Consider the following 72,089-nt stretch of genomic DNA (forward strand, 5'->3'; position numbering starts at 1 on the left):
ACTTGCGTCCCGCTCGACGTGGGCGTCGCATAGGTAAGGAATAGTAATGACGGAATATTAATAAGACAATGAAAATGAACTTCCATTTGTTGTTAACCTTTTAGGTAGTTAACTCGCTTCACGTCTATAGTGGCGGCTCAGCGTTTCCACTGCGCTCTTTAGACCAATTCTAGACGTGGCACGAGAACTTCTCTATGACTCGCTTCACTTTCCTTATTGGTGTCACGTCCTTATTGGTGTCACGAATTTGTCACAACAAATTTTGGCAGAGGTAGGACATATGACGTATCCTACAAAAGTGTTGACGGTGTTTCTAACATCGGTGACCAACGAGTGTCCCACCGACTTCGCCAAATTTGTCACGTCCTGGCGGGGCTATAAGAGCAAGAGAAGAGAATACCGCGGCCCGGCTACTCTGCTCTTCCACTGACTGACATTTAATAAAAGTGTTGGTCTTTTTATCAACAGACTAGGACCCGATGCCGACACCTACATGCGGTCTTACACAGATGTATGATGCACGCGACCCTGAAACATACGCGATAATATGTTCCACTTACTTTTACGCTTCGCTTGTTTGTCGATTGACACGAGAAATGGGTTCGCAACGGATGAACGGCTACGGTTGCGCTGATGGCCTTGAATTCGGTCCGCTCTGCTTGACAGGCGTTGATCCAAATGGCTGGAAACGACCTTCAAGGATTGACGACTGCGCCAAATTCTGTCACGTCAATATTTGACAGGAACGACCTCCAATGGTTGACAGCTGGCGGCTACGGTATTGTAGACGGATGCGCTCGTTGAGGAAACGGCGTGGACGCTGTACGATACCGTGAATCTAACTCACGAATATCGTCCGCGTGATTGACGATATTTTAACTAGCGAAAACGGGCGTGGACGCTGTGCGATCCCGTGAATTTATCTCGCGAATATCGTCCGCGTGGTTGACGATATTTTGATTCGAGAAAACGGACGTGGATGCTGCGGAGCTTGCTATGCGAGCAAGTCTATCACTATCACGCACGTACGCGAACACGTTGAAACAGGAAATTGAATAAGGAATACTATTCGCGAACTTTCCAGTGAGAACTCTATCTCTAACTAACAACGTGTCACTTCAAACTACGAAGTTAGGAGCAAGGAAATAATAATTGGGATTTAGATTGACTCTGGTAAAACAAAGTATATTATAAACGTAAAAGAATACAAAGGTAAAGATGCTTATTATTAACGAAATCGAAATACGTACTAAGTACGAAATATGAAACGCAATAAAAATGTTTAATTGAATAAACGAAGTAATGTTTGAATTAAACGAATAAGAATAAGATATTATTGAATGGTATTAGGGACTGTGTCTAAACAGTATGGATTTGGAAAGATTGTGTCTAAACAATCTGGATTTGGAAGATTGACGAAAACTCGACTGACCCACTCGGGTCCCCGGAGAGGACTGGGGAGAATCGAACGTTCGTCCGAAAAATGCTGACTTCGCAAAAGGGGACCGTGTCCTCTTTGTGTCGGTCTTCGTCGTAAACAGCGCGATGGCCGCCGCACTAGAGTCAGCAGTTTTCGTTCCCAGTGGTGCAGGACTCGAAAATTAAGTGGTAACCATTGGCGTACCTATTTATTTATTTAAATAAATTGGGACTTAGAATATTTTCGAGCGCTTGCTCTTGCAAGGCGTTTCGATGTAAATTTTATATGTCATATGATTAGTTGACATCATTTGTCGACCGATCATATGTTTGAAAATATTCTAAGTACTTTTGAAAATTACCAAAAATCGAAATTTTGGTAAAGTCTAAACAAACGCGAATTGAGAACATAACCTACAAATTTTTAGGTTAGTTTCATGATTTTCGCTCACGAGTCCAATGATATTTCAATCTTCGAGTTTGGGCCATTTTTGGCTATTTTAGGATTTTGACAGATTTTGGATTTTAGGTTATGTTGATGGATTTCAAACAGATGTACGTGGTGTTAAGGATTCATTGTTATGAAGGATTTTTAGGAGTTTTGGAATCTTTAAAGGGGAACGCTCGCTCTTATGTATCTAATTTTACATGTAGTCTTAAAGCTAACGTCGGAGGTGCGACCGACGTCACATTGGCGGCTCAGCGTTTCCACTGCGCACTTTAGACCAAGTCCGGATATGTCACGAGTATAATACACTCAATGTAAGAACTGAACTGGAAGATAGTGTTGTACTAACACAAGAATAACACAATCGAAGCACTGGTATAATAATGATATATTGAGTATGAACTGGTAAGTACACTGGTATACAATATGTAAGTAATATTATAATAGGAGTAGTAATTGGATTAATGAATAATGGATATTGTAATATGTTATAGGAATAATGTATGAGAATTAGGAGTTGAGTTGAGTTGAGTTAGAGTTAGAGTTGGAATTGGAATTGGAATTAGGAGTGAAGGATCGACACACTTCACTTTCGCGGAGCTAGAGTGAACACGTCTGCTCTTGTCGTCGGAAGAAGCCGGACTGGCACGTCCGTGCGAGTCGCTCGCTTGGAGCGAACCGTTCGAGTCGCTGGCTGAAGGCGGACTGATGCAAGCGTCCGCTCTGCCTTGCCTCCTTCGTTCGGAGTGGGGTAGCTGACGCTGTAGTCTCTTTGTTCTTCAGTCGTCGGAGTGGGAGAACCGCTGACGCAGCAGCGTCTTTGCTCCCGGGGACTGCACGTGCATTTCTGCTGACGGTGCAGTCTCGTGGCTGTCCTATTGCCCTCTACGAGCGTGGGACTGCTGATGCAGCAGTCTTTGGACTTCTCGACGTTTCTAGAAGCTTCTAGATGCTTCCAGAGTGATGCAATACTTTATTGCATTATGTGTCGTGGTGATGGGTTGAAACTGAGGTAAGGTGTTGATCAAGGTGAAGTTATGGTGATGGGTAGAGACGGAGATAAGGATTAGAACAATAGAATAATGAAATCTTAATACTATGCTCTTATGTCTAGGGGACGGTGTATGGATCTTATGTAGATCAGACCTTGTATACATAGTGTGTGTACAAGGCCAACGTCGTACATCGGACGACGTAACACCGAATGAAAAAGGGAAAATTGGCCAGGGGTTCCCCGGAGGCGCTGGCCAGCGGTATTTCACCTGTGACTTTAATAAAATATAGTTATTGAAAAGGTCCGCTCGTTCATTGACACTACCCAAGCGGAGCGGACGAACTGGCCTCCAAGCCGGGTCACTGTGTAACGAACGAGGGCACTGTTAGAACTGTCACTATAGATCTAGCACTGCACGTATTCCTTGTGTGAACTGTCGCTTGATGGAGAAAACACTTGACCGAGAAAACACTTGACCGATCAAAATGTCGCTTGCAGACGTATTGTCTCGGCGGAGCTGTAAGCTTCTCCCTTTGTAACCAAGTTTCAATACTCAACAAGTGCACGATAAACGAGGATATAGTTTGAATATCGGAGAGAAATAGGTCACTGAATTGATTGAATTGTAAAAGAAGTCACTCGCGAAGTTCTGGTAAAATAAGATATATTATAATAATAACTTGATTACACTTGGTTACAATTGTATTAATATAAATGTGAATATGAATTAAATGAATTAATTGCGTAGGAGTTAGTAAATGAATTAGTATTGGAATTGAGACTGCGTTGAGTCGGAATTGGTATTGAGTTTGAATTAGAATTGGAATTAGAATTGGAATTGGAATTGTAGAACAAACGTAGATGAACGTCGAAGCGCGAATTAGAAGAGCGCAGATCGACACGTCCGCTCACTCCGCTGGCTAGGACCAGACTGATGCAAGAGGCAGCTCTGCGTTGCCTCCTTCGCTCGGAGTGGTGGTTGCTGACGCTGCAGTCCCTTTGTCCTCGCTCGTCGGAGTGGTGACGGGTGCAAGACTGCTGACGATGCAGTCTCTTTGTCCTCGCTCTCGACAGAGTGGTGACGCGTGCAAGACTGCTGACGTTGCGATCTCTTTGTTCTCGAGGTGGCGTTTACTCGAGCGGAGTTGAGGATTTGAACAAGTTGTAACTGTAGATGAGGGTTTGAACAAGTGCAAGTAAAGTTAGGAGTTTGGAGTGATGGTTGGGTTTAGAACAATTGGGAGAGTCGAGATTCAAGTAGTGATGGGTTTTAGAACAAGTTTAGGAAAAGTCGAGATTTGAGTAGTGATGGGTTTTAGAACAAGTTTGGGAAAAGTCGAGATTTGAGTAGTGATGGGTTTTAGAACAAGTTTTAGGTGAAGTCGGGGTTTTGTTAGTTGAACATGTTAGGCTTATTTTTAGTACTTATTTTTAGGATCGAGAGACAAACTCGATTTCGCGCTTTTCGCATGTTCTACAGAATTGAAAGTGTTACGTCGGACCGACCTCCGACGTTTCACTTTTCGGCTAAGTTCCGAAAAGTATGCATGATATACAGAAACGAATCCGACTCTCAATTCTATAAAGTATCTATAACACGCGAAATCGAGTTTAACTTCCGATTCTATAAAAAGTGTATAGTGCTCGAAATTGAGTTTGTCTTTCAATTCTGTAGAACATGCGAAAAGCGCGAAATCGAGTTTGTCTCTCGATCCTAGAAATAAGTACTAAAAATAAGCCTAACATGTTCAACTAACTAAACCCCGACTTTACCTAAAACTTGTTCTAAAACCCATCACTACTCAAATCTCAACTTTTCCTAAACTTGTTCTAAAACCCATCACTACTCAAATCTCGACTTTTCCTAAACTTGTTCTAAAACCCATCACTACTCAACTCTCGACTTTTCCTAAACTTGTTCTAAAACCCATCACTACTCAACTCTCGACTTTTCCTAAACTTGTTCTAATACCCATCACTACCTAAATCTCGACTTTCTCTAAACTTGTTCTAATACCCATCACTACTTAAATCTCCACTTTGTCTAAACTTGTTCTAAAGCTAACCGCCACTCCAAACTCTCAATCTTACCTAACACTTGTTCAAACCCTCATCTACACTTATAACTTGTTCCAATCTCTAACTTCTCTCGAGTACACTCTACCTCGAGAACAAAGAGACCGCAGCGTCAGCAGTCCTCGAGAACAAAGAGACTGCTGCCTCAGCGAAATCTCGAACGAAGAAGGTCTAGAGAGACCGAGCGACTAGGCAGTCTGGTCCTAGCCAGCGGAGTGAGCGGACGTGTCGGTCTGCGCTCACTCCATTCTCACACAACGACATCAGTCAGTCTGGTCCTAGCCAGCGGAGTGAGCGGACGTGTCGGTCTGCGCTCACTCCATTCTCACACAACGACATCAGTCAGTCTGGCCCAAGCCAGCGAAGCGAGCAGACGTGTCGATCTGCGCTCTTCTAATTCGCGCTTCGACGTTCATCGACGTTTGTTCTACTATTCTATTCCAAATCCATTCCAATTCAATTCCTAAATCAATTCCAATTCTAACTCTTACTAACTCATACTCCGTATACGATTATTACGTTTAATTCATTTATTATTATATTACCAAGTTTATACTCAAGTGTACTCAACGTTCTTTATTTCAATATATATATATTATATTTTACCAGTGTTACGTGAAGTTAATTTCTACATCATTCTACTAAATCCAGTGACAGTTTCTTTTCGAAATTCGAATCGTGCCCTCGTTAATCATACAGAACTCGGCTTGGAGGTCAGTTCGTCCGCTCCGCTGAGAAGTAGTGGTTGACGAGTAGACGTTTGGAAATAATAACTTTCCAAATCAGATAAACGCATTTAATATTAATAATAAATAATTGAGCTCTCGCTTACGTGTTCAACCTCGGTCACAAAGGGAGAAGCTTACAGCTCCGCCGAGGCAATACGTCAACGAGGTGACACTTAGTCAAAAGACTATCGAAGTTAAAGTGACAGTTTGTGAAAGGAAACGTATCAGTGTCTAAAGTGAAGTGACTGATTTAATAGTGCCCTCGTTGTCGCACGGTGACCCGGCTCGGAGGCCAGTTCGTCTGCTCTGCTGGGTAGTGCCGATTAACGAGTAGACATTTTCGAGTCAGGTAAATTACCTCTGGCCAGCGCCTACGGGGAACCCCTGGCCAATTTTTCTTTCATGTTTGGGACTTAGACAAAATCCGACAAAACGATTTTCAGAGTATTATCTCTTCCGAAACAGTTCCTTCCATACCCATCCCTTATGCGTCGTACACGTCGTGCAGGCCGAAAGTATCAACTGGCCAAGTTCAAGCGGGCATTAAATCAAACAGCCATCTTGAACCGCGTCTTAAGTTCGACTGATTGGACTGAACTTCTCGGAACGACCGAGAATATCGAGTGTGACGCGTCAGATTACGTATCGGTATACGGTTGTCCGTGCCGTCCGATTCCGGACACAGAGGTCGACCACGCGGACCTCTCGCGTTCTTCACATGTCACCAAACCGTCTGCTGGTCGCTACGAGATAGCCGATCTCGTTGACATCTCTGACGACGACGACGACGCCAGGAATACCATAAACCTGTCAAGTGACAACAACAACCCGCCTGCCGTTCGTTACGAGGTCATTGATCTCGTCACCATCTCTGATGACGATGACAGCAGGAGCACGATAATCTTGCCGCACGTTCGCTGTAGGATCATCAAGGACGAGTACCTACCGTCCAACAGACGCATTGTCGTGCGTACCCCAGCGAGACAGCTGCCAAACCTTCCACATCTCGATGAGATCTGTCTGGACGACCCGTTATACCAGACCCATGCTGACCGACGAGCTCAGCTCCTTCAACAGTACTACTAAGATACAACAACTAACCGGTGAGAATTCGTATCTTTTGTAACCCCTTTTGTTTCCAGGTCAACTCACCGCGTTCGTTGCGTCTGCGTAGAAGTATCGCCATCCGCGTTGACTGCTAGCGGGTGTCGGTCTCAAATGACTATCGGTGTCCTAGCGCATATGACTGCCCGTCTGGCTGTCTTGGCGTAAAAGACCGTTTCCTCTTCTTTCCACGTGCCGCCTCCTGGGGTCATCTTCTTTGCCTAGGACGTGGGACGTAACAAAAGACAAACTCAATTTCGAGCACTATACACTTTTTATAGAATCGGAAGTTAAACTCGATTTCGCGTGTTATAGATACTTTATAGAATTGAGAGTCGGAATCGTTTCTGTATATCATGCATACTTTTCGGAACTTAGCCGAAATGTCAAACGTCGGAGGTCGATCCGACGTAACACTGGTATATATCGCACAGAATACAATTTTTTCTTTCTCTCAAATCACATTTTTTAGGTAAAATAATTGCTTGTTTCAGTGTAATAACGCTAAAAATTACTTAATATACGCACACGGTAAAGCCAACAAGTGTAACTTTCCTCCTCACAGCAAAAACGTCGAAAAAATTCGGTTTTTATTGTTTTTGACAATGATGCAGCCGAACAAAAAATCTAAAAAAAATTGACAACATTGCCTGTTATAGTACTTTATCAGGGAACCAAACAGCAAAATAGCATGTTTTCATATTTTTGAGAAAAAAATATTTTTCCGATTTTGTTTGAGGTTTTTCATTTTTTACGACCACAGTTTGAAACAAAAAAATCTGAAAAAATTCTCAAAAATGCGCCTTGGGATCCAGAATGTGTCACATTGTTTTCAGAATTTTAGAACGCATTTTAGACCGGAAAATGCGCCGAAAACCGCAAAATCTATTTTTCCCTGTAACTACCCTCACGGGCAAGCTAGAGGGCTGAAATTTTACTCAGAGGAGTTTTTCTTGGCAAGCTTTCGAATGGTTCAATAGCTGTTGAAAAAGCTCTAAGGGCAGTTTTGACCATCTTAATCGGCTAGGTCCTTTGTATGTCACGTCCCACGTCCTAGGTTGAAAGTGAATCGAGGAGGTGGCACGTGGAAATAGAAGGGGACGGTCTTTTACGCCGAGACAGCCAGACGGGCTGTCATATGCGTTAGGACACCGATAAACGATTTTTGGAAAACCGGCACCCGCTTGCAGGCAACGCGGATGGCGATACTTATACGTTAACGCAACGAACGCAGTGAGTTGACATGGGGTAAAGATGGTTACAAGATACTGATTCTCACCAGTTTGTTGTAGCGCCTTAATAATACTGTCGCAGGAGTTGTTTCCTCTGCGCTGCGTAGACCTCGTACTGTGGGTCCTCGATGCATATATCTTCCAGGCGAGGAAGATTGGGAAGACGCAACGTAACACGTTGACGTGGTGACAGGAACGTGCTGTTGGTGATGACGCAACGAGGACGTGGCAGGATCACTGTGTCCTAGCTATCGTCGTCGTCAGAGATGTCTATGAGATCGATGATCTCATAGCGGGCAGCTGGTGTAACGTTGGCAGGGGTGGAACGCGAGAGATCCGCGTGGTTGATCTCTGTGTTCGGAATCGGACGGCACGGACAATCGTATACCGATACGTAATCTGACGCGTCACACTCGATATTCTCGGTCGTTCCGAGAAGTTCAGTCCAATCCGTTGAATTCAGGACTTGATTCAATATTGCCGTTTGATTCAATGCTCGTTTGAATTTGGCGAGCTGGTATTTACGGCCTGCGCGACGTGTTCGACGCATAAGGAGAGAGGAGCGAATGGAACTGGGTTTAACAACTCCTTCTCAAGAAATCCTTTATAGGAATTTTGTCTATGTTCCGAATAAAAAAAAGGAAAATTGGCCAGGGGTTCCCCGGAGGCGCTGGCCAGCGGTATTTCACCTGTGACTTTAATAAAATATAGTTATAGAAAAGGTCCGCTCGTTCATCGACACTACCCAAGCGGAGCGGACGAACTGGCATCCAAGCCGGGTCACTGTGTAACGAACGAGGGCACTGTTAGAACTGTTACTATAGATCTAGCACTGCACGTATTCCTTGTGTGAACTGTCACTTGATGGAGAAAACACTTGACCGAGTAAACACTTGACCGATCAAAATGTCGCTTGCAGACGTATTGTCTCGGCGGAGCTGTAAGCTTCTCCCTTTGTGACCGAGTTTCAATACTCAACAAGTGCACGATAAACGAGGATATAGTTTGTGTTACGTCCCACGTCCTAGGCAAAGAAGATGACCCCAGGAGGCGGCACGTGGAAAGAAGAGGAAACGGTCCTTTACGCCAAGACAGCCAGACGGGCAGTCATATGCGCTAGGACACCGATAGTCATTTGAGACCGACACCCGCTAGCAGTCAACGCGGATGGCGATACTTCTACGGAGACGCAACGAACGCGGTGAGTTGACATGGAAACAAAAGGGGTTACAAAAGATACGAATTCTCACCGGTTAGTTGTTGTATCTTAGTAGTACTGTTGAAGGAGCTGAGCTCGTCGGTCAGCATGGGTCTGGTATAACGGGTCGTCCAGACAGATCTCATCGAGATGTGGAAGGTTTGGCAGCTGTCTCGCTGGGGTACGCACGACAATGCGTCTGTTGGACGGTAGGTACTCGTCCTTGATGATCCTACAGCGAACGTGCGGCAAGATTATCGTGCTCCTGCTGTCATCGTCATCAGAGATGGTGACGAGATCAATGACCTCGTAACGAACGGCAGGCGGGTTGTTGTTGTCACTTGACAGGTTTATGGTATTCCTGACGTCGTCGTCGTCGTCAGAGATGTCAACGAGATCGGCTATCTCGTAGCGACCAGCAGACGGTTTGGTGACGGGTGAAGAACGCGAGAGGTCCGCGTGGTCGACCTCTGTGTTCGGAATCGGACGGCACGGACAACCGTATACCGATACGTAATCTGACGCGTCACACTCGATATTCTCGGTCGTTCCGAGAAGTTCAGTCCAATCAGTTGAACTTAAGACGCGGTTCAAGATGACTGTTTGATTTAATGCCCGCTTGAACTTGGCCAGTTGATACTTTCGGCCTGCACGACGTGTACGACGCATAAGGAATGGGTATGGAAGGAACTGTTTCGGAAGAGTTAATACTCTGAAAATCCTTTTGTCGGATTTTGTCTAAGTCCCAAACGTGAAAGAAAAATTGGCCAGGGGTTCCCCGTAGGCGCTGGCCAGAGGTAATTTACCTGACTCGAAAATGTCCACTCGTTAATCGGCACTACCCAGCAGAGCAGACGAACTGGCCTCCGAGCCGGGTCACCGTGCGACAACGAGGGCACTATTAAAACAGTCACTTCACTTTAGACACTGATACGTTTCCTTTCACAAACTGTCACTTTAACTTCGATAGTCTTTTGACTAAGTGTCACCTCGTTGACGTATTGCCTCGGCGGAGCTGTAAGCTTCTCCCTTTGTGACCGAGGTTGAACACGTAAGCGAGAGCTCAATTATTTATTATTAATATTAAATGCGTTTATCTGATTTGGAAAGTTATTATTTCCAAACGTCTACTCGTCAACCACTACTTCTCAGCGGAGCGGACGAACTGACCTCCAAGACGAGTTCTGTATGATTAACGAGGGCACGATTCGAATTTCGAAAAGAAACTGTCACTGGATTTAGTAGAATGATGTAGAAATTAACTTCACGTAACACTGGTAAAATATAATATATATATATTGAAATAAAGAACGTTGAGTACCACTTGAGTATAAACTTGGTAATATAATAATAAATGAATTAAACGTAATAATCGTATACGGAGTATGAGTTAGTAAGAGTTAGAATTGGAATTGATTTAGGAATTGAATTGGAATGGATTTGGAATAGAATAGTAGAACAAACGTCGATGAACGTCGAAGCGCGAATTAGAAGAGCGCAGATCGACACGTCTGCTCGCTTCGCTGGCTTCGGCCAGACTGCCTAGTCGCTCGGTCTCTCTAGACCTTCTTTGTTCGAGATTTCGCTGAGGCAGCAGTCTCTTTGTTCTCGAGGACTGCTGACGCTGCGGTCTCTTTGTTCTCGAGGTAGAGTGTACTCGAGAGAAGTTAGAGATTGGAACAAGTTATAAGTGTAGATGAGGGTTTGAACAAGTGTTAAGTGTAGATGAGGGTTCAAACAAGTTATAAGTGTAGATGAGGGTTTGAACAAGTGTTAGGTAAGATTGAGAGTTTAGAGTGGCGGTTAGCTTTAGAACAAGTTTAGACAAAGTGGAGATTTAAGGAGTGATGGGTATTAGAACAAGTTTAGAGAAAGTCGAGATTTAAGTAGTGATGGGTATTAGAACAAGTTTAGGAAAAGTCGAGATTTAGGTAGTGATGGGTATTAGAACAAGTTTAGGAGAAGTCGAGATTTAGGTAGTGATGGGTATTGGAACAAGTTTAGGAAAAGTCGAGATTTGAGTAGTGATGGGTTTTAGAACAAGTTTAGGAAAAGTTGAGATTTGAGTAGTGATGGGTTTTAGAACAAGTTTTAGGTAAAGTCGGGGTTTAGTTAGTTGAACATGTTAGGCTTATTTTTAGTACTTTTTTCTAGGATCGAGAGACAAACTCGATTTCGCGCTTTTCGCATGTTCTACAGAATTGAAAGACAAACTCAATTTCGAGCACTATACACTTTTTATAGAATCGGAAGTTAAACTCGATTTCGCGTGTTATAGATACTTTATAGAATTGAGAGTCGGATTCGTTTCTGTATATTGTGACGTCGGTCGCACCTCTGACGTTAGCTTTAAGACTACATGTAAAATTAGATACATAAGAGCGAGCGTTCCCCTTTAAAGATTCCAAAACTCCTAAAAATCCTTCATAACAATGAATCCTTAACACCACGTACATCTGTTTGAAATCCATCAACATAACCTAAAATCCAAAATCTGTCAAAATCCTAAAATAGCCAAAAATGGCCCAAACTCGAAGATTGAAATATCATTGGACTCGTGAGCGAAAATCATGAAACTAACCTAAAAATTTGTAGGTTATGTTCTCAATTCGCGTTTGTTTAGACTTTACCAAAATTTCGATTTTTGGTAATTTTCAAAAGTACTTAGAATATTTTCAAGCATATGATCGGTCGACAAATGATGTCAACTAATCATATGACATATAAAATTTACATCGAAAGGCCTTGCAAGAGCAAGCGCTCGAAAATATTCTAAGTCCCAATTTATTTAAATAAATAAATAGGTACGCCAATGGTTACCACTTAATTTTCGAGTCCTGCACCACTGGGAACGAAAACTGCTGACTCTAGTGCGGCGGCCATCGCGCTGTTTACGACGAAGACCGGCACAAAGAGGACACGGTCCCCTTTTGCGAAGTCAGCATTTTTCGGACGAACGTTGTTCGTCGACGAACGTTCGATTCTCCCCAGTCCTCTCCGGGGACCCGAGTGGGTCAGTCGAGTTTTCGTCAATCTTCCAAATCCAGATTGTTTAGACACAATCTTTCCAAATCCATACTGTTTAGACACAGTCCCTAATACCATTCAATAATATCTTATTCTTATTCGTTTAATTCAAACATTACTTCGTTTATTCAATTAAACATTTTTATTGCGTTTCATATTTCGTACTTAGTACGTATTTCGATTTCGTTAATAATAAGCATCTTTACCTTTGTATTCTTTTACGTTTATAATATACTTTGTTTTACCAGAGTCAATCTAAATCCCAATTATTATTTCCTTGCTCCTAACTTCGTAGTTTGAAGTGACACGTTGTTAGTTAGAGATAGAGTTCTCACTGGAAAGTTTGCGAATAGTATTCCTTATTCAATTTCCTGTTTCAACGTGTTCGCGTACGTGCGTGATAGTGATAGACTTGCTCGCATAGCAAGCTCCGCAGCATCCACGTCCGTTTTCTCGAATCAAAATATCGTCAACCACGCGGACGATATTCGCGAGATAAATTCACGGGATCGCACAGCGTCCACGCCCGTTTTCGCTAGTTAAAATATCGTCAATCACGCGGACGATATTCGTGAGTTAGATTCACGGTATCGTACAGCGTCCACGCCGTTTCCTCAACGAGCGCATCCGTCTACAATACCGTAGCCGCCAGCTGTCAACCATTGGGGATCGTTCCTGTCAAATATTGACGTGACAGAATTTGGCGCAGTCGTCAATCCTTGAAGGTCGTTTCCAGCCATTTGGATCAACGCCTGTCAAGCAGAGCGGACCGAATTCAAGGCCATCAGCGCAACCGTAGCCGTTCATCCGTTGCGAACCCATTTCTTGTGTCAATCGACAAACAAGCGAAGCGTAAAAGTATGTGGAACATATTATCGCGTATGTTTCAGGGTCGCGTGCATCATTCATCTGTGTAAGACCGCATGCAGGTGTCGGCATCGGGTCCTAGTCTGTTGATAAAAAGACCAACACTTTTATTAAATGTCAGTCAGTGGAAGAGCAGAGTAGCCGGGCCGCGGTATTCTCTTCTCTTGCTCTTATAGCCCCGCCAGGACGTGACAAATTTGGCGCAGTCGGTAGGACACTCGTTGGTCACCGATGTTAGAAGCACGGCATCGAGGAATAAAAATAGAATCAGTGTTAGCACGCGAACCCCTGCGCGTTCCATCATTGTCTTGACAATTTAACGCAGTAGACTTAGAGTCCGTGAAAGCATAGTGTCAGTTAAAAGTGCGACGGGCGGTTTAGAAAACGCCCCTTCGCCCACGTTATATAGTCGGATTATTTTTCGCGAATTTCATACTTAGAAATTTTCAAGCGACGCAATCATGGAAACGCGTAGCGAGGCTAGAAAGAAGGTTCCTCCTACGGAAGAGGAATTAATTGAATTCCAGAAAGATTTAGCTCGTAGAGAAGCAGCTCTCATTAATCAAACCGCCGCGTTGACTCAACTCAAATTGCAATACGAAACAGAAACGCGTGAGCAGAGAGAAACGTACGAGGATATACGCCGCGAGATAGCAGAAATCCGATCGGCCAGAGATTCTCAATCAATTCCAGCTAGCCCAGTCGTTGCGCCCCGCGAACCCATAATGCACGATTCTTCGAATTTCACCGTTAAACAAGCGGTTGAACTTGTGCCTACCTTTGACGGCACCTCCATAACCGTGCTACAATTCGTTCGCGCGTGCAAGCGAGCCTTGGAGGCTGTTCCAGCCACAGCTGAGCGTACCCTCACTAGATTAGTATGCAATAAGCTTAGAGGACAGGCATACGCCGCGATTGAAGACGTAAATATTAACACAATCTCTGAATTGTGCAACCGCCTGAAAGATGTACTAGGCCCATATAAATTCATCGATCAGTATCGCGGAGAATTAGCTTCGATACACCAGGGACAGTCCGAGCACGTGTTGAATTATATTACGCGAGTAAAGGACCTTAGAACGGCGATCATAGATTCAGGCCGCGGGGTCCCCAATCTAGACGAGATTGATAAATTCACAGTTGATTGTTTCATGCGTGGTCTTATCCCAGCGCTTCGAGCCGAGGTCAGGCTCTGCGCGTCACTCGAATTACAGAAAATATTCGACGAAGCAGTAACCGCGTACAAACAGTACGAGCTTGACCGTGTTCGTTATCGCGACGACGGACGCCGCGTTGCATTCTCCGACTCTCGTAATCGCACACCAGAGCGATCAAGCAACTCTTCTTATGATAGGAATGCGCCAGAGCAGCGCAACAGATCTTCGGAAAGGAAAGATCAACGACCTTCCTTTTCACCTCGTGAATCCTGGCGAGACAGGAAACCCGATAACAGAGACGCGTATCGCTCTCCTCCTCCGCGACGTCACGAACCGTCGCAATCAAATCAGAGCGAAATGTATAAACGCGAAGATCGCGCTTCCCAGGCCCCAGGTCGCGATCGCTTCCCTACGGAGAATCAGAAGTATTGTAAATATTGTAAGCGCACGGGACATGACATACACGAATGTCGCCGCCGCGAATATTACAATAGAAATGTGTCACGTCCTGGCGGGGCTATAAGAGCAAGGGAAGAGAATACCGCGGCCCGGCTACTCTGCTCTTCCACTGACTGACATTTAATGAAAGTGTTGGTCTTTTTATCAACAGACTAGGACCCGATGCCGACACCTACATGCGGTCTTACACGTATGAATGATGCACGCGACCCTGAAACATACGCGATAATATGTTCCACTTACTTTTACGCTTCGCTTGTTTGTCGATTGACACAAGAAATGGGTTCGCAACGGATGAACGGCTACGGTTGCGCTGATGGCCTTGAATTCGGTCCGCTCTGCTTGACAGGCGTTGATCCAAATGGCTGGAAACGACCTTCAAGGATTGACGACTGCGCCAAATTCTGTCACGTCAATATTTGACAGGAACGATCTCCAATGGTTGACAGCTGGCGGCTACGGTATTGTAGACGGATGCGCTCGTTGAGGAAACGGGCGTGGACGCTGTACGATACCGTGAATCTAACTCACGAATATCGTCCGCGTGATTGACGATATTTTAACTAGCGAAAACGGGCGTGGACGCTGTGCGATCCCGTGAATTTATCTCGCGAATATCGTCCGCGTGGTTGACGATATTTTGATTCGAGAAAACGGACGTGGATGCTGCGGAGCTTGCTATGCGAGCAAGTCTATCACTATCACGCACGTACGCGAACACGTTGAAACAGGAAATTGAATAAGGAATACTATTCGCGAACTTTCCAGTGAGAACTCTATCTCTAACTAACAACGTGTCACTTCAAACTACGAAGTTAGGAGCAAGGAAATAATAATTGGGATTTAGATTGACTCTGGTAAAACAAAGTATATTATAAACGTAAAAGAATACAAAGGTAAAGATGCTTATTATTAACGAAATCGAAATACGTACTAAGTACGAAATATGAAACGCAATAAAAATGTTTAATTGAATAAACGAAGTAATGTTTGAATTAAACGAATAAGAATAAGATATTATTGAATGGTATTAGGGACTGTGTCTAAACAGTATGGATTTGGAAAGATTGTGTCTAAACAATCTGGATTTGGAAGATTGACGAAAACTCGACTGACCCACTCGGGTCCCCGGAGAGGACTGGGGAGAATCGAACGTTCGTCGACGAACAACGTTCGTCCGAAAAATGCTGACTTCGCAAAAGGGGACCGTGTCCTCTTTGTGCCGGTCTTCGTCGTAAACAGCGCGATGGCCGCCGCACTAGAGTCAGCAGTTTTCGTTCCCAGTGGTGCAGGACTCGAAAATTAAGTGGTAACCATTGGCGTAACTATTTATTTATTTAAATAAATTGGGACTTAGAATATTTTCGAGCGCTTGTTCTTGCAAGGCGTTTCGATGTAAATTTTATATGTCATATGATTAGTTGACATCATTTGTCGACCGATCATATGTTTGAAAATATTCTAAGTACTTTTGAAAATTACCAAAAATCGAAATTTTGGTAAAGTCTAAACAAACGCGAATTGAGAACATAACCTACAAATTTTTAGGTTAGTTTCATGATTTTCGCTCACGAGTCCAATGATATTTCAATCTTCGAGTTTGGGCCATTTTTGGCTATTTTAGGATTTTGACAGATTTTGGATTTTAGGTTATGTTGATGGATTTCAATCAGATGTACGTGGTGTTAAGGATTCATTGTTATGAAGGATTTTTAGGAGTTTTGGAATTTTTAAAGGGGAACGCTCGCTCTTATGTATCTAATTTTACATGTAGTCTTAAAGCTAACGTCGGAGGTGCGACCGACGTCACACCTCCCCCCTTAGAGAAGAGATTTCACGCAGTGGAATCTCTGCCTCTGGGTGGCGGTAGACAGGATGCACTGAAATGTCATCCCTGTCTCGCAACGCTGGGTCAAGGGAATCGCAAATTAACGTTCGTTTCGTCAAGGGAGGACGGGTTCGGAATTCTCCGACACTGGCACTATCACTGGCTTTGTCCTCGATGGCCGCTGAAGTCTTGTTGTCCCTCTGCTTCATGAATATAAAGAACCGGGTCAGTGAACTCCAGATGGCGACAACGAGATGCAGGCTCCAGCCGTATAGTGAGTGTAATGCGATGCCGTTAACGATCGTACTGATGATTGTTTTGATCGTGCGGATCGCTACATACACTCCGATTATTCCAGCACTTATTGATCCGAATGTAGTGAATCCGGACCATAATTTCTGTGCTGTAGACTCCGCTATCTGCTGTAGGGAGTTTTCATCGAGCAGGTTGAACATATTGATATTTCCTGCTGCAAACTGTCTTCCCGTCGCACCCTGTGCGATTGAATTTATGACTGCTACCTTCTCTACAGGAAACATTATATGATCCTGTAGTTTGTCCAGGTCGTCTTGTGAATAAATGCCTCCCGTTGCCAAGTTCTTCGGATCTATGTATTTCCAGGTTGACTTGGTGAGGGGATGGAGCTCCGAAGGAGTGATGGCCTCCATCAATGACGGTGTTAGGCGATACCATGTTCCGTGCAGTCTGTAATATGGGGGAAGTAGCTCATTGCATGGCTTTTCTGTCCCCGTATTTGAAATGATGTGGTCCCTTGGTTTCAGGAATTTTGATGTGTTCCGATACGTGATGGGTAGCTCATCATAACACCGTTCGGTTTTCCTCACTTGGACCGTGACTGGTATGCACTTTATTATGTGCACTACCTCTCCTGCTGGAACTGCGGTAAATCCGACATCCTTCATGATGGCAGTGGCAACTTCTTCGGGTGCTGAATGTAATAATGTGAGGGCGTTCTGGAGAATTTGACGCTCTAGCTCACACTTCTGACGGATTACATCTTTGTAGAGTTGAGAAAATTGTTTCCGGAGGTGCTTCTCCACGTAAACAAATTTGCTGTTGACATACGTGAAGATGTCCAGATTGTTGACCAAGGTGTGTGTTTTCTCCTTGAATTTTCCTGAACTTCCAACTTCCAGAATGAACAGCTTGGGGTGTTCCGTTCGGATTATGACATATCCGCAAACTGACGATCTGCCTGTCTCCTTGAGTGCAAAAGTCGTGTCCTGCGATGCTACGGTATACAGGGTTGGAGAAGGATTCACCTTGGAGGATAGTTTAGTGGCTATCCCTTCGTACAAGACATCATAATTATTGAATTTGCACGAGTCCGTCGGCGTGGTTTCCCAGAACGTATGGCCATCTTGTGCGTCTAAGCAGCTTCCTTTTTGAAGGGGGCAGGTTTGCCCAGTTTGTAGATGAATCTGTCCGGTTGACAATCTGATTGGAGCGATGTAGTCGCGGATCGTGATTCGGACTAAAGCTTGTACCACGACATCGGACCAAGTCCCAAACGGATCACTATACGTGGTTCCAGCGCAGCTACCATCGTTCTGAATAACTCCTGCTAACGTGAGGCCGTGAGAGGAGGTCGAGTTCGGCTGAATACCTGTGATCTGGGCGGCTGGGGTGATGAATATTGTCCCCGTCGTGTGTAGGCTCGAACAGGTTTCGCTGGAGATCGGTAATATATAGTCTTGTCGACCATTGGATACTACCGAATTATGTGAATGCATGCCACAATAGTATATGGTTCTGTCTATTCCGATATGGCATTGCAAGACACGAGCTTGCGAGAATTCAGCTAGCTGCAGGAGCTGAATTCTTTCTAAATTTTCAGCTGGTGCGATGTCTTCTGGCTCGCAGTTAAGAGTGTCAATAGTTGAATACGTGGTAATATTCAAGGTTGAACCTCCACAGTCATATCCAATGAGTGTTGAGGCTTGCGTGGCAATAGAGAGCAAGATAGCTGCTTGTATCGGCTGCATGGTTGCTGTTATAGCGTTGTCGAGAGACTGATGATCTTCAGGGGTGACGGTTTCTCCTTGAAGATCTCGTTGCGTCGCAGGGATATCGTCTTCCTGCTGTGGAGTGGGGTGATGCTGACCAGAGGTTTTAAATTTCGCTCTTGGGTCGCTGCGATAGTTTATCGTTGGCGTAACGATATTGGAGACTCTGTTAACGCTAGGAAGATTGAATTCGTTTCGCAAGATACATAACGAAAGCTTATAATCAGACTTAGTTGTCTCGGGCGAGTATAATGTATCGGCTTTATTTCTTTTTCTTGCTGACGCGAATCTCGCGGAATTGTATTTGCCAGACGCATGGACTTTGTTTTCGGTCGCACGGATACCTGATCGTTGAAGCTGCAAGAGGTCTTGTTCCGGCGAGGATTTGAAGATAGGAGTTTGTGGCAAAACATAAACTCCTTTTGATTTAACTTTAGGAATAGAAATGTTTTCTAAATTGTTCTCATATGAACATTCTAAAAGTTCATCTGAGGCGAAGGCGTTGATGTTTCTTTCCACACAGGACTTTGAATATAAATCGTCGGGATGGTTACCGGAATTCTTTAAAGTATCGGGATGGCTACCGGAATCGTCGGGATGGTTACCGGAATTATTTAAAGAATCGGGATGGCTACCGGAATCGTCGGAATGGTTACCGGAATTAATAGAAGACGCGAGTTGATCGTTAACGATCGTCTCGTGCGCGCGGCACGCACGAGCATTGAATAAGTCCGAATTGACTTCGGCTTGAATATTCGAAAAGGGAACCTCGATCTCTTCCACCTCCAACGTAGGCAGGGAGAAGGACGCCACTTCGGACGATGCGTTAAAGCATCGCAGGTATGCCTTTCCGTTACGGTTGGTGACTAAACAATCACCTAAGAACACATCGGGTTTTACATCTACTTTCCGCACATACCCTTCGCTTGGGCCCTTTACGTTGACGGCTATGCAGGCGGCGGTACGGCTTTCGATGGAATATTCCCGAGGATTCGAAAAGGGAATACGTAGGTTTTTATACTCTACGCATTCCTTCGCAAATGATATCTCTGCTCCCTCTCTGAAGAAGGGGGAGCCTAAGATACCATCTATATTAATTGGAAAACTGTCAGGCAGAACGTGTAGCGTGACTTTAATGGAATTTGCTAGCTCCGCATTGATATAACCGAGGGTCGCAATTTCTCCTTCTGTCACGCCATGGACGTGTATGACGCTGTCAGTTTTTAGATGAACGTCAGATTTGATACCAGACGCTCGGATTAAGTTGATCTCGGACCCGGTGTCCAAGAGGAACTCACACTCTTTTGAGAAGAGTGACGATTTTGCTTTTATTCGAGGGATAGGGGAGTCCGGCGCGAGATTTATTGCCGAGACTAATTTCGCGGATGGTCGTTCATTCTGCTGACCGTCCGGGTTATCTCTCCTATCTACTCGAATTTCATCTACTGCTGGTCGTCGCTGATGACGGCCAGCTGTGTTGCCTTTTGGCGATTCTCTTGGGATGCCTCCCGTCCTTTGGTCGCGTTTGTCGGGAGGCTTGATTCGTTTCCCGACTCATTTGTGACGTCGGTCGCACCTCCGACGTTAGCTTTAAGACTACATGTAAAATTAGATACATAAGAGCGAGCGTTCCCCTTTAAAGATTCCAAAACTCCTAAAAATCCTTCATAACAATGAATCCTTAACACCACGTACATCTGTTTGAAATCCATCAACATAACCTAAAATCCAAAATCTGTCAAAATCCTAAAATAGCCAAAAATGGCCCAAACTCGAAGATTGAAATATCATTGGACTCGTGAGCGAAAATCATGAAAATAACCTAAAAATTTGTAGGTTATGTTCTCAATTCGCGTTTGTTTAGACTTTACCAAAATTTCGATTTTTGGTAATTTTCAAAAGTACTTAGAATATTTTCAAACATATGATCGGTCGACAAATGATGTCAACTAATCATATGACATATAAAATTTACATCGAAACGCCTTGCAAGAGCAAGCGCTCGAAAATATTCTAAGTCCCAATTTATTTAAATAAATAAATAGGTACGCCAATGGTTACCACTTAATTTTCGAGTCCTGCACCACTGGAAACGAAAACTGCTGACTCTAGTGCGGCGGCCATCGCGCTGTTTACGACGAAGACCGGCACAAAGAGGACACGGTCCCCTTTTGCGAAGTCAGCATTTTTCGGACGAACGTTGTTCGTCGACGAACGTTCGATTCTCCCCAGTCCTCTCCGGGGACCCGAGTGGGTCAGTCGAGTTTTCGTCAATCTTCCAAATCCAGATTGTTTAGACACAATCTTTCCAAATCCATACTGTTTAGACACAGTCCCTAATACCATTCAATAATATCTTATTCTTATTCGTTTAATTCAAACATTACTTCGTTTATTCAATTAAACATTTTTATTGCGTTTCATATTTCGTACTTAGTACGTATTTCGATTTCGTTAATAATAAGCATCTTTACCTTTGTATTCTTTTACGTTTATAATATACTTTGTTTTACCAGAGTCAATCTAAATCCCAATTATTATTTCCTTGCTCCTAACTTCGTAGTTTGAAGTGACACGTTGTTAGTTAGAGATAGAGTTCTCACTGGAAAGTTCGCGAATAGTATTCCTTATTCAATTTCCTGTTTCAACGTGTTCGCGTACGTGCGTGATAGTGATAGACTTGCTCGCATAGCAAGCTCCGCAGCATCCACGTCCGTTTTCTCGAATCAAAATATCGTCAACCACGCGGACGATATTCGCGAGATAAATTCACGGGATCGCACAGCGTCCACGCCCGTTTTCGCTAGTTAAAATATCGTCAATCACGCGGACGATATTCGTGAGTTAGATTCACGGTATCGTACAGCGTCCACGCCCGTTTCCTCAACGAGCGCATCCGTCTACAATACCGTAGCCGCCAGCTGTCAACCATTGGAGATCGTTCCTGTCAAATATTGACGTGACAGAATTTGGCGCAGTCGTCAATCCTTGAAGGTCGTTTCCAGCCATTTGGATCAACGCCTGTCAAGCAGAGCGGACCGAATTCAAGGCCATCAGCGCAACCGTAGCCGTTCATCCGTTGCGAACCCATTTCTTGTGTCAATCGACAAACAAGCGAAGCGTAAAAGTAAGTGGAACATATTATCGCGTATGTTTCAGGGTCGCGTGCATCATTCATCTGTGTAAGACCGCATGTAGGTGTCGGCATCGGGTCCTAGTCTGTTGATAAAAAGACCAACACTTTTATTAAATGTCAGTCAGTGGAAGAGCAGAGTAGCCGGGCCGCGGTATTCTCTTCTCTTGCTCTTATAGCCCCGCCAGGACGTGACAAATTTGGCGCAGTCGGTAGGACACTCGTTGGTCACCGATGTTAGAGACACCGTCAACACTTTTGTAGGATACGTCATGTGTCCTACCTCTGCCAAAATTTGTTGTGACAAATTTGGCGCAGTCGGTAGGACACTCGTTGGTCACCGATGTTAGAAGCACGGCATCGAGGAATAAAAATAGAATCAGTGTTAGCACGCGAACCCCTGCGCGTTCCATCATTGTTTGACAATTTAACGCAGTAGACTTAGAGTCCGTGAAAGCATAGTGTCAGTTAAAAGTGCGACGGGCAGTGAAGGAAATGCCCTTTCGCCCACGTTACATACTCAAATTATTTTTCGCGATGTTCGTACTCAGTACAAATTCATCGAGAGTTTTAGTGAACGTTAAAGTGCGACGGGCGGTTTAGAAAACGCCCCTTCGCCCACGTTATATAGTCGGATTATTTTTCGCGAATTTCATACTTAGAAATTTTCAAGCGACGCAATCATGGAAACGCGTAGCGAGGCTAGAAAGAAGGTTCCTCCTACGGAAGAGGAATTAATTGAATTCCAGAAAGATTTAGCTCGTAGAGAAGCAGCTCTCATTAATCAAACCGCCGCGTTGACTCAACTCAAATTGCAATACGAAACAGAAACGCGTGAGCAGAGAGAAACGTACGAGGATATACGCCGCGAGATAGCAGAAATCCGATCGGCCAGAGATTCTCAATCAATTCCAGCTAGCCCAGTCGTTGCGCCCCGCGAACCCATAATGCACGATTCTTCGAATTTCACCGTTAAACAAGCGGTTGAACTTGTGCCTACCTTTGACGGCACCTCCATAACCGTGCTACAATTCGTTCGCGCGTGCAAGCGAGCCTTGGAGGCTGTTCCAGCCACAGCTGAGCGTACCCTCACTAGATTAGTATGCAATAAGCTTAGAGGACAGGCATACGCCGCGATTGAAGACGTAAATATTAACACAATCTCTGAATTGTGCAACCGCCTGAAAGATGTACTAGGCCCATATAAATTCATCGATCAGTATCGCGGAGAATTAGCTTCGATACACCAGGGACAGTCCGAGCACGTGTTGAATTATATTACGCGAGTAAAGGACCTTAGAACGGCGATCATAGATTCAGGCCGCGGGGTCCCCAATCTAGACGAGATTGATAAATTCACAGTTGATTGTTTCATGCGTGGTCTTATCCCAGCGCTTCGAGCCGAGGTCAGGCTCTGCGCGTCACTCGAATTACAGAAAATATTCGACGAAGCAGTAACCGCGTACAAACAGTACGAGCTTGACCGTGTTCGTTATCGCGACGACGGACGCCGCGTTGCATTCTCCGACTCTCGTAATCGCACACCAGAGCGATCAAGCAACTCTTCTTATGATAGGAATGCGCCAGAGCAGCGCAACAGATCTTCGGAAAGGAAAGATCAACGACCTTCCTTTTCACCTCGTGAATCCTGGCGAGACAGGAAACCCGATAACAGAGACGCGTATCGCTCTCCTCCTCCGCGACGTCACGAACCGTCGCAATCAAATCAGCGCGAAACGTATAAACGCGAAGATCGCGCTTCCCAGTCCCCAGGTCGCGATCGCTTTCCTACGGCGAATCAGAAGTATTGTAAATATTGTAAGCGCACGGGACATGACATATACGAATGTCGCCGCCGCGAATATTACAATAGAAATGAGTCGGGAAACGAATCAAGCCTCCCGACAAACGCGACCAAAGGACGGGAGGCATCCCAAGAGAATCGCCAAAAGGCAACACAGCTGGCCGTCATCAGCGACGACCAGCAGTAGATGAAATTCGAGTAGATAGGAGAGATAACCCGGACGGTCAGCAGAATGAACGACCATCCGCGAAATTAGTCTCGGCAATAAATCTCGCGCCGGACTCCCCTATCCCTCGAATAAAAGCAAAATCGTCACTCTTCTCAAAAGAGTGTGAGTTCCTCTTGGACACCGGGTCCGAGATCAACTTAATCCGAGCGTCTGGTATCAAATCTGACGTTCATCTAAAAACTGACAGCGTCATACACGTCCATGGCGTGACAGAAGGAGAAATTGCGACCCTCGGTTATATCAATGCGGAGCTAGCAAATTCCATTAAAGTCACGCTACACGTTCTGCCTGACAGTTTTCCAATTAATATAGATGGTATCTTAGGCTCCCCCTTCTTCAGAGAGGGAGCAGAGATATCATTTGCGAAGGAATGCGTAGAGTATAAAAACCTACGTATTCCCTTTTCGAATCCTCGGGAATATTCCATCGAAAGCCGTACCGCCGCCTGCATAGCCGTCAACGTAAAGGGCCCAAGCGAAGGGTATGTGCGGAAAGTAGATGTAAAACCCGATGTGTTCTTAGGTGATTGTTTAGTCACCAACCGTAACGGAAAGGCATACCTGCGATGCTTTAACGCATCGTCCGAAGTGGCGTCCTTCTCCCTGCCTACGTTGGAGGTGGAAGAGATCGAGGTTCCCTTTTCGAATATTCAAGCCGAAGTCAATTCGGACTTATTCAATGCTCGTGCGTGCCGCGCGCACGAGACGATCGTTAACGATCAACTCGCGTCTTCTATTAATTCCGGTAACCATTCCGACGATTCCGGTAGCCATCCCGATTCTTTAAATAATTCCGGTAACCATCCCGACGATTCCGGTAGCCATCCCGATTCTTTAAATAATTCCGGTAACCATCCCGACGATTCCGGTAGCCATCCCGATACTTTAAAGAATTCCGGTAACCATCCCGACGATTTATATTCAAAGTCCTGTGTGGAAAGAAACATCAACGCCTTCGCCTCAGATGAACTTTTAGAATGTTCATATGAGAACAATTTAGAAAACATTTCTATTCCTAAAGTTAAATCAAAAGGAGTTTATGTTTTGCCACAAACTCCTATCTTCAAATCCTCGCCGGAACAAGACCTCTTGCAGCTTCAACGATCAGGTATCCGTGCGACCGAAAACAAAGTCCATGCGTCTGGCAAATACAATTCCGCGAGATTCGCGTCAGCAAGAAAAAGAAATAAAGCCGATACATTATACTCGCCCGAGACAACTAAGTCTGATTATAAGCTTTCGTTATGTATCTTGCGAAACGAATTCAATCTTCCTAGCGTTAACAGAGTCTCCAATATCGTTACGCCAACGATAAACTATCGCAGCGACCCAAGAGCGAAATTTAAAACCTCTGGTCAGCATCACCCCACTCCACAGCAGGAAGACGATATCCCTGCGACGCAACGAGATCTTCAAGGAGAAACCGTCACCCCTGAAGATCATCAGTCTCTCGACAACGCTATAACAGCAACCATGCAGCCGATACAAGCAGCTATCTTGCTCTCTATTGCCACGCAAGCCTCAACACTCATTGGATATGACTGTGGAGGTTCAACCTTGAATATTACCACGTATTCAACTATTGACACTCTTAACTGCGAGCCAGAAGACATCGCACCAGCTGAAAATTTAGAAAGAATTCAGCTCCTGCAGCTAGCTGAATTCTCGCAAGCTCGTGTCTTGCAATGCCATATCGGAATAGACAGAACCATATACTATTGTGGCATGCATTCACATAATTCGGTAGTATCCAATGGTCGACAAGACTATATATTACCGATCTCCAGCGAAACCTGTTCGAGCCTACACACGACGGGGACAATATTCATCACCCCAGCCGCCCAGATCACAGGTATTCAGCCGAACTCGACCTCCTCTCACGGCCTCACGTTAGCAGGAGTTATTCAGAACGATGGTAGCTGCGCTGGAACCACGTATAGTGATCCGTTTGGGACTTGGACCGATGTCGTGGTACAAGCTTTAGTCCGAATCACGATCCGCGACTACATCGCTCCAATCAGATTGTCAACCGGACAGATTCATCTACAAACTGGGCAAACCTGCCCCCTTCAAAAAGGAAGCTGCTTAGACGCACAAGATGGCCATACGTTCTGGGAAACCACGCCGACGGACTCGTGCAAATTCAATAATTATGATGTTTTGTACGAAGGGATAGCCACTAAACTATCCTCCAAGGTGAATCCTTCTCCAACCCTGTATACCGTAGCATCGCAGGACACGACTTTTGCACTCAAGGAGACAGGCAGATCGTCAGTTTGCGGATATGTCATAATCCGAACGGAACACCCCAAGCTGTTCATTCTGGAAGTTGGAAGTTCAGGAAAATTCAAGGAGAAAACACACACCTTGGTCAACAATCTGGACATCTTCACGTATGTCAACAGCAAATTTGTTTACGTGGAGAAGCACCTCCGGAAACAATTTTCTCAACTCTACAAAGATGTAATCCGTCAGAAGTGTGAGCTAGAGCGTCAGATTCTCCAGAACGCCCTCACATTATTACATTCAGCACCCGAAGAAGTTGCCACTGCCATCATGAAGGATGTCGGATTTACCGCAGTTCCAGCAGGAGAGGTAGTGCACATAATAAAGTGCATACCAGTCACGGTCCAAGTGAGGAAAACCGAACGGTGTTATGATGAGCTACCCATCACGTATCGGAACACATCAAAATTCCTGAAACCAAGGGACCACATCATTTCAAATACGGGGACAGAAAAGCCATGCAATGAGCTACTTCCCCCATATTACAGACTGCACGGAACATGGTATCGCCTAACACCGTCATTGATGGAGGCCATCACTCCTTCGGAGCTCCACCCCCTCACCAAGTCAACCTGGAAATACATAGATCCGAAGAACTTGGCAACGGGAGGCATTTATTCACAAGACGACCTGGACAAACTACAGGATCATATAATGTTTCCTGTAGAGAAGGTAGCAGTCATAAATTCAATCGCACAGGGTGCGACGGGAAGACAGTTTGCAGCAGGAAATATCAATATGTTCAACCTGCTTGATGAAAACTCCCTACAGCAGATAGCGGAGTCTACAGCACAGAAATTATGGTCCGGATTCACTACATTCGGATCAATAAGTGCTGGAATAATCGGAGTGTATGTAGCGATCCGCACGATCAAAACAATCATCAGTACGATCGTTAACGGCATCGCATTACACTCACTATACGGCTGGAGCCTGCATCTCGTTGTCGCCATATGGAGTTCACTGACCCGGTTCTTTATATTCATGAAGCAGAGGGACAACAAGACTTCAGCGGCCATCGAGGACAAAGCCAGTGATAGTGCCAGTGTCGGAGAATTCCGAACCCGTCCTCCCTTGACGAAACGAACGTTAATTTGCGATTCCCTTGACCCAGCGTTGCGAGACAGGGATGACATTTCAGTGCATCCTGTCTACCGCCACCCAGAGGCAGAGATTCCACTGCGTGAAATCTCTTCTCTAAGGGGGGAGGTGTGACGTCGGTCGCACCTCCGACGTTAGCTTTAAGACTACATGTAAAATTAGATACATAAGAGCGAGCGTTCCCCTTTAAAGATTCCAAAACTCCTAAAAATCCTTCATAACAATGAATCCTTAACACCACGTACATCTGTTCGAAATCCATCAACATAACCTAAAATCCAAAATCTGTCCAAATCCTAAAATAGCCAAAAATGGCCCAAACTCGAAGATTGAAATATCATTGGACTCGTGAGCGAAAATCATGAAACTAACCTAAAAATTTGTAGGTTATGTTCTCAATTCGCGTTTGTTTAGACTTTACCAAAATTTCGATTTTTGGTAATTTTCAAAAGTACTTAGAATATTTTCAAACATATGATCGGTCGACAAATGATGTCAACTAATCATATGACATATAAAATTTACATCGAAACGCCTTGCAAGAGCAAGCGCTCGAAAATACTCTAAGTCCCAATTTATTTAAATAAATAAATAGGTACGCCAATGGTTACCACTTAATTTTCGAGTCCTGCACCACTGGAAACGAAAACTGCTGACTCTAGTGCGGCGGCCATCGCGCTGTTTACGACGAAGACCGGCACAAAGAGGACACGGTCCCCTTTTGCGAAGTCAGCATTTTTCGGACGAACGTTGTTCGTCGACGAACGTTCGATTCTCCCCAGTCCTCTCCGGGGACCCGAGTGGGTCAGTCGAGTTTTCGTCAATCTTCCAAATCCAGATTGTTTAGACACAATCTTTCCAAATCCATACTGTTTAGACACAGTCCCTAATACCATTCAATAATATCTTATTCTTATTCGTTTAATTCAAACATTACTTCGTTTATTCAATTAAACATTTTTATTGCGTTTCATATTTCGTACTTAGTACGTATTTCGATTTCGTTAATAATAAGCATCTTTACCTTTGTATTCTTTTACGTTTATAATATACTTTGTTTTACCAGAGTCAATCTAAATCCCAATTATTATTTCCTTGCTCCTAACTTCGTAGTTTGAAGTGACACGTTGTTAGTTAGAGATAGAGTTCTCACTGGAAAGTTCGCGAATAGTATTCCTTATTCAATTTCCTGTTTCAACGTGTTCGCGTACGTGCGTGATAGTGATAGACTTGCTCGCATAGCAAGCTCCGCAGCATCCACGTCCGTTTTCTCGAATCAAAATATCGTCAACCACGCGGACGATATTCGCGAGATAAATTCACGGGATCGCACAGCGTCCACGCCCGTTTTCGCTAGTTAAAATATCGTCAATCACGCGGACGATATTCGTGAGTTAGATTCACGGTATCGTACAGCGTCCACGCCGTTTCCTCAACGAGCGCATCCGTCTACAATACCGTAGCCGCCAGCTGTCAACCATTGGAGATCGTTCCTGTCAAATATTGACGTGACAGAATTTGGCGCAGTCGTCAATCCTTGAAGGTCGTTTCCAGCCATTTGGATCAACGCCTGTCAAGCAGAGCGGACCGAATTCAAGGCCATCAGCGCAACCGTAGCCGTTCATCCGTTGCGAACCCATTTCTTGTGTCAATCGACAAACAAGCAAAGCGTAAAAGTAAGTGGAACATATTATCGCGTATGTTTCAGGGTCGCGTGCATCATTCATCTGTGTAAGACCGCATGCAGGTGTCGGCATCGGGTCCTAGTCTGTTGATAAAAAGACCAACACTTTTATTAAATGTCAGTCAGTGGAAGAGCAGAGTAGCCGGGCCGCGGTATTCTCTTCTCTTGCTCTTATAGCCCCGCCAGGACGTGACACCATTGATGATTGTGCTGATAATAGTTTTTATTGTGCGAATTGCCACATATATTCTTATTAATCCAGCGGTTACGGATCCGAACGTGGTAAATCCTGACCATAACTTCTGTGCGGTGGATTCAGCTATTTGTTGAAGCGACTCTTCGTCGAGCAGGTTGAACATGTTAATATTTCCTGCTGCGTATTGTCTACCTGAGGCGCCTTGTGCAATAGTATTTATTACGGCTACCTTTTCTACAGGGAACATTATGTGATCCTGCAGTTTGTCGAGGTCGTCTTGCGAATATATGCCTCCAGTCGCAAGGTTTTTGGGGTCCACGTATTTCCATGTGGCCTTAGAGATTGGATGGAGTTCTGACGGTGCGATGGTTTCTGTTAGTGATGGAGTGAGTCGGTACCATGTTCCATGTATTCTGTAATATGGAGATAGTAACTCACTGCACGGCTTCTCTGTACCGGTGTTTGAAATAATGTGGTCCTTTGGTTTCAGGAATCTTGAAGAATTCTTGTACGTGACGGGCAGTTCGTCATAACAGCGTTCCGTTTTCCGGATCTGGACTGTCACCGGGATACATTTGATAATATGGACCACTTCACCTGCTGGGACTGCAATAAATCCAGCGTCTTTCATGATGGCGGTTGCCACTTCTTCAGGGGCTGTGTGCAGCTGAGTGAGTGCGTTCTGGAGAATTTGTCGTTCCAGTTCGCACTTTTGACTAATGACGTCTTTATATAGTTGAGAAAATTGTGTACGGAGATGTTTCTCTACGTAAACGAATTTGCTGTTGACATAGGTGAATATGTCGAGATTGTTGACGAGGGTGGGTGTCTTCTCCTTGAATTTCCCTGACTTCCCCGTTTCTAGTATGAACAGTTTTGGATGTTCTGTACGGATTATGATAAATCCGCAGACTGAAGATTGTCCTGTCTCGGTTAGTGCAAACGTTGTATCCTGAGAGGTAACTGTATACAAGGTTGGCGAGGATTTTAACTGTGGGGATAGCTTGGTCGCTAGCCCTTCGTATAGAACATCGTAGTTGTTGAATCTGCATGAATCTGTTGGTGCGGGTTCCCAGAATGTGTATCCGTCCTGTGAATCGAGGCAGTTGCCTTTCTGAAGAGGACAGGTTTGTCCGGATTGTAAATGAATTTGTGCTGTGGATAGCTTTATCGGTGCAATGTAGTCCCGTATCGTGATGCGTATTATGGCTTGCACCACGACGTCTGTCCAGGTTCCAAAAGGATCGCTGTAGGTTGTGCCTGAGCAGCTTCCGTCATTCTTGATTTCTCCTGCCATTGTGAGGCTACGAGAGGTTGTGGAATTTGGCTGGACTCCTGTGATCTGTGCCGCTGGCGTAATATACAAAGTTCCAGTAGTGTGTAGATTAGAGCATGTTTCACTGGTGGTGGTTAGGAGATACTCTTGTCTACCATTGGCGACGACGGAATTATGCGAATGCATGCCACAGTAGTAGATCGTTCTGTCTATTTCAATGTGGCATTGGAGGACTCGGGCTTGCGAAAACTCGGCTAGCTGCAGAAGTTGAATTCTCTCTAAACTCTCGATCGGTGTGACATCTTCGGGTTCGCAATTCAGGTTATCGATGGTAGAGTACGTAGTGACGTTGAGTGTCGGTCCACCGCAATCATATCCAATGAGGGTATAAACTTGCGTGGTAATGGTGCATAGGATGGCAACTTGTAACGGATACATGTTTGTGGTTGCGAAATTGTCTGAAGACTGGAGCTCCTCTGGAATGATCCTATCTTCCGAGGGGCTGAGTCGTGATGCGACAAGCTTATCTTCCGGCTGTGGAAGGAGATTTTGTCGACGCTGGGTTTCGGATTTCGCTCGCTTATCGGTGTTGACCGGACGCGTGATTATCGCGGATTCTAATTTCGCGTCAGCGGAGGACTGTAATGAAATCTCCTGGGAGGGTTTCCTATCGCAAGTCGCAGGAGACGCTACAATCATTGTTCGCGGGTTATCGCAAAGGTATAGTATAATACGAATTTTGTTTCTCCTTTTTGCTGACGCGTATTTTACAGACGTATAATTCCTAGATGGATGAAACTCGCTTTGCGGTGCACGGATACTTGGCCGTTGAGACTGGAAGAGATCATGTTCCGGCGAAAAATCAGAGGTAGGTTTTTGAAATGAAATATAGACTCTCTTTGACTCTGATTTAGAAATTATCGCGGGATGATCTTTTATGATCGACTCGTATGCTCGGTCTATACGAGGTAGAGTTTTATGCTTTATTTTATGTAGACGTTCTGTCGTCTTTAGAGAATCAAAGGCGGGGATATTTCCTTTCAACCTAGACTCGGAATAGAAACAATCGGACTTGATACCGGAGCTTGTAGAATAAACCTTCATAGGTTTGAATTCGCGGGAGTCTTCTTTGGACTCTGGATTAAAATTGTCGGGATGGTTACCGAATACGTCGGGATGGTTACCGGAATTGAAAAGGTCGGGATGGTTACCGAATGCGTCGGGATGGTTACCGGAATTAGAAAGGTCGGGATGGTTACCGAATGCGTCGGGATGGTTACCGGAATTAGAAAGGTCGGGATGGTTACCGAATACGTCGGGATGGTTACCGGAATTAGAAAGGTCGGGATGGTTACCGGAACTGGAAAGGTCGGGATGGTTACCGAATGCGTCGGGATAGTACCCGGAATTAGTTGAATAACGCTCGATCTCTTCCACCTCTAACACGGGTAATCGGAATGAGATCGGACGCGGAGATGTGTTGAAACATCTGAGGCTCGCTTTGCCTCCGCGATTAGTGACTACACAGTCACCGAGGAATACATCCGGCGCTACGCTGACGCGGCGGATATATCCCTGTTTCGGGCCCTGTACGCTGACTGCAATGCAGGCGGCTGTTCGGGGCTCAACGACAAACTCATTAGAGTCTGGTGCAGTCCTTGGTTCGGACTGTTGATTTAGATATTTGCGCTTATTGACCGGTTCCTCTACGATATTATTCGATGTGGTACGAATCTCTCCCAGTTGCACCCGACGTTTTGAGAGAGGGAATGTTTCTTCCTCTGTCCTTGCGGCGTGCTTTTCAAGAGAGACCTCCGTTTTCGGAGAAGGCATTGAAATAACCCTCGTCATTGAACTATCGCGGGGCTCAGTCGGCAGTGCGCGTGAATTAGAGAATGGAATTGAAATGTTTCCGATTAAAACAAATTGCTTTGCAAAGGAAATCTCAGCTCCTCCTATAAAGAAGGGCGAGCCGAGAATTCCGTTAACACTGACTGGGAAATCGTCCCCGAGCACGTGGAATTTGACAGGGATTGTCCCTTGAATGAATATAACGACTTCGCCGAGTGTTACGATGGAACCCTCGGTTATTCCATGAACTTCGATCGTGCTCGTGGGATCAATGGTTATCTCAGGTTTTAAACTAGACGCGCGTATCAAATTGACTTCCGAGCCCGTGTCTAATAAGAATTCACTTTTCTCGCGAAGCTGAGGGGCGGAGATTTGTACGCGCGGGATCGGCGAGTCTACTGCGAGGTTAACTGCAGAGACGAATCGTCGATCTGGTCTTCTGGGAGCTCGTTCGTTCGAACGGCGGTCTGCGTGAATGTTTGGTTGCGCTTTGTTGGGGCGGCCTCCCGCTGTTGATTCGTTCCGGTCGGGAGGCCTGACTCGTTTCCCGAGCGCAGGTTATTGTTATAGGCTCTTTTTCGACATTCGTGAATGTTGTCACGTCCTGGCGGGGCTATAAGAGCAAGAGAAGAGAATACCGCGGCCCGGCTACTCTGCTCTTCCACTGACTGACATTTAATAAAAGTGTTGGTCTTTTTATCAACAGACTAGGACCCGATGCCGACACCTGCATGCGGTCTTACACATATGAATGATGCACGCGACCCTGAAAAATACGCGATAATATGTTCCACTTACTTTTACGCTTCGCTTGTTTGTCGATTGACACGAGAAATGGGTTCGCAACGGATGAACGGCTACGGTTGCGCTGATGGCCTTGAATTCGGTCCGCTCTGCTTGACAGGCGTTGATCCAAATGGCTGGAAAGGACCTTCAAGGATTAGCGACTGCGCCAAATTCTGTCACGTCAATATTTGACAGGAACGACCTCCAATGGTTGACAGCTGGCGGCTACGGTATTGTAGACGGATGCGCTCGTTGAGGAAACGGGCGTGGACGCTGTACGATACCGTGAATCTAACTCACGAATATCGTCCGCGTGATTGACGATATTTTAACTAGCGAAAACGGGCGTGGGCGCTGTGCGATCCCGTGAATTTATCTCGCGAATATCGTCCGCGTGGTTGACGATATTTTGATTCGAGAAAACGGACGTGGATGCTGCGGGGCTTGCTATGCGAGCAAGTCTATCACTATCACGCACGTACGCGAACACGTTGAAACAGGAAATTGAATAAGGAATACTATTCGCGAACTTTCCAGTGAGAATTCTATCTCTAACTAACCACGTGTCACTTCAAACTACGAAGTTAGGAGCAAGGAAATAATAATTGGGATTTAGATTGACTCTGGTAAAACAAAGTATATTATAAACGTAAAAGAATACAAAGGTAAAGATGCTTATTATTAACGAAATCGAAATACGTACTAAGTACGAAATATGAAACGCAATAAAAATGTTTAATTGAATAAACGAAGTAATGTTTGAATTTAAACGAATAAGAATAAGATATTATTGAATGGTATTAGGGACTGTGTCTAAACAGTATGGATTTGGAAAGATTGTGTCTAAACAATCTGGATTTGGAAGATTGACGAAAACTCGACTGACCCACTCGGGTCCCCGGAGAGGACTGGGGAGAATCGAACGTTCGTCGACGAACAACGTTCGTCCGAAAAATGCTGACTTCGCAAAAGGGGACCGTGTCCTCTTTGTGCCGGTCTTCGTCGTAAACAGCGCGATGGCCGCCGCACTAGAGTCAGCAGTTTTCGTTTCCAGTGGTGCAGGACTCGAAAATTAAGTGGTAACCATTGGCGTACCTATTTATTTATTTAAATAAATTGGGACTTAGAATATTTTCGAGCGCTTGCTCTTGCAAGGCGTTTCGATGTAAATTTTATATGTCATATGATTAGTTGACATCATTTGTCGACCGATCATATGTTTGAAAATATTCTAAGTACTTTTGAAAATTACCAAAAATCGAAATTTTGGTAAAGTCAAAACAAACGCGAATTGAGAACATAACCTACAAATTTTTAGGTTAGTTTCATGATTTTCGCTCACGAGTCCAATGATATTTCAATCTTCGAGTTTGGGCCATTTTTGGCTATTTTAGGATTTTGACAGATTTTGGATTTTAGGTTATGTTGATGGATTTCGAACAGATGTACGTGGTGTTAAGGATTCATTGTTATGAAGGATTTTTAGGAGTTTTGGAATCTTTAAAGGGGAACGCTCGCTCTTATGTATCTAATTTTACATGTAGTCTTAAAGCTAACGTCGGAGGTGCGACCGACGTCACACCTCCCCCCTTAGAGAAGAGATTTCACGCAGTGGAATCTCTGCCTCTGGGTGGCGGTAGACAGGATGCACTGAAATGTCATCCCTGTCTCGCAACGCTGGGTCAAGGGAATCGCAAATTAACGTTCGTTTCGTCAAGGGAGGACGGGTTCGGAATTCTCCGACACTGGCACTATCACTGGCTTTGTCCTCGATGGCCGCTGAAGTCTTGTTGTCCCTCTGCTTCATGAATATAAAGAACCGGGTCAGTGAACTCCATATGGCGACAACGAGATGCAGGCTCCAGCCGTATAGTGAGTGTAATGCGATGCCGTTAACGATCGTACTGATGATTGTTTTGATCGTGCGGATCGCTACATACACTCCGATTATTCCAGCACTTATTGATCCGAATGTAGTGAATCCGGACCATAATTTCTGTGCTGTAGACTCCGCTATCTGCTGTAGGGAGTTTTCATCAAGCAGGTTGAACATATTGATATTTCCTGCTGCAAACTGTCTTCCCGTCGCACCCTGTGCGATTGAATTTATGACTGCTACCTTCTCTACAGGAAACATTATATGATCCTGTAGTTTGTCCAGGTCGTCTTGTGAATAAATGCCTCCCGTTGCCAAGTTCTTCGGATCTATGTATTTCCAGGTTGACTTGGTGAGGGGGTGGAGCTCCGAAGGAGTGATGGCCTCCATCAATGACGGTGTTAGGCGATACCATGTTCCGTGCAGTCTGTAATATGGGGGAAGTAGCTCATTGCATGGCTTTTCTGTCCCCGTATTTGAAATGATGTGGTCCCTTGGTTTCAGGAATTTTGATGTGTTCCGATACGTGATGGGTAGCTCATCATAACACCGTTCGGTTTTCCTCACTTGGACCGTGACTGGTATGCACTTTATTATGTGCACTACCTCTCCTGCTGGAACTGCGGTAAATCCGACATCCTTCATGATGGCAGTGGCAACTTCTTCGGGTGCTGAATGTAATAATGTGAGGGCGTTCTGGAGAATCTGACGCTCTAGCTCACACTTCTGACGGATTACATCTTTGTAGAGTTGAGAAAATTGTTTCCGGAGGTGCTTCTCCACGTAAACAAATTTGCTGTTGACATACGTGAAGATGTCCAGATTGTTGACCAAGGTGTGTGGTTTCTCCTTGAATTTTCCTGAACTTCCAACTTCCAGAATGAACAGCTTGGGGTGTTCCGTTCGGATTATGACATATCCGCAAACTGACGATCTGCCTGTCTCCTTGAGTGCAAAAGTCGTGTCCTGCGATGCTACGGTATACAGGGTTGGAGAAGGATTCACCTTGGAGGATAGTTTAGTGGGTATCCCTTCGTACAAGACATCATAATTATTGAATTTGCACGAGTCCGTCGGCGTGGTTTCCCAGAACGTATGGCCATCTTGTGCGTCTAAGCAGCTTCCTTTTTGAAGGGGGCAGGTTTGCCCAGTTTGTAGATGAATCTGTCCGGTTGACAATCTGATTGGAGCGATGTAGTCGCGGATCGTGATTCGGACTAAAGCTTGTACCACGACATCGGTCCAAGTCCCAAACGGATCACTATACGTGGTTCCAGCGCAGCTACCATCGTTCTGAATAACTCCTGCTAACGTGAGGCCGTGAGAGGAGGTCGAGTTCGGCTGAATACCTGTGATCTGGGCGGCTGGGGTGATGAATATTGTCCCCGTCGTGTGTAGGCTCGAACAGGTTTCGCTGGAGATCGGTAATATATAGTCTTGTCGACCATTGGATACTACCGAATTATGTGAATGCATGCCACAATAGTATATGGTTCTGTCTATTCCGATATGGCATTGCAAGACACGAGCTTGCGAGAATTCAGCTAGCTGCAGGAGCTGAATTCTTTCTAAATTTTCAGCTGGTGCGATGTCTTCTGGCTCGCAGTTAAGAGTGTCAATAGTTGAATACGTGGTAATATTCAAGGTTGAACCTCCACAGTCATATCCAATGAGTGTTGAGGCTTGCGTGGCAATAGAGAGCAAGATAGCTGCTTGTATCGGCTGCATGGTTGCTGTTATAGCGTTGTCGAGAGACTGATGATCTTCAGGGGTGACGGTTTCTCCTTGAAGATCTCGTTGCGTCGCAGGGATATCGTCTTCCTGCTGTGGAGTGGGGTGATGCTGACCAGAGGTTTTAAATTTCGCTCTTGGGTCGCTGCGATAGTTTATCGTTGGCGTAACGATATTGGAGACTCTGTTAACGCTAGGAAGATTGAATTCGTTTCGCAAGATACATAACGAAAGCTTATAATCAGACTTAGTTGTCTCGGGCGAGTATAATGTATCGGCTTTATTTCTTTTTCTTGCTGACGCGAATCTCGCGGAATTGTATTTGCCAGACGCATGGACTTTGTTTTCGGTCGCACGGATACCTGATCGTTGAAGCTGCAAGAGGTCTTGTTCCGGCGAGGATTTGAAGATAGGAGTTTGTGGCAAAACATAAAAACTCCTTTTGATTTAACTTTAGGAATAGAAATGTTTTCTAAATTGTTCTCATATGAACATTCTAAAAGTTCATCTGAGGCGAAGGCGTTGATGTTTCTTTCCACACAGGACTTTGAACATAAATCGTCGGGATGGTTACCGGAATTCTTTAAAGTATCGGGATGGCTACCGGAATCGTCGGGATGGTTACCGGAATTATTTAAAGAATCGGGATGGCTACCGGAATTATTTAAAGAATCGGGATGGCTGCCGGAATCGTCGGGATGGTTACCGGAATCGTCGGAATGGTTACCGGAATTAATAGAAGACGCGAGTTGATCGTTAACGATCGTCTCGTGCGCGCGGCACGCACGAGCATTGAATAAGTCCGAATTGACTTCGGCTTGAATATTCGAAAAGGGAACCTCGATCTCTTCCACCTCCAACGTAGGCAGGGAGAAGGACGCCACTTCGGACGATGCGTTAAAGCATCGCAGGTATGCCTTTCCGTTACGGTTGGTGACTAAACAATCACCTAAGAACACATCGGGTTTTACATCTACTTTTCGCACATACCCTTCGCTTGGGCCCTTTACGTTGACGGCTATGCAGGCGGCGGTACGGCTTTCGATGGAATATTCCCGAGGATTCGAAAAGGGAATACGTAGGTTTTTATACTCTACGCATTCCTTCGCAAATGATATCTCTGCTCCCTCTCTGAAGAAGGGGGAGCCTAAGATACCATCTATATTAATTGGAAAACTGTCAGGCAGAACGTGTAGCGTGACTTTAATGGAATTTGCTAGCTCCGCATTGATATAACCGAGGGTCGCAATTTCTCCTTCTGTCACGCCATGGACGTGTATGACGCTGTCAGTTTTTAGACGCTCGGATTAAGTTGACCTCGGACCCGGTGTCCAAGAGGAACTCACACTCTTTTGAGAAGAGTGACGATTTTGCTTTTATTCGAGGGATAGGGGAGTCCGGCGCGAGATTTATTGCCGAGACTAATTTCGCGGATGGTCGTTCATTCTGCTGACCGTCCGGGTTATCTCTCCTATCTACTCGAATTTCATCTACTGCTGGTCGTCGCTGATGACGGCCAGCTGTGTTGCCTTTTGGCGATTCTCTTGGGATGCCTCCCGTCCTTTGGTCGCGTTTGTCGGGAGGCTTGATTCGTTTCCCGACTCATTTCTATTGTAATATTCGCGGCGGCGACATTCGTGTATGTCATGTCCCGTGCGCTTACAATATTTACAATACTTCTGATTCTCCGTAGGAAAGCGATCGCGACCTGGGGACTGGGAAGCGCGATCTTCGCGTTTATACGTTTCGCGCTGATTTGATTGCGACGGTTCGTGACGTCGCGGAGGAGGAGAGCGATACGCGTCTCTGTTATCGGGTTTCCTGTCTCGCCAGGATTCACGAGGTGAAAAGGAAGGTCGTTGATCTTTCCTTTCCGAAGATCTGTTGCGCTGCTCTGGCGCATTCCTATCATAAGAAGAGTTGCTTGATCGCTCTGGTGTGCGATTACGAGAGTCGGAGAATGCAACGCGGCGTCCGTCGTCGCGATAACGAACACGGTCAAGCTCGTACTGTTTGTACGCGGTTACTGCTTCGTCGAATATTTTCTGTAATTCGAGTGACGCGCAGAGCCTGACCTCGGCTCGAAGCGCTGGGATAAGACCACGCATGAAACAATCAACTGTGAATTTATCAATCTCGTCTAGATTGGGGACCCCGCGGCCTGAATCTATGATCGCCGTTCTAAGGTCCTTTACTCGCGTAATATAATTCAACACGTGCTCGGACTGTCCCTGGTGTATCGAAGCTAATTCTCCGCGATACTGATCGATGAATTTATATGGGCCTAGTACATCTTTCAGGCGGTTGCACAATTCAGAGATTGTGTTAATATTTACGTCTTCAATCGCGGCGTATGCCTGTCCTCTAAGCTTATTGTATACTAATCTAGTGAGGGTACGCTCAGCTGTGGCTGGAACAGCCTCCAAGGCTCGCTTGCACGCGCGAACGAATTGTAGCACGGTTATGGAGGTGCCGTCAAAGGTAGGCACAAGTTCAACCGCTTGTTTAACGGTGAAATTCGAAGAATCGTGCATTATGGGTTCGCGGGGCGCAACGACTGGGCTAGCTGGAATTGATTGAGAATCTCTGGCCGATCGGATTTCTGCTATCTCGCGGCGTATATCCTCGTACGTTTCTCTCTGCTCACGCGTTTCTGTTTCGTATTGCAATTTGAGTTGAGTCAACGCGGCGGTTTGATTAATGAGAGCTGCTTCTCTACGAGCTAAATCTTTCTGGAATTCAATTAATTCCTCTTCCGTAGGAGGAACCTTCTTTCTAGCCTCGCTACGCGTTTCCATGATTGCGTCGCTTGAAAATTTCTAAGTATGAAATTCGCGAAAAATAATCCGACTATATAACGTGGGCGAAGGGGCGTTTTCTAAACCGCCCGTCGCACTTTAACGTTCACTAAAACTTTCGATGAATTTGTACTGAGTACGAACATCGCGAAAAATAATTTGAGTATGTAACGTGGGCGAAAGGGCATTTCCTTCACTGCCCGTCGCACTTTTAACTGACACTATGCTTTCACGGACTCTAAGTCTACTGCGTTAAATTGTCAAACAATGATGGAACGCGCAGGGGTTCGCGTGCTAACACTGATTCTATTTTTATTCCTCGATGCCGTGCTTCTAACATCGGTGACCAACGAGTGTCCTACCGACTGCGCCAAATTTGTCACGTCCTGGCGGGGCTATAAGAGCAAGAGAAGAGAATACCGCGGCCCGGCTACTCTGCTCTTCCACTGACTGACATTTAATAAAAGTGTTGGTCTTTTTATCAACAGACTAGGACCCGATGCCGACACCTGCATGCGGTCTTACACATATGAATGATGCACGCGACCCTGAAAAATACGCGATAATATGTTCCACTTACTTTTACGCTTCGCTTGTTTGTCGATTGACACGAGAAATGGGTTCGCAACGGATGAACGGCTACGGTTGCGCTGATGGCCTTGAATTCGGTCCGCTCTGCTTGACAGGCGTTGATCCAAATGGCTGGAAAGGACCTTCAAGGATTGGCGACTGCGCCAAATTCTGTCACGTCAATATTTGACAGGAACGACCTCCAATGGTTGACAGCTGGCGGCTACGGTATTGTAGACGGATGCGCTCGTTGAGGAAACGGGCGTGGACGCTGTACGATACCGTGAATCTAACTCACGAATATCGTCCGCGTGATTGACGATATTTTAACTAGCGAAAACGGGCGTGGGCGCTGTGCGATCCCGTGAATTTATCTCGCGAATATCGTCCGCGTGGTTGACGATATTTTGATTCGAGAAAACGGACGTGGATGCTGCGGGGCTTGCTATGCGAGCAAGTCTATCACTATCACGCACGTACGCGAACACGTTGAAACAGGAAATTGAATAAGGAATACTATTCGCGAACTTTCCAGTGAGAATTCTATCTCTAACTAACCACGTGTCACTTCAAACTACGAAGTTAGGAGCAAGGAAATAATAATTGGGATTTAGATTGACTCTGGTAAAACAAAGTATATTATAAACGTAAAAGAATACAAAGGTAAAGATGCTTATTATTAACGAAATCGAAATACGTACTAAGTACGAAATATGAAACGCAATAAAAATGTTTAATTGAATAAACGAAGTAATGTTTGAATTTAAACGAATAAGAATAAGATATTATTGAATGGTATTAGGGACTGTGTCTAAACAGTATGGATTTGGAAAGATTGTGTCTAAACAATCTGGATTTGGAAGATTGACGAAAACTCGACTGACCCACTCGGGTCCCCGGAGAGGACTGGGGAGAATCGAACGTTCGTCGACGAACAACGTTCGTCCGAAATATGCTGACTTCGCAAAAGGGGACCGTGTCCTCTTTGTGCCGGTCTTCGTCGTAAACAGCGCGATGGCCGCCGCACTAGAGTCAGCAGTTTTCGTTTCCAGTGGTGCAGGACTCGAAAATTAAGTGGTAACCATTGGCGTACCTATTTATTTATTTAAATAAATTGGGACTTAGAATATTTTCGAGCGCTTGCTCTTGCAAGGCGTTTCGATGTAAATTTTATATGTCATATGATTAGTTGACATCATTTGTCGACCGATCATATGTTTGAAAATATTCTAAGTACTTTTGAAAATTACCAAAAATCGAAATTTTGGTAAAGTCTAAACAAACGCGAATTGAGAACATAACCTACAAATTTTTAGGTTAGTTTCATGATTTTCGCTCACGAGTCCAATGATATTTCAATCTTCGAGTTTGGGCCATTTTTGGCTATTTTAGGATTTTGACAGATTTTGGATTTTAGGTTATGTTGATGGATTTCAAACAGATGTACGTGGTGTTAAGGATTCATTGTTATGAAGGATTTTTAGGAGTTTTGGAATCTTTAAAGGGGAACGCTCGCTCTTATGTATCTAATTTTACATGTAGTCTTAAAGCTAACGTCGGAGGTGCGACCGACGTCACACATCATTCATCTGTGTAAGACCGCATGCAGGTGTCGGCATCGGGTCCTAGTCTGTTGATAAAAAGACCAACACTTTTATTAAATGTCAGTCAGTGGAAGAGCAGAGTAGCCGGGCCGCGGTATTCTCTTCTCTTGCTCTTATAGCCCCGCCAGGACGTGACAAATTTGGCGCAGTCGGTAGGACACTCGTTGGTCACCGATGTTAGAAGCACGGCATCGAGGAATAAAAATAGAATCAGTGTTAGCACGCGAACCCCTGCGCGTTCCATCATTGTTTGACAATTTAACGCAGTAGACTTAGAGTCCGTGAAAGCATAGTGTCAGTTAAAAGTGCGACGGGCAGTGAAGGAAATGCCCTTTCGCCCACGTTACATACTCAAATTATTTTTCGCGATGTTCGTACTCAGTACAAATTCATCGAAAGTTTTAGTGAACGTTAAAGTGCGACGGGCGGTTTAGAAAACGCCCCTTCGCCCACGTTATATAGTCGGATTATTTTTCGCGAATTTCATACTTAGAAATTTTCAAGCGACGCAATCATGGAAACGCGTAGCGAGGCTAGAAAGAAGGTTCCTCCTACGGAAGAGGAATTAATTGAATTCCAGAAAGATTTAGCTCGTAGAGAAGCAGCTCTCATTAATCAAACCGCCGCGTTGACTCAACTCAAATTGCAATACGAAACAGAAACGCGTGAGCAGAGAGAAACGTACGAGGATATACGCCGCGAGATAGCAGAAATCCGATCGGCCAGAGATTCTCAATCAATTCCAGCTAGCCCAGTCGTTGCGCCCCGCGAACCCATAATGCACGATTCTTCGAATTTCACCGTTAAACAAGCGGTTGAACTTGTGCCTACCTTTGACGGCACCTCCATAACCGTGCTACAATTCGTTCGCGCGTGCAAGCGAGCCTTGGAGGCTGTTCCAGCCACAGCTGAGCGTACCCTCACTAGATTAGTATGCAATAAGCTTAGAGGACAGGCATACGCCGCGATTGAAGACGTAAATATTAACACAATCTCTGAATTGTGCAACCGCCTGAAAGATGTACTAGGCCCATATAAATTCATCGATCAGTATCGCGGAGAATTAGCTTCGATACACCAGGGACAGTCCGAGCACGTGTTGAATTATATTACGCGAGTAAAGGACCTTAGAACGGCGATCATAGATTCAGGCCGCGGGGTCCCCAATCTAGACGAGATTGATAAATTCACAGTTGATTGTTTCATGCGTGGTCTTATCCCAGCGCTTCGAGCCGAAGTCAGGCTCTGCGCGTCACTCGAATTACAGAAAATATTCGACGAAGCAGTAACCGCGTACAAACAGTACGAGCTTGACCGTGTTCGTTATCGCGACGACGGACGCCGCGTTGCATTCTCCGACTCTCGTAATCGCACACCAGAGCGATCAAGCAACTCTTCTTATGATAGGAATGCGCCAGAGCAGCGCAACAGATCTTCGGAAAGGAAAGATCAACGACCTTCCTTTTCACCTCGTGAATCCTGGCGAGACAGGAAACCCGATAACAGAGACGCGTATCGCTCTCCTCCTCCGCGACGTCACGAACCGTCGCAATCAAATCAGCGCGAAATGTATAAACGCGAAGATCGCGCTTCCCAGTCCCCAGGTTGCGATCGCTTCCCTACGGAGAATCAGAAGTATTGTAAATATTGTAAGCGCACGGGACATGACATACACGAATGTCGCCGCCGCGAATATTACAATAGAAATGAGTCGGGAAACGAATCAAGCCTCCCGACTAACGCGACCAAAGGACGGGAAGCATCCCAAGAGAATCGCCAAAAGGCAACACAGCTGGCCGTCATCAGCGACGACCAGCAGTAGATGAAATTCGAGTAGATAGGAGAGATAACCCGGACGGTCAGCAGAATGAACGACCATCCGCGAAATTAGTCTCGGCAATAAATCTCGCGCCGGACTCCCCTATCCCTCGAATAAAAGCAAAATCGTCACTCTTCTCAAAAGAGTGTGAGTTCCTCTTGGACACCGGGTCCGAGGTCAACTTAATCCGAGCGTCTAAAAACTGACAGCGTCATACACGTCCATGGCGTGACAGAAGGAGAAATTGCGACCCTCGGTTATATCAATGCGGAGCTAGCAAATTCCATTAAAGTCACGCTACACGTTCTGCCTGACAGTTTTCCAATTAATATAGATGGTATCTTAGGCTCCCCCTTCTTCAGAGAGGGAGCAGAGATATCATTTGCGAAGGAATGCGTAGAGTATAAAAACCTACGTATTCCCTTTTCGAATCCTCGGGAATATTCCATCGAAAGCCGTACCGCCGCCTGCATAGCCGTCAACGTAAAGGGCCCAAGCGAAGGGTATGTGCGAAAAGTAGATGTAAAACCCGATGTGTTCTTAGGTGATTGTTTAGTCACCAACCGTAACGGAAAGGCATACCTGCGATGCTTTAACGCATCGTCCGAAGTGGCGTCCTTCTCCCTGCCTACGTTGGAGGTGGAAGAGATCGAGGTTCCCTTTTCGAATATTCAAGCCGAAGTCAATTCGGACTTATTCAATGCTCGTGCGTGCCGCGCGCACGAGACGATCGTTAACGATCAACTCGCGTCTTCTATTAATTCCGGTAACCATCCCGACGATTCCGGTACCCATCCCGATTCTTTAAATAATTCCGGTAACCATCCCGACGATTCCGGTAGCCATCCCGATTCTTTAAATAATTCCGGTAACCATCCCGACGATTCCGGTAGCCATCCCGATTCTTTAAATAATTCCGGTAACCATCCCGACGATTCCGGTAGCCATCCCGATACTTTAAAGAATTCCGGTAACCATCCCGACGATTTATATTCAAAGTCCTGTGTGGAAAGAAACATCAACGCCTTCGCCTCAGATGAACTTTTAGAATGTTCATATGAGAACAATTTAGAAAACATTTCTATTCCTAAAGTTAAATCAAAAGGAGTTTATGTTTTGCCACAAACTCCTATCTTCAAATCCTCGCCGGAACAAGACCTCTTGCAGCTTCAACGATCAAGTATCCGTGCGACCGAAAACAAAGTCCATGCGTCTGGCAAATACAATTCCGCGAGATTCGCGTCAGCAAGAAAAAGAAATAAAGCCGATACATTATACTCGCCCGAGACAACTAAGTCTGATTATAAGCTTTCGTTATGTATCTTGCGAAACGAATTCAATCTTCCTAGCGTTAACAGAGTCTCCAATATCGTTACGCCAACGATAAACTATCGCAGCGACCCAAGAGCGAAATTTAAAACCTCTGGTCAGCATCACCCCACTCCACAGCAGGAAGACGATATCCCTGCGACGCAACGAGATCTTCAAGGAGAAACCGTCACCCCTGAAGATCATCAGTCTCTCGACAACGCTATAACAGCAACCATGCAGCCGATACAAGCAGCTATCTTGCTCTCTATTGCCACGCAAGCCTCAACACTCATTGGATATGACTGTGGAGGTTCAACCTTGAATATTACCACGTATTCAACTATTGACACTCTTAACTGCGAGCCAGAAGACATCGCACCAGCTGAAAATTTAGAAAGAATTCAGCTCCTGCAGCTAGCTGAATTCTCGCAAACTCGTGTCTTGCAATGCCATATCGGAATAGACAGAACCATATACTATTGTGGCATGCATTCACATAATTCGGTAGTATCCAATGGTCGACAAGACTATATATTACCGATCTCCAGCGAAACCTGTTCGAGCCTACACACGACGGGGACAATATTCATCACCCCAGCCGCCCAGATCACAGGTATTCAGCCGAACTCGACCTCCACTCACGGCCTCACGTTAGCAGGAGTTATTCAGAACGATGGTAGCTGCGCTGGAACCACGTATAGTGATCCGTTTGGGACTTGGACCGATGTCGTGGTACAAGCTTTAGTCCGAATCACGATCCGCGACTACATCGCTCCAATCAGATTGTCAACCGGACAGATTCATCTACAAACTGGACAAACCTGCCCCCTTCAAAAAGGAAGCTGCTTAGACGCACAAGATGGCCATACGTTCTGGGAAACCACGCCGACGGACTCGTGCAAATTCAATAATTATGATGTCTTGTACGAAGGGATAGCCACTAAACTATCCTCCAAGGTGAATCCTTCTCCAACCCTGTATACCGTAGCATCGCAGGACACGACTTTTGCACTCACGGAGACAGGCAGATCGTCAGTTTGCGGATATGTCATAATCCGAACGGAACACCCCAAGCTGTTCATTCTGGAAGTTGGAAGTTCAGGAAAATTCAAGGAGAAAACACACACCTTGGTCAACAATCTGGACATCTTCACGTATGTCAACAGCAAATTTGTTTACGTGGAGAAGCACCTCCGGAAACAATTTTCTCAACTCTACAAAGATGTAATCCGTCAGAAGTGTGAGCTAGAGCGTCAGATTCTCCAGAACGCCCTCACATTATTACATTCAGCACCCGAAGAAGTTGCCACTGCCATCATGAAGGATGTTGGATTTACCGCAGTTCCAGCAGGAGAGGTAGTGCACATAATAAAGTGCATACCAGTCACGGTCCAAGTGAGGAAAACCGAACGGTGTTATGATGAGCTACCCATCACGTATCGGAACACATCAAAATTCCTGAAACCAAGGGACCACATCATTTCAAATACGGGGACAGAAAAGCCATGCAATGAGCTACTTCCCCCATATTACAGACTGCACGGAACATGGTATCGCCTAACACCGTCATTGATGGAGGCCATCACTCCTTCGGAGCTCCACCCCCTCACCAAGTCAACCTGGAAATACATAGATCCGAAGAACTTGGCAACGGGAGGCATTTATTCACAAGACGACCTGGACAAACTACAGGATCATATAATGTTTCCTGTAGAGAAGGTAGCAGTCATAAATTCAATCGCACAGGGTGCGACGGGAAGACAGTTTGCAGCAGGAAATATCAATATGTTCAACCTGCTCGATGAAAACTCCCTACAGCAGATAGCGGAGTCTACAGCACAGAAATTATGGTCCGGATTCACTACATTCGGATCAATAAGTGCTGGAATAATCGGAGTGTATGTAGCGATCCGCACGATCAAAACAATCATCAGTACGATCGTTAACGGCATCGCATTACACTCACTATACGGCTGGAGCCTGCATCTCGTTGTCGCCATCTGGAGTTCACTGACCCGGTTCTTTATATTCATGAAGCAGAGGGACAACAAGACTTCAGCGGCCATCGAGGACAAAGCTAGTGATAGTGCCAGTGTCGGAGAATTCCGAACCCGTCCTCCCTTGACGAAACGAACGTTAATTTGCGATTCCCTTGACCCAGCGTTGCGAGACAGGGATGACATTTCAGTGCATCCTGTCTACCGCCACCCAGAGGCAGAGATTCCACTGCGTGAAATCTCTTCCCTAAGGGGGGAGGTGTGACGTCGGTCGCACCTCCGACGTTAGCTTTAAGACTACATGTAAAATTAGATACATAAGAGCGAGCGTTCCCCTTTAAAGATTCCAAAACTCCTAAAAATCCTTCATAACAATGAATCCTTAACACCACGTACATCTGATTGAAATCCATCAACATAATCTAAAATCCAAAATCTGTCAAAATCCTAAAATAGCCAAAAATGGCCCAAACTCGAAGATTGAAATATCATTGGACTCGTGAGCGAAAATCATGAAACTAACCTAAAAATTTGTAGGTTATGTTCTCAATTCGCGTTTGTTTAGACTTTACCAAAATTTCGATTTTTGGTAATTTTCAAAAGTACTTAGAATATTTTCAAACATATGATCGGTCGACAAATGATGTCAACTAATCATATGACATATAAAATTTACATCGAAACGCCTTGCAAGAGCAAGCGCTCGAAAATATTCTAAGTCCCAATTTATTTAAATAAATAAATAGGTACGCCAATGGTTACCACTTAATTTTCGAGTCCTGCACCACTGGGAACGAAAACTGCTGACTCTAGTGCGGCGGCCATCGCGCTGTTTACGACGAAGACCGGCACAAAGAGGACACGGTCCCCTTTTGCGAAGTCAGCATTTTTCGGACGAACGTTGTTCGTCGACGAACGTTCGATTCTCCCCAGTCCTCTCCGGGGACCCGAGTGGGTCAGTCGAGTTTTCGTCAATCTTCCAAATCCAGATTGTTTAGACACAATCTTTCCAAATCCATACTGTTTAGACACAGTCCCTAATACCATTCAATAATATCTTATTCTTATTCGTTTAATTCAAACATTACTTCGTTTATTCAATTAAACATTTTTATTGCGTTTCATATTTCGTACTTAGTACGTATTTCGATTTCGTTAATAATAAGCATCTTTACCTTTGTATTCTTTTACGTTTATAATATACTTTGTTTTACCAGAGTCAATCTAAATCCCAATTATTATTTCCTTGCTCCTAACTTCGTAGTTTGAAGTGACACGTTGTTAGTTAGAGATAGAGTTCTCACTGGAAAGTTCGCGAATAGTATTCCTTATTCAATTTCCTGTTTCAACGTGTTCGCGTACGTGCGTGATAGTGATAGACTTGCTCGCATAGCAAGCCCCGCAGCATCCACGTCCGTTTTCTCGAATCAAAATATCGTCAACCACGCGGACGATATTCGCGAGATAAATTCACGGGATCGCACAGCGTCCACGCCCGTTTTCGCTAGTTAAAATATCGTCAATCACGCGGACGATATTCGTGAGTTAGATTCTCGGTATCGTACAGCGTCCACGCCCGTTTCCTCAACGAGCGCATCCGTCTACAATACCGTAGCCGCCAGCTGTCAACCATTGGAGATCGTTCCTGTCAAATATTGACGTGACAGAATTTGGCGCAGTCGTCAATCCTTGAAGGTCTTTTCCAGCCATTTGGATCAACGCCTGTCAAGCAGAGCGGACCGAATTCAAGGCCATCAGCGCAACCGTAGCCGTTCATCCGTTGCGAACCCATTTCTTGTGTCAATCGACAAACAAGCGGAGCGTAAAAGTAAGTGGAACATATTATCGCGTATGTTTCAGGGTCGCGTGCATCATTCATCTGTGTAAGACCGCATGTAGGTGTCGGCATCGGGTCCTAGTCTGTTGATAAAAAGACCAACACTTTTATTAAATGTCAGTCAGTGGAAGAGCAGAGTAGCCGGGCCGCGGTATTCTCTTCTCTTGCTCTTATAGCCCCGCCAGGACGTGACACTCCCGGACCCTGACGAAATCTGCATTGAGGACCCCGCATACCAGAACCTTCTGGACCTCCGTAAGAGAATCTTGGCGGAGTTTTATTGACGTGAGTATAACCCCTTTTCGTCTTCCGCCATCTTTCTTCGTCTCCTTCCGGTCCCTTCGTCCCTCAGGGGACATGTTGACTTTGTATTAGAGGAGGTTAGTAATTTCGGACAAGGCAAGCCTTGATCAGACGCGAACGTACGTGTCGAGTGGATCTAAGATCGAACGTTCTTTTATTTAATATTCGTCACGGCCGGAAGCTTTCATTTCCTGGACGTGTCGACCACCTGTTACAATCCGAAGGACGCGTCGACGGTACACCGGATGCAGTACTAGGGACGTAACAGAGGGGAAAAATTGGCGCAGTCGGTAGGACACGCGATTCGATCCTTGCAAACGTCCCAAAATTACCCTCCAACTATACAAAATCCCTCGTTTATCACCCTCTTACGAAGCTATACAGGTCGCTCCAAATCCTAATTCTCCAAATCTTGATCGACTTGTAGCCACTCCATTCGACCGTGTCTGTCGAGAAACCTATATCCATTCACTCCCCATATCTTCGAAGAATTATTCACTCCGTTCATTCGGAATCACTTTGGTGGAGTAGCCAAATTTTAAAATCGCTATATCTCCTAAACCGTGCGTCCTAGGAAAAAAATAACGAAATTTCCGGGATACCATACGCTAAGTATACTACCCCGACACTACCCTCTAGGCCTATCCAAAAGACGATTCGCCACCCCTTTCTTCTCATCTACCCCTCGACGTCAAATTTTGAAACCGCTGTATCTCCTAAACCGTTCGTCGTATCAAAAAAATAACGAAATTTTTAAAAGGCTTTACCCAAAGCATTTCACCCACGGACTACCCCTCAGGCCTATTTCGAAGTCGGTCCTCCACCCTTTTCTTACCCCTCAACCCCTTTACCTCATCACTCGAAATCAGCACACCTCGCGAACTACACGACGTCCACGAACACTTTCAAACGTCTCTATCAACAGAGAACTACCCTCGATTCTCTACCCTCTTCAAAACCACCCCCCCCTTCGAATTCTAACACGGATACGGTTATTTTCATAGATCGTATCAGAACCCGTGTTCAATCTCTCCCTCGCGTACAAACCTCCTTCGATCACAATCTTCTACAAGATTTCACCCTACCCACCCTCCCCTATTTGAACATTATCGTTCCACCCTCGAACTACCCCCTCTTGCGCCAAAATGAATAACGACAACTACCAACCCCGCCCCAGATCCGCTGAACCCCTCTCCGAGGAGGCTCTCATCGTTTTACAACAAGAATTAGCTAACCGAGAAGCCATCCTCCGCGAACAGGCCGCAACCCTTGAAGTCACCAAGAACGCTTACGAAACAGAATCTCGCGCACGTCAAAACGAACTACTTGCAATGAGGCGCGAACTGAACGACCTACGACTGAACAGCATCGACTCAAATAGCCCGCGATTCTTAAACCGTTCCCATTCCACCCCTCAAGGAGAAACACAACGCCCCTTATCCGAAAACTACCTCGTCAAACATGCCGTAGAATCCGTACCTAGATTTGACGGTAGCGATTTAAGTGTTCTTCAATTCGTACGCGCATGCAAACGAGCACGCGAAACAATCCCCGAGCACGCAGAACGAACCCTCACGAAGCTCATATGCAATAAGCTCCACGGACGCGCTTACGCGGCAATCGAAGACGGAGACTACTCGACGATCTCAGCTCTCTGCAATAGATTAAAGGACGTATTAGGTCCCCATAAATTCGTCGATCAATACAGAGGCGATCTCGCCAGTATTATTCAAAGTCCCCACGAACACATACTAGATTTCATAACAAGGGTAAAAGACCTTCGCACAGCTATCCTCGATTGCAATAGCTATGAACCTAACGTCGATGAGGTCGATAATCTCACAAAAGAATCCTTCATCCGAGGACTAATCCCCGCCCTTCGAACAGAAGTCCGACCCCATCTTAGGAGAAATCTAGATCGAGTCTTCGACGAAGCCATTTCGGCATACCGGCAATTTGAAATCGACAATAAAAATTACGGTAACGTGTCGCGCGACGAACACAGGCGTGTTAAATTCTCCGAATCAAGGGACCGCACCCCCGAGCGCCGCCATTTCAATTACCCCTAACGCGAATCAACAGTCTATGTTACAGGCCAACAAACCATGGCCGACCGTAACCCCCACCCCTCCGCGAATCACGAACCCTGGCGCAACACCAATCCTCCGAATTCCAGAAATACGAATCACCCCCTCCCATCCCCAACGTACAGAGAACGGCCCCCCTACAATTCCTATCGAGGAAAACGCGAACCGTACCCCACCGAGATACCTAAATTCTGTAGGTATTGCAAAACACCGGGTCACGATATTCACGAGTGTCGCCGCCGTGAATTTTATAACAATCTCCGGCAGGGAAACGAGCCCGGCCTCCCGAACAATCTGCCGCAGACCCGGGAGGCCTCGACCTCGGAAAACCCACCCCTGAGCCCCCACAAAATCCGATCCGCTTCGTCTCCCCGATAAACCTCTCTCACGATTCCCCGATCCCCCGCGTCAGCATCGACGCACCAGAACTCATGAAACAATGCGAATTCTTAGTTGACACCGGGTCGGAATTAAACCTTATCAGAGTTTCTAGTCTCCGCCCCGATGTTCAAATATATCCCGAGCACATTGTCAAAGTGCAAGGAATCACCGAGGGCACCGTAGACACCCTTGGTATCGCGTATATACAATTGTCGAATTCGATTAAAGCACTGTTTCATGTATTCCCCGACATCCTCCCCAATCAAATTGACGGAATAATAGGCTCCCCCTTCTTCAAAAGAGGTGGTGAGATATCATTCACCAAACGTCAAATAATATGCAGAGACACCTGCATACCATTCAATGATCCGCGTGAATACACGATCGAACCTCGATCCGCCGCGTGCATCTCTCTCGACGTAGTCGGTCCAGACACCGGGTACCTACCCCGCGTAGACAATCTGCCGAACGTCCCCCTAGGTGACTGCCTAGTCACAAATAATAACGGAAAAGCGTGCCTTCGATGCATCAACGCATCGACCGAATCGGTTACCTTCTCCCTTCCGACACCGGAAGTAGAAGAGTTCGTGGCACCCTTCTCCGTCGACACCCCCCCCCCCCACTCCTACGAATTCTAAATCTCCCTCGTCAACCCCCCCTTCCCCTACTAAATCTAACTCTCCCCCACACCCCACGGCACGATTATCAACATCGACGCCACTGCCAAAATCTCCCTCACTATTATCAAAACCGCCCCTATTATCAAAATCTCCCTCATTACCAAAATCGACCCCACTATCAAAATCACCCCCATTACCAAATTCGCCCCTATTACCAAAATCTCCCTTATTATCGAAATCACCCAACGCTCCACAAGATCAAACACCAAATCCTATTACGCCCCAGCTACCTCTCACCCTACTAACAAACTCCGACCCCGTTTCGGATTCTCCAATCGCTTTAAATGATAATACTCGTACGGATCACCCGCACGAAACGGTGACAGTTGACCACCCCGCGCCAAACGTCCCATTAACCGAGGAAAACTCGGAAAAGCTTATATTGTGCGTCGTAGCCGATAGAAATCCGGACGAGATCGATAACTCCGCGCAGATCGATACTGTCGATAAAAAAGAACGTCACGCCATATCTTCGAACGTTATCACTACGCAACGCGATCCCTTCCGCCCCCAGCGTCGAAACATAAGAACGGCAGCATACGAGCACCCCCCTCCACGCGATATTTACCCCACGAGCTTCATCATGGCAGAAAAAAGAAGCAAGAGCGACTCCCAATCGTCAACGAGATTCAAGATCGCGGACACTCAAACCCCAGCATACCATCCGCAGACGAACGACCACCACATCGTACCCGCGGATTATCTTAAACAGTATGCGACAGATAAGGATCGATACTCAAAACTCGATCTGCCATTGCGAGGTTGTAATTCAAGCCAAGGAACAAGCGACAAATTCAACCCCCACGAATCCGCTCTCAGTGTTTCGACTACAGACACACATAATCGAAACACAAACACGAGCCGCATAAATCCTCCTAATTCACAGGAGAGGTCAGAACATTACCAGGATAGGGATATGGCCCTAACAAAACGTTTAATATAATAATCAATTTACAAGGTGCCTAGGAAAGACAGACCCGACGCCCATATACAGGCCCATACGAAGTTCTGCAGGCCACACTATACAACAACTACATGTTGTTGAACTCCACACTCCAAGACGGTCACGACACCGTAGGAGAGCAGTCACATCACGCGCAGATCCTCCACCCAGGCAGAGTAGAAGTGTTCCACGTATTCCATGCCGTCCACCAAGGAATGGATTTCTCCTGTGTCCGCTGCAACCAACAAATTGCACGGAAGTACAAATTCTGGACAACGCATACTGTCAAGGATACTCGCAGGGCCGCCATACGATACGTATCTCAACTCACTGACCCCACGACAACTTGCAGCAGTGATGACGTCGCCAGCTCCGCCCTAATCCACCCACACGCCGACAACCCTCCGATTTCATTGTAAGTTGCCGTTCCGCGCACCCCCGCGCAGTAACGAAATTCCGTTTTACGTAATTTCTTCTCCGGCAGGGGAGGTGTGACGTTGGGTCAAACACCAACGTTTGAATTAGTACAATAATATTTAATTAATCATATCTAACCTCGTAATACATTATAAAGTCCACAGCGTCACGCTTCATCCTCGAAATCACCTAAAATAGAAAATATCATATATTAACATCACTTTTGAATCACGCGATAGAAACAGAAATCATACTTACCTTTGAAACACACTGTAGAATCCTCCTCCGCGTCGCACTTCATCTCCGCAGTCACCTGTAACAAAAAAGTATAAAGTATTATTTTGAAACGCGCTGTACATCTATCGTTCGCGCGTGATATTGAAACTCCCTGTACTCGTAATCCGTTATATATAAGCACATAAGTCGAAACCTGGAAATTGATCACTTGTTACCAAAACCATTCTTGCCATAATTCACTATTCAAATTCTACATTTATTATAAACAATTCTACTAATTACAAGCTATCAAATTCCGATTCTAAAGTAAGCACACAACTCCATGTAACACAAACAATAGTAGTCGTTAAGAAGCAAAATCCTTACCGTTGAATCAGCATAACTATTAATTATCAATAATAAAATACGTTAAATTCGACTTCATCACCTGGGAATAAATTAATGACAATTAATCGTCATTAATCTCCTCGATGATGAGTAAAATATCAAAAAGATCATAATAGAAAATCTCGAAGAAATAATTAATAGTTACGCCTATGATATTCCCGCCGATCGAGCGAAAGGTAAAGCGGCATACATACCTGTCCAACATATTTCCCACCTGTAACGAGAACGATCACAAATGCAAATAACTATCAATTATGCATAATGAAATTATTATGAGCAACAAATTACTCATAATAATTTCTGTATAACGTATAATTACGTATAATCGCATGCAATTACGTATAACGTAAAGCAATGCAATTATACGTACATACGAGTGAACTCCACGTTTTCATGTCGATTAATATTAGGAAATTGTTTAATACAATCTCTCCTGATATTCATCGATACCTCAAAACTCGAAATCCACATAATTGATAATTATTTTATGAAGAATTCATACACGTGTTCGATTACATGACAGCGGTTACATAATCACTATACAGCGATTACGTAACCATATGACCTCGATTATATAACCAAGTTACGTAAGAAACACGTGCTTTTCGCATAGCAACAGCCGAATTTCGCTGGTCCGCGCTCGGCCTATAAGTATCCCCTCTCAGAGTGGATAGCTCTCTTTCGTTCGCCAACCGTCGAGTCGTTAACAAACTCTCTTTCGTTCGCCAACCGTCGAGTCGTTAACAAGCTCTTTTTCGTTCGCCAACCGTGCAATCGTTAACAAGTACTCTCTTTCGTATATTCAAGCAAGTGTAGTTCAGAGCTCTCGTTACGAGTCCTCCTATTTCCTACATCAATTCCAATTTCCGACATTTATATCTTGTTCTTTCTAAATTAAACTGTACTATTTATATTACTACGATTATAATACTGTTCCGATTCACTCTTACACTGATTAAACATTCTGATTCTCTGTGTCACTCTTCATATATAAATTCACCTCACATAACACATTCATTAACGTTTTATTCTTCTATTTCTATCGTTACCAGTACCTTCTTCCGTTCATTACCTTACCCTTTTCTTCGCCAGTGACCGCGAGTGTATCAGTGTTAGTGCACTTGGATCGTGTTCCGATTATACGTTCTCAGGGCGAGGGCGGTCATTATTAGACTGATTCGCGCCGACGGGACAGAACACAATCCAAGTCGCGTATTAAGCGATAGTAAATTTAGAATATTCCATACTCGTCTCAAGTGCGAGGGCGGTCACCTTGCGTGCCGATCAGCGCCGCGAGTAAAAAGAAACGTGTCGCAAGTTCCTCTCGCCTCTCCTCTCTCTTCCCGTCCATGCGTCGTACCAGACGTGCCGGAAAGAAGTACCAGAGGGCGAAACGGGCACGCCTCATAGCTGCGGCACGCCACGCGAATCAGATACGCGTGCACTCCACGTACGAATACGTCGACCTCACCGAGGCCGTATCCGACATTCCGATCGTCGACCTGACCGACGCCGAGCCACGGATCATCAAGGTCACCGACTTCTCTACGACGACCTCCAACGTGGTGCAGACGCCGGCAGGTAGCCGTATTATCCAAGGGCTCCTGAAGGTCAAGGTCATGCTCCCTTCACTCCCGGACCCTGACGAAATCTGCATTGAGGACCCCGCATACCAGAACCTTCTGGACCTCCGTAAGAGAATCTTGGCGGAGTTTTATTGACGTAAGTATAACCCCTTTTCGTCTTCCGCCATCTTTCTTCGTCTCCTTCCGGTCCCTTCGTCCCTCAGGGGACACGTTGACTTTGTATTAGAGGAGGTTAGTAATTTCGGACAAGGCAAGCCTTGATCAGACGCGAACGTACGTATCGCGTGGATCTAAGATCGAACGTTCTTTTATTTAATATTCGTCACGGCCGGAAGCTTTCATTTCCTGGACGTGTCGACCACCTGTTACAATCCGAAGGACGCGTCGACGGTACACCGGATGCAGTACTAGGGACGTAACAGGTGGGGCGCGCTGCACGATGGCGGGGCGCGCTAGCGCGTAATGGTGACTAGCGAGCGTCTCGTGCGCTCGCGCGTCCTTCTAACGGAAAATACAAAATGTTCTAACTTGCAATATAGAATATAAACTGATGCGTGAAAATTACAGAGGGTTGACAGAGCGATAGGTAAGTATACAAGGTAAGTAAAGGAAAGTATATAAAGGTAGAAAAGTACAACTAAGGTTCTTACAGCTAGGTGTCCAATATAATGTAACTTATAATTAAACAGGCGCTGCAAGGCGTCAACACGTCAGCGGACGTGACATCTCCCTTCCCGGGGGAAAAATAATTTTCGAGAATTCGGAAATTATTTTTCGTCATCGCTCTTTCAGAAACAGAAGTCGTTCCTCGTCATCAACATTCATGCGTCCAAATCTTACAAATTGTCTTTCGGGCACACTATGTACACTTTGTTCGCGCGTTATCACTGTCTTATTGTCCGCAGCTACGCACTCGAGAGGAGGCACTTCGCTTCCATCACTTTTGTCTTTTAGAAATAAGCAGAAATGCGTTAGGGCACTCCAGGACGCTGCCAGAAGCTGGATCCCGCATCCGTATGAACTATGCAGTGCCACACCGTTTAGTATGGTATTGATGCACAGTTTAATGATTCTGATTCCCGTGTAGACTCCGATGATACCGGCCATAACTGAACCAAACTCGATGAATCTGTGACGTCGGTCGCACCTCCGACGTTAGCTTTAAGACTACATGTAAAATTAGATACATAAGAGCGAGCGTTCCCCTTTAAAGATTCCAAAACTCTTAAAAATCCTTCATAACAATGAATCCTTAACACCACGTACATCTGTTTGAAATCCATCAACATAACCTAAAATCCAAAATCTGTCAAAATCCTAAAATAGCCAAAAATGGCCCAAACTCGAAGATTGAAATATCATTGGACTCGTGAGCGAAAATCATGAAACTAACCTAAAAATTTGTAGGTTATGTTCTCAATTCGCGTTTGTTTAGACTTTACCAAAATTTCGATTTTTGGTAATTTTCAAAAGTACTTAGAATATTTTCAAACATATGATCGGTCGACAAATGATGTCAACTAATCATATGACATATAAAATTTACATCGAAACGCCTTGCAAGAGCAAGCGCTCGAAAATATTCTAAGTCCCAATTTATTTAAATAAATAAATAGGTACGCCAATGGTTACCACTTAATTTTCGAGTCCTGCACCACTGGAAACGAAAACTGCTGACTCTAGTGCGGCGGCCATCGCGCTGTTTACGACGAAGACCGGCACAAAGAGGACACGGTCCCCTTTTGCGAAGTCAGCATTTTTCGGACGAACGTTGTTCGTCGACGAACGTTCGATTCTCCCCAGTCCTCTCCGGGGACCCGAGTGGGTCAGTCGAGTTTTCGTCAATCTTCCAAATCCAGATTGTTTAGACACAATCTTTCCAAATCCATACTGTTTAGACACAGTCCCTAATACCATTCAATAATATCTTATTCTTATTCGTTTAATTCAAACATTACTTCGTTTATTCAATTAAACATTTTTATTGCGTTTCATATTTCGTACTTAGTACGTATTTCGATTTCGTTAATAATAAGCATCTTTACCTTTGTATTCTTTTACGTTTATAATATACTTTGTTTTACCAGAGTCAATCTAAATCCCAATTATTATTTCCTTGCTCCTAACTTCGTAGTTTGAAGTGACACGTTGTTAGTTAGAGATAGAGTTCTCACTGGAAAGTTCGCGAATAGTATTCCTTATTCAATTTCCTGTTTCAACGTGTTCGCGTACGTGCGTGATAGTGATAGACTTGCTCGCATAGCAAGCTCCGCAGCATCCACGTCCGTTTTCTCGAATCAAAATATCGTCAACCACGCGGACGATATTCGCGAGATAAATTCACGGGATCGCACAGCGTCCACGCCCGTTTTCGCTAGTTAAAATATCGTCAATCACGCGGACGATATTCGTGAGTTAGATTCACGGTATCGTACAGCGTCCACGCCGTTTCCTCAACGAGCGCATCCGTCTACAATACCGTAGCCGCCAGCTGTCAACCATTGGAGATCGTTCCTGTCAAATATTGACGTGACAGAATTTGGCGCAGTCGTCAATCCTTGAAGGTCGTTTCCAGCCATTTGGATCAACGCCTGTCAAGCAGAGCGGACCGAATTCAAGGCCATCAGCGCAACCGTAGCCGTTCATCCGTTGCGAACCCATTTCTTGTGTCAATCGACAAACAAGCGAAGCGTAAAAGTAAGTGGAACATATTATCGCGTATGTTTCAGGGTCGCGTGCATCATTCATCTGTGTAAGACCGCATGCAGGTGTCGGCATCGGGTCCTAGTCTGTTGATAAAAAGACCAACACTTTTATTAAATGTCAGTCAGTGGAAGAGCAGAGTAGCCGGGCCGCGGTATTCTCTTCTCTTGCTCTTATAGCCCCGCCAGGACGTGACAAATTTGGCGCAGTCGGTAGGACACTCGTTGGTCACCGATGTTAGAGACACCGTCAACACTTTTGTAGGATACGTCATGTGTCCTACCTCTGCCAAAATTTGTTGTGACAAATTTGGCGCAGTCGGTAGGACACTCGTTGGTCACCGATGTTAGAAGCACGGCATCGAGGAATAAAAATAGAATCAGTGTTAGCACGCGAACCCCTGCGCGTTCCATCATTGTTTGACAATTTAACGCAGTAGACTTAGAGTCCGTGAAAGCATAGTGTCAGTTAAAAGTGCGACGGGCAGTGAAGGAAATGCCCTTTCGCCCACGTTACATACTCAAATTATTTTTCGCGATGTTCGTACTCAGTACAAATTCATCGAGAGTTTTAGTGAACGTTAAAGTGCGACGGGCGGTTTAGAAAACGCCCCTTCGCCCACGTTATATAGTCGGATTATTTTTCGCGAATTTCATACTTAGAAATTTTCAAGCGACGCAATCATGGAAACGCGTAGTGAGGCTAGAAAGAAGGTTCCTCCTACGGAAGAGGAATTAATTGAATTCCAGAAAGATTTAGCTCGTAGAGAAGCAGCTCTCATTAATCAAACCGCCGCGTTGACTCAACTCAAATTGCAATACGAAACAGAAACGCGTGAGCAGAGAGAAACGTACGAGGATATACGCCGCGAGATAGCAGAAATCCGATCGGCCAGAGATTCTCAATCAATTCCAGCTAGCCCAGTCGTTGCGCCCCGCGAACCCATAATGCACGATTCTTCGAATTTCACCGTTAAACAAGCGGTTGAACTTGTGCCTACCTTTGACGGCACCTCCATAACCGTGCTACAATTCGTTCGCGCGTGCAAGCGAGCCTTGGAGGCTGTTCCAGCCACAGCTGAGCGTACCCTCACTAGATTAGTATGCAATAAGCTTAGAGGACAGGCATACGCCGCGATTGAAGACGTAAATATTAACACAATCTCTGAATTGTGCAACCGCCTGAAAGATGTACTAGGCCCATATAAATTCATCGATCAGTATCGCGGAGAATTAGCTTCGATACACCAGGGACAGTCCGAGCACGTGTTGAATTATATTACGCGAGTAAAGGACCTTAGAACGGCGATCATAGATTCAGGCCGCGGGGTCCCCAATCTAGACGAGATTGATAAATTCACAGTTGATTGTTTCATGCGTGGTCTTATCCCAGCGCTTCGAGCCGAGGTCAGGCTCTGCGCGTCACTCGAATTACAGAAAATATTCGACGAAGCAGTAACCGCGTACAAACAGTACGAGCTTGACCGTGTTCGTTATCGCGACGACGGACGCCGCGTTGCATTCTCCGACTCTCGTAATCGCACACCAGAGCGATCAAGCAACTCTTCTTATGATAGGAATGCGCCAGAGCAGCGCAACAGATCTTCGGAAAGGAAAGATCAACGACCTTCCTTTTCACCTCGTGAATCCTGGCGAGACAGGAAACCCGATAACAGAGACGCGTATCGCTCTCCTCCTCCGCGACGTCACGAACCGTCGCAATCAAATCAGCGCGAAATGTATAAACGCGAAGATCGCGCTTCCCAGTCCCCAGGTCGCGATCGCTTTCCTACGGAGAATCAGAAGTATTGTAAATATTGTAAGCGCACGGGACATGACATACACGAATGTCGCCGCCGCGAATATTACAATAGAAATGAGTCGGGAAACGAATCAAGCCTCCCGACAAACGCGACCAAAGGACGGGAGGCATCCCAAGAGAATCGCCAAAAGGCAACACAGCTGGCCGTCATCAGCGACGACCAGCAGTAGATGAAATTCGAGTATATAGGAGAGATAACCCGGACGGTCAGCAGAATGAACGACCATCCGCGAAATTAGTCTCGGCAATAAATCTCGCGCCGGACTCCCCTATCCCTCGAATAAAAGCAAAATCGTCACTCTTCTCAAAAGAGTGTGAGTTCCTCTTGGACACCGGGTCCGAGGTCAACTTAATCCGAGCGTCTGGTATCAAATCTGACGTTCATCTAAAAACTGACAGCGTCATACACGTCCATGGCGTGACAGAAGGAGAAATTGCGACCCTCGGTTATATCAATGCGGAGCTAGCAAATTCCATTAAAGTCACGCTACACGTTCTGCCTGACAGTTTTCCAATTAATATAGATGGTATCTTAGGCTCCCCCTTCTTCAGAGAGGGGGCAGAGATATCATTTGCGAAGGAATGCGTAGAGTATAAAAACCTACGTATTCCCTTTTCGAATCCTCGGGAATATTCCATCGAAAGCCGTACCGCCGCCTGCATAGCCGTCAACGTAAAGGGCCCAAGCGAAGGGTATGTGCGAAAAGTAGATGTAAAACCCGATGTGTTCTTAGGTGATTGTTTAGTCACCAACCGTAACGGAAAGGCATACCTGCGATGCTTTAACGCATCGTCCGAAGTGGCGTCCTTCTCCCTGCCTACGTTGGAGGTGGAAGAGATCGAGGTTCCCTTTTCGAATATTCAAGCCGAAGTCAATTCGGACTTATTCAATGCTCGTGCTTGCCGCGCGCACGAGACGATCGTTAACGATCAACTCGCGTCTTCTATTAATTCCGGTAACCATCCCGACGATTCCGGTAGCCATCCCGATTCTTTAAATAATTCCGGTAACCATCCCGACGATTCCGGTAGCCATCCCGATTTCCTAAACAATTCCGGTAACCATCCCGACGATTCCGGTAGCCATCCCGATACTTTAAAGAATTCCGGTAACCATCCCGACGATTTATATTCACAGTCCTGTGTGGAAAGAAACATCAACGCCTTCGCCTCAGATGAACTTTTAGAATGTTCATATGAGAACAATTTAGAAAACATTTCTATTCCTAAAGTTAAATCAAAAGGAGTTTATGTTTTGCCACAAACTCCTATCTTCAAATCCTCGCCGGAACAAGACCTCTTGCAGCTTCAACGATCAAGTATCCGTGCGACCGAAAACAAAGTCCATGCGTCTGGCAAATACAATTCCGCGAGATTCGCGTCAGCAAGAAAAAGAAATAAAGCCGATACATTATACTCGCCCGAGACAACTAAGTCTGATTATAAGCTTTCGTTATGTATCTTGCGAAACGAATTCAATCTTCCTAGCGTTAACAGAGTCTCCAATATCGTTACGCCAACGATAAACTATCGCAGCGACCCAAGAGCGAAATTTAAAACCTCTGGTCAGCATCACCCCACTCCACAGCAGGAAGACGATATCCCTGCGACGCAACGAGATCTTCAAGGAGAAACCGTCACCCCTGAAGATCATCAGTCTCTCGACAACGCTATAACAGCAACCATGCAGCCGATACAAGCAGCTATCTTGCTCTCTATTGCCACGCAAGCCTCAACACTCATTGGATATGACTGTGGAGGTTCAACCTTGAATATTACCACGTATTCAACTATTGACACTCTTAACTGCGAGCCAGAAGACATCGCACCAGCTGAAAATTTAGAAAGAATTCAGCTCCTGCAGCTAGCTGAATTCTCGCAAGCTCGTGTCTTGCAATGCCATATCGGAATAGACAGAACCATATACTATTGTGGCATGCATTCACATAATTCGGTAGTATCCAATGGTCGACAAGACTATATATTACCGATCTCCAGCGAAACCTGTTCGAGCCTACACACGACGGGGACAATATTCATCACCCCAGCCGCCCAGATCACAGGTATTCAGCCGAACTCGACCTCCTCTCACGGCCTCACGTTAGCAGGAGTTATTCAGAACGATGGTAGCTGCGCTGGAACCACGTATAGTGATCCGTTTGGGACTTGGACCGATGTCGTGGTACAAGCTTTAGTCCGAATCACGATCCGCGACTACATCGCTCCAATCAGATTGTCAACCGGACAGATTCATCTACAAACTGGGCAAACCTGCCCCCTTCAAAAAGGAAGCTGCTTAGACGCACAAGATGGCCATACGTTCTGGGAAACCACGCCGACGGACTCGTGCAAATTCAATAATGATGATGTCTTGTACGAAGGGATAGCCACTAAACTATCCTCCAAGGTGAATCCTTCTCCAACCCTGTATACCGTAGCATCGCAGGACACGACTTTTGCACTCACGGAGACAGGCAGATCGTCAGTTTGCGGATATGTCATAATCCGAACGGAACACCCCAAGCTGTTCATTCTGGAAGTTGGAAGTTCAGGAAAATTCAAGGAGAAAACACACACCTTGGTCAACAATCTGGACATCTTCACGTATGTCAACAGCAAATTTGTTTACGTGGAGAAGCACCTCCGGAAACAATTTTCTCAACTCTACAAAGATGTAATCCGTCAGAAGTGTGAGCTAGAGCGTCAGATTCTCCAGAACGCCCTCACATTATTACATTCAGCACCCGAAGAAGTTGCCACTGCCATCATGAAGGATGTCGGATTTACCGCAGTTCCAGCAGGAGAGGTAGTGCACATAATAAAGTGCATACCAGTCACGGTCCAAGTGAGGAAAACCGAACGGTGTTATGATGAGCTACCCATCACGTATCGGAACACATCAAAATTCCTGAAACCAAGGGACCACATCATTTCAAATACGGGGACAGAAAAGCCATGCAATGAGCTACTTCCCCCATATTACAGACTGCACGGAACATGGTATCGCCAAACACCGTCATTGATGGAGGCCATCACTCCTTCGGAGCTCCACCCCCTCACCAAGTCAACCTGGAAATACATAGATCCGAAGAACTTGGCAACGGGAGGCATTTATTCACAAGACGACCTGGACAAACTACAGGATCATATAATGTTTCCTGTAGAGAAGGTAGCAGTCATAAATTCAATCGCACAGGGTGCGACGGGAAGACAGTTTGCAGCAGGAAATATCAATATGTTCAACCTGCTCGATGAAAACTCCCTACAGCAGATAGCGGAGTCTACAGCACAGAAATTATGGTCCGGATTCACTACATTCGGATCAATAAGTGCTGGAATAATCGGAGTGTATGTAGCGATCCGCACGATCAAAACAATCATCAGTACGATCGTTAACGGCATCGCATTACACTCACTATACGGCTGGAGCCTGCATCTCGTTGTCGCCATCTGGAGTTCACTGACCCGGTTCTTTATATTCATGAAGCAGAGGGACAACAAGACTTCAGCGGCCATCGAGGACAAAGCCAGTGATAGTGCCAGTGTCGGAGAATTCCGAACCCGTCCTCCCTTGACGAAACGAAGGTTAATTTGCGATTCCCTTGACCCAGCGTTGCGAGACAGGGATGACATTTCAGTGCATCCTGTCTACCGCCACCCAGAGGCAGAGATTCCACTGCGTGAAATCTCTTCTCTAAGGGGGGAGGTGTGACGTCGGTCGCACCTCCGACGTTAGCTTTAAGACTACATGTAAAATTAGATACATAAGAGCGAGCGTTCCCCTTTAAAGATTCCAAAACTCCTAAAAATCCTTCATAACAATGAATCCTTAACACCACGTACATCTGATTGAAATCCATCAACATAACCTAAAATCCAAAATCTGTCAAAATCCTAAAATAGCCAAAAATGGCCCAAACTCGAAGATTGAAATATCATTGGACTCGTGAGCGAAAATCATGAAACTAACCTAAAAATTTGTAGGTTATGTTCTCAATTCGCGTTTGTTTAGAATTTACCAAAATTTCGATTTTTGGTAATTTTCAAAAGTACTTAGAATATTTTCAAACATATGATCGGTCGACAAATGATGTCAACTAATCATATGACATATAAAATTTACATCGAAACGCCTTGCAAGAGCAAGCGCTCGAAAATATTCTAAGTCCCAATTTATTTAAATAAATAAATAGTGTGACGTTGCAACGTTTGCGACGTCCCTTCTCCGTTAATTCCGCGCATATTTTCGAGAGCGATAAAGGACCGGACCGCCCTCTAACGGGACACGTACCGAGACAGGATTCGAGAGCGCTCCTTTAAGAGATCCCGATATTATCGAGGACCTCCTAATGACATCTGTCGCGCGTGCCGAGAACTGCAAGTTTCAGGGCCGTATATGGAACGCGCAGAAGGGACCACCGACCGTCCGAATGGTCGCGGGAAATGAACAATCGCCCCAAGGCCAGGAAGCGCCCGACGGAAAAGCGAATGGCCGTTTCGAGAAATTAGAGCTTGGTGCGAGGACACTCGGCAAGCAAACCGGAGGCGCCGCCAGGACAGTAGCTCTCTTAAACATCTCGTCCAAGGTGACGGACTGGAAGACCTGACGCCGTCTCGCCCCGTCAAGGGAGAGCTACCCCGGGGTCGGTGCCCTCGTAGCCAAGAAGAGGAAGCCCCTCCGCTGGTCAAGTCGAGCGATAGGCTCCTTGACCAATTTCGTGATTGCCCGGGGCCCTAGGGCGCGAAGAGGGAACGCTCCTGTGCCGTAGAGTTACGCCGTGGAAACACGCCATAGGCAATTCGGAAAAGCGGTCGAGTGGGGGGAACCGAGTTCGATCCGCTAGATTGCCGAAAATCGATGGATCACTGTCGCGCTGGCTCTCGTTATCGCATGTCGTGCGCTCTGCACTCGCGTTGCGAACTAATTGTAACTTAGCGTCGGGAAACCGAGAAGTGCCCGTTGGAGGTTTTCGTGGTGTCTAAGATGAAGTCCACCTACGCTCCGGCCCTGCCTCACGCTCTATCGAGAGCAGTTCCGAAAAAGGGCATCGAAAACGAGAAACGGTAAGCCGCACTTGTGATCCATTCGGTAGTTCGTTGCGCGACGGCTCGACCTTCGTCGCGAGAGGACGAATGCTTCCCATTCCGTCCTCGATAATTCGCTCACGTTCGTTTCGGGAATGCTTTGAGATTTCGAGATTATTTTGAGAGTTTTCGTCTTTAAATTACGTGCGAAAGAGTGTCCTAAGAGGAGTCGCGTTTCGTGCGAGTGATCTTTTCGGTCTCTTCGCATTTCTCGAATCCTGTGTCTCTCGCCGAACATCGTAGGGTTTTCGTCGGCGTTCGATCGCGTAATCGTTAGCGTACGCGTCGGGGCGAATCACGGGCGGAAGTCATCGCGACAGTCTCGCAGTTCGCCGATCATCAGCGCCTCGCGTTTCCGAAGTTCGTTGCGAACGAAACCACGGTAATTGTCAGCGGTATCGTGCGAGCAAAATCGGTAAGACAACCGCGCGGCGAACGACCACCTTCTCGCTATCTTGTATGAAGAGCGCGGGCTCTCGGGTCGCGGTCACGTGGCCGCAGATTTTGTAATTTAACGACTGCTACAATAAATAGCTCGAGACCATATCGTAGTCGAATTACTCGATTCCCTGTGAAATCCGTCCTGCCGAGAGGGCTGTCCTAGTCATCCCGTGTTCGAACCATCTGGCCCAGTCGCGACGTCGTTTTCGATCCGCGTGTCTCGAAGATTCGACTCTCGATCTCGGCTTCTCCGAGCTCGAGCCTTGTTCCGCGTTCCGTGTGGCATCCTTGCGGTGCCTGGCGCCCGAACCTTTCGTTTGTCGTGAGGAAATCGTCGAATCCTCGAGTCTCGTTTGTCTCGGGCGGACCGCGTGTACTCGGCTTGCCCGCGGCCTGGTCTCAGCGCCTGCAAGGCCCGAAGTTGACCGGCTTCCGCGAGTCAAACCGCTCGTCGGAAAAAGGTTAACGTGACAATAGGTACGCCAATGGTTATATAAATGACAGTAATACTAAGGGTAGATATGGGATTTTCATTAGCTTAGATAGTGAAAATACTTTATTTGATCCCCTTGGGGTTACAAATTTACACATGTCTCCTACCAAAACATCGCTCATATACACTTAAAACTTACATACTAATTACTTAAACCTAACTTACAAACTAATCTTAGCCTAAAAATACCTACAGAGAAAGAGAGAGACACGCATACACTAACCTAACTAGCTCATCGGCTAGCTCGCCCCTTCTCCCCCATAACCTCGTTCCCGCATCCCCTCTCAGACCCCCCTTCCCTATCCGTGGGCTCCCCTTTCCGGTTGATGTTCACATTCATCCCAAACTTCTCATTCATTCCCATTCTCCATTCGTCTATCAACCTCATCCATTCCTCCCCTCCTCCTTCATCTTCCAACACTTCCCACATACTCTCCTGCCATCCTTTACTTTCATCCCCCCTCATACACACTTCCCACACATGCTCCCATGTTTCGCTTTCCCATCCACACACTCTACACATTCTCTTGTCTTCGTCCAACCAATATCTCTCACCCATCATCTCATTCCCTAACCTGTACCTTGCCACCCTCTGCCACCTACTCTCGCCCCACCCTTTCCTTAGATAACCCGGCAACCCCTCCCCCTTTACCCTCCCATACCACTTGTTTGACCTGGAGTTTTCTATTCTCTCCCACCTATCCTTTCTTTGCCTTTTCCCCTCTCTTTTTATTATCTCTCCACTGATTAACTCTTTCCTCCCCTCTACTAATTCGTTCCATTCCTCCCAAGACCACCCTTGCCCCCTTAAAAATTCCTCTCTCTCCCTTTCCCACCCATTCCTTATCCCTCCCCTCCTATCCCTCCTCCTTATCTCTTCCCAGCATAACCGTGCTAACTCCCCCCCTTTACCCTCCCCTAACTTCTTCTCGTACCCCCACGCCCTTACCCCAGCCCTCCCCCTCAACAATTCCCTTTGCAACTCTTCCCTAGCCATATATCCTGGCGTGCACCTACCTACCCCTAATATCCACTTCAAGTACCTTTCCTGTAGCCTCTCTATTCCTTCCCACTCTTTCCACCCCCAGATTTCTACTCCGTAGCTAACTACCGACCATACCAGCTTATCAAACAACCACAATCTCCTACCCCAATCTTTACCAAACCTCCTCTTCCCTATCCCCCAAACCTGTCCCATAACCGCCGCCCCCTTCCTTAATCTTTCTTCTATGTGAGCCTTCTGAGCCCCATCCCTTGTGATCGTGTACCCTAAGTATTTGTACTCCCCCACCTCTTCGATTACCTTCCCTTTCCACCTCCATGACACCTTCTTCCATCTCCCCCCTCCCACCCTACACCTCATTACCTTCGATTTGTCCGCGTTCAGTTGTAGCTTTTTCCCCTCTAAATACCTTTCTAAAACCCCCATCATTCCCCTCATCCCATCTTCCTCCTCTGCTAACAATGCTATATCATCTGCATAGGATAGCGTGTGTATTTTTCTTCCCCCCACTTTAACCCCTCCCCAGCCACCCTTCTCGAGCTCCTCATCTATATCCGCCAACAATAACGTGAATAACAGTGGGCTAAGTGGGCACCCCTGTCTAACCCCTCTTTCCGTCCAGAAATATTCCCCTTCTTCTTCCCCCACTCTTATTTTACATTTTGTTTCTTTTAGCACCTCCACACACCTCTCTACTAGCCCTTCTCTCACTCCCCTTTTCCTCATCGCTTCTATCAATATCTCCCTGTCTACCGAGTCAAAAGCTGCCTTCAGGTCTACAAACATAATTATTATCCTCCTTTCTTTCCTCCTCACCTGCCTGTTTATAAGGTAATTTAATACATAAATGTTATCTATGCAGCCTATGCCTTTTCTAAAACCTGTTTGGCTTGCCGGTAACAGCCCCTTTCTATCCACCTCCTCCCTTATCCTCTCCGCTAGCACCGCAGCATATATCTTATACGCTGTCTGCGTTAGTGTTACCCCCCTATAGCTCCCCACCCTTCTGCTATCCCCTTTTTTCGCTATTGGAACCACTACCCCCTCTGACCAATCCTCCGGCCAGCCCTCTCCCCTCCACACCCTATTACAAATCCTCCATAACCCCTCCTGCACCTCGGAACCCCCATGTTTCCATATTTCATTTGGAATCCCGTCTCCCCCCGCCGCTTTCCCATCCTTCAGCCCTTTTACCACCCTCATGATTTCCCCTATTTCTAACTCTTTCTCTCCGTCCCCCTCTCTTCTACTTTTTCCTAACTTCCCCACCCTCCCTCCTACCCCTCCTAGCAAATCCCTAAAATACTGCTCCCACTCTTCCATCCTTATTCTTTCGTCTACCCTTGATCTCCTTTTTCTTTCCCTATTTACGACCTTCCAAACCTGACTCTCCGTTTTTATCCCCTCTACTTCTTTTTCCCATTTTTCCCTCTCTTTTTTCTTCTTCTCTTCGCACAGCTTTTGGTATTCCCTTTTCTTCTCCCTAAAAGCTATTCCATTCCCTCCTTCCTTTCTCCACTTCCTTAACTCCTCCCTCGCTAACTTTTTACCTACTCTACATTCCTCATCCCACCATCCTTTTCTCTTTATTTTTTCATTTTTCCCCACCTCCCCTATAACTTCCTTTATTTTCCCTCTCAGCCCTTCCCAGCCTTCCTGTGCCCCATCCCCTCTACTTGTTTTTAATACAAATTTTTTCCTAAAAACCTCCCCTGTTTCTTCCGACCACCTCCCCACCATATTTCTTTTCCCTCCTCCCTTCCTCCATTTTTTCCCTCTCATCTCCCCCTTTATCCATACTATTATGGGCATATGGTCCGAGTCTATTTTATCCCCAATCTCTACCTTTCCCACACCCTCCCTTGTATCCTCATTCCCTAGCACGTAGTCAATCACCGAGTTCCCTCTCGCCCCTACGTATGTCCAATCCCCTTCCTCATCCCCCTTTATATTCCCGTTCATAATTCCCCACCCCCTTTCTCCTATGAACTTACACATTTTCCTCCCATCCCCATTAACTTTTACGTCCTTAGAGCTTCTTATCCCTCTCCCCCCTCCTTCTTCTAAAACCTCTCCCCCTTCCCTTCCCGTTCTCGCATTAAAATCCCCCCCTATAATCACCCTTACCCCTTTTTCCCTAGCTTCTACCCATTCCCCCATCTCATCTAGCTTCCTGTCTAAATCCCCATTTACATATACCCCCACCACCCTCCACCACAACCCCTCTATCTTCACCTTCACCGACATAATCCCCTCCCTTTCTTTTTTATCCTCCCTTTCTATTTCTAATTCCTTCCTCACCCCCACTACCATACCCCCCTTTGCCCTTCCCTTCTTTTCCTCCCTTTTTGCCCATTGAGCCTCCCATACATACCCTTTTGGGAGCTTATCCCTGATTTTAACCCACCCTTTCTCTTCTAGCCAGGTTTCCATCATTACAATTACTTCCCAATCTTCTATCCCTTTCCAGAAATCGTTATCTTTATTTAACAGCCCTGCCACATTCCAGAAACTTATTTTATACCCTTCCCTCTTCCCCTTATCCCCACCCTCCCCTGATTCCCTCCCTATTCGTTTCCCTGCCCCTCCATCCATTTTTCCTCAATCTCATCCCATCTTTTCACCTTTCCATTTACCCATAACTTCATGTAACCTATCTGGACCTTTTTTCCCTCCCTCCTTTCTTTCTCAGCTTCCCTTTCAATTTTCCACCTTGCCCTCCTCTCCTCTTCTGTTAGATCGTCATCTACCCTTTCTTCTTGTCCCCTAAGCTTTTTCTTCCCCTCCATTACTCTTCCTTTAAATTCCCTACTTGCCAACTTCACTAAAGCCATTCCCCTTCCGTCTTTACCTACTTTCCCTATCTTCCTAATTTCCGTAATACCCTCTTCTTTCAACTCCATCTTTTCCCACAGTCTTCTAACCTCTACTTTTAAGTCACTACCCTCGACTTTTATCCTCCTTATTACAATATTGTTTTTCTTCTCCTCTCTATCCCTCTTGTCCTGCTTAATTTCTAACAACCTTATTCTTCTCCTATTCTCATCTAACGTTAGTTCTCCCCTTACCCCATACTCCCCCGTCTCTTTTCCCCCCCTTTCCTTTTCACCTATCCAGTCCTCCATTTTACCCAATTTTCCCTCTATACTATCCATTCTCTCCTCTGCTTTTTCCCTCCTACCCCCTTCCCTCTCCTCCCTAACCACCTCCTCTATTCTCCCCTCTACCTTTACCACCCTTTCTTCTAAGCTTTCTAACCAATTCCTCATCCTTTCCCTATTTACCTCTTCCTCCCTTCTCTCTTCCCTCCATTTTTCCCTTTCCCTCCTCCATTCATCTATTAATAATTTCCCTTCCTCCCTTTCCCCCCTCATCTCATCCCTCATCCTCCTCACCTCTCCCATTAGCCCTCTAAACATTTCTTCCATTTCCTTAAATTTCCCTCCCTCACCTCTACTATATTTTTGCGGCGACCTGCTCGTGGTATCGCTTCTTTTAAAGATTGCATTAACGTCCTCCCCCCCTCCCTCTACGCTCTCGATTCCTCTTTTCCTCCCCGTGCTGTCCACACTTTCTGAGCTGAACCACCGCTCTAAATTATCATCCCTCATAATCCTCCCCAGTCTTCCCTTCCCTTCCTCCCTCTCCATACCCTTTTCTATCTCTCTTCTCTCGCCCGTTTTCCTACACTTTTAGCTTTTTCCCTCTTATTCCTTTTCAAAAGTTCCCGCTTCTCAGTCTAATTGACCCCTAGTTTACTTATTCTCTCTCCAGATCGCGCCACCTTCCTCCTACTTTCTTTTCACGCGCCCACCTGCCTATCTCCTTGCAAACCTAACCTACACTCCCCACTCACTTATCCCCTTCCTATTGCTCTTTCTCGCACTCCCACGCCCTTAGCCCTTTCTCTCCCGCCTTTCCCTACTCCTCCTAACCACTCTCAGCAGCTTTCAGCACTCACACTTCTTTCCACCCTACTCTAGCTCACAAAAATCACGCACAGCAGTTACCCACTACAACCTCTCACACAACCGGAAACGGAAGCTCTCCATTAGCTTAGATATTAAAAATGCTTTCAATAGTTTATCGTGGAATACTATATTTGAAAGTTTTCGAAAACGTAATTTTTCTGTTCAACTACAAAAAATCCTGCAGAATTATTTTTATAATAGATTCGTTCAATATAAGGCCGCAAATAGATGGGTGAATATTAAAATGGAGAAAGGAGTTCCCCAAGGGTCGATTATCTCTCCAATTATTTGGAATATGATTTACGATGAATTATTGAAATTACCTTTTCCTGAAGATATATATGTGATCGCCTATGCAGATGATATAGCAATATACTCATCGGATCGGAATCTTGTAAAACTTAAAAAGAAACTAGAACATGTTATAAATAATATAATTGCGCCTTGGTTGATAAAAACGGGTCTTGAAATGTCTCCAAAGAAGACTTGTTTTATCTTTTTCAACAAAAAGAAGGTTCCAGAAAATTTTTCTCTTGATATTCTAGGTAATCAAATTGTAGCATCAGATAAGATTAAATACCTGGGTATATATTTAAATAGACATTGGAGATATAGTAATCATATAGATAATATTACTGATAAAGCAATTAGAGTTATAGGTGAACTGTCCAGATTAATGATTAATATTGGTGGCCCAACATTTGGTGGTAGAAAATTATATTATTATATTTTAGAATCGATAATATGTTATGGATCTCCGGTATGGGCCACAAAAGCTTTGTCCGTACAAAGAAATCGGATTCGAATTGAACGAGCACAAAGAATAGGTTTAAATAGATTAGCCAGAGCTTATTGCACTGTCAGTAGAAATGCCCTTTGTGCAATAACGGGTATTTTACCCTTAGAAATTACTTTATTAGAACGTGTCAAATTATACTCATTGAAGGAAAAATATACAATTTATGACGAAGATAACGAAGATATTGTTTTACAAAAGAAAGAAAATTTAGATCACAACACAGAAATTATTAAAAATGAATCTTGGATTAAATGGCAGAATACTTGGAACTCATACAATAAAGCAATTTGGACAAAAAAA

The sequence above is a fragment of the Lasioglossum baleicum genome, chromosome 17, assembly GCF_051020765.1.
Source record: "Lasioglossum baleicum chromosome 17, iyLasBale1, whole genome shotgun sequence".
Lineage (NCBI taxonomy): Eukaryota > Metazoa > Arthropoda > Insecta > Hymenoptera > Halictidae > Lasioglossum > Lasioglossum baleicum.